General features: G+C 38.5%; 1 protein-coding gene and 1 long non-coding RNA gene across 4 annotated transcripts; both read left to right on the top strand.

Moving 5' to 3' along the window:
- The first annotated feature begins 16,078 nt into the window (after window positions 1-16,078).
- LOC132603562 (protein SAR DEFICIENT 1-like) lies at window positions 16,079-19,895 on the top strand. Its single transcript, XM_060316697.1, has 7 exons — window positions 16,079-16,259; window positions 16,355-16,430; window positions 16,766-17,324; window positions 18,033-18,193; window positions 18,345-18,539; window positions 18,662-18,761; window positions 19,368-19,895. Exons 1-7 carry the CDS (start codon window positions 16,168-16,170, stop codon window positions 19,523-19,525), a joined length of 1,341 nt encoding a protein of 446 aa, XP_060172680.1. The 5' UTR covers window positions 16,079-16,167; the 3' UTR covers window positions 19,526-19,895.
- A 3,363-nt stretch (window positions 19,896-23,258) lies between these two features.
- Window positions 23,259-27,115, top strand: LOC132603563 (uncharacterized). Of its 3 annotated transcripts, none has more exons than XR_009568399.1 (4): window positions 23,259-23,760; window positions 24,476-24,667; window positions 25,881-26,168; window positions 26,771-27,115. It is a non-coding gene; the product is annotated as an uncharacterized LOC132603563 (long non-coding RNA). The 3 variants fall into 3 exon arrangements; XR_009568400.1 differs by having other exon boundaries at window positions 24,476-24,640; XR_009568398.1 differs by lacking the exon at window positions 24,476-24,667 and having other exon boundaries at window positions 23,274-23,760.
- The last annotated feature ends 44,974 nt before the right edge of the window (window positions 27,116-72,089 follow it).

Below are 72,089 nucleotides of genomic sequence, written 5' to 3' on the forward strand. Positions count from 1 at the left end.
TGGAGGTGTCGTATTTGTAAATACTAAATTATTCATTATTCCTGAAATTAACTAAAATTTAATATCTTATTAGAACTTACTTAACTAGGATAAGTTATGGAGGATTTAGTTAGTTATTTTGAATAATCCATGATATTGTATTGTTGATTATAATTTACTTAACTCATATAGTTAAAGTAATAACGAACAAAATTTTATATTAACTAACTAATCCTTCGTCAAAAAATTATGTTAACTAACTAATCCTTTTCGGAAATTATGTTAATGATGTTCAATCCAAAACTAAGGATTTAGCTTATCGTTTGTTATTCAGGATTTAGTTTATCGTTCGTTATTCGGGATTTAGTTTATTATTCGTTATTTGGGATTTAGCTTATTGTTCGTTATTCGGGATTTAGTTTATTATTCGTTATTCGGGATTTAGCTTATTGTTCGTTATTCGTTAATGGATTATTTTGGTACCCAAACCCACTTTTGGAGTTATTTAAGTTGCGGACTCCAATTAGTTGGGTGTTGAAGGGTATAACGCAAAAAAAAATAAAAAAAAATACACAGAAATAATTGATTATGGATTATTAATTTTTTATTTATTGTTAATTTATTTATTGGTGAAATTGTCAAATAAAGTTACGCATTACTATAAAAATAACACGAAACCCTAAAACATAAATAACTTAAAGCTAATGACAACAAGTCTTCAAACAAAAATGGACTTTGAGCACTTTTCAACCACTAAAACGACAATCCGAAGTTTTGTGTATCCTTGATGTGTTGAGCCTACCTTATTAATCGCACAAAAATAAATAGAGTTCTATATAAAATATTCAAGTTTTGGAGTCTCGAAGCATGACTAATATATGACTAAAGTATGTAAAAAAGTGTGAAACAAAGGAAGAAAGAAAGAAAGAAAAAAAGACCATCCAAGAAAGAAAGAAAGAAAAAAAGACCATCCAATAACGCATGAAAATCATGCGTTAAAGGACTTAACGGGTCCGTCTCTGTCAAGTCCTTTAACACATGATTTTCATGCTACTTTTGTACCTTTTTTTTTCCTGGGGTATTTTGGTTCATATCATTTTTTTGGGGGTTATTTTGGTTCCGGACCCTTTTTTGTTTCTCCTTCCGGTGGGGTTCAAAAGCTACGTTAAGTACTGTATGGTCTTTATTTATTCGTTAATAATAATTGTAGTTGGTTGAAGTGTCATTTATTCTACGAAATAACAATTAGTAGTTGCTAAATTTGTTCTTTATTATGAGGCTTCCTTTTTTCTTCTTCGGGGAATTAGTATTAGCAAGATTTTCGTTAGTTATGGTGTAATTTGTAAACGAAGAGTGAGAATCTTTAATTTAAGAGCGAACATTTTTTCTTATGTCGGAAGAATTTAAGTTTTGTGCACTGTATGAAATATTTACACTATCAGCATGGTAATTTTGAAGGTAAATATAGTAACTTTCTTAAGTAAATATGTTTACCTTTCTTTTAAATAAAATTGTAATTTAGAAGAGTAATTAAATTAAAGAAAGTTGAATCCTACTTGTACTCTAACCAAAATTAGTTCTTAGTTTTACTAGTAACCAAATTATTTCCTTCTCAAAGTTTTTTTACAATTTGACATTCTTAATTTCTCTCTCAAGATCATTGCTGAAGCAGTTCTTTAACCCTTCAAATATTGAACTTTGTAATAAGTAATACTTTAAACATCTCATATATTCTGAATTTTGGGAACTTCTTTAATTTGCTGGAATTGAATTTCAAGAATTGAAGTTATATTGATGTTTACTAATATTTTAATTAATAGAAAGATTTGAATAAATATATCACTTTTCAATAAGTGTAGAAGTTTGTTACTTTTAGCTGTGAATCAAACATTTAGAGCAAATCAGAGGAAGGTTTTGAAGAAGAAATATGTCATGACCCAATTAGTGGGCCATGATGGGTACTCATAACTGGCTATCGAGCACCACTCATCATGCTAACTATCATACCCAACTTGAACATATGTATGAAATTTCTCAAATCAAAACTTACTATGAATGAGCACTAAATACCTCCCAAAAACATATATATATATATATATATATATATATATAACCATAGGCCCATAAGGCTACAAAAATGATGTACAAAGCATACACTAAGGAGGTCACATAACATCTATTACCCACATATGAGTATCTACAAGCCTCTAAGTTGGAATACTGAAATCACAAGGGCAGGACAGGACCCCGCCATGCCCCAATATGTACACAAAAGGATATACCAATAGGCTGCACCTCCGGAGTAGTGGGGTGCTCCTGTAAATCTGCTGAGTGAGCTCCTAAGCGTCTGCACCGTCTCCCTGTTTACCTGTGGGTATGAACACAGCGTCCATAAAAGAAAAGGACGTCAGTACGAACAATGTACTGAGTATGTAATGCATGTATGTCAACATAATAAAGAAGTAAGAGACCATGAGATGAAGAGATAACCTGTAACTGATTGCCTCTTAAGGCGGAATCATGCATGCTAACTTTCATAATAAACAACATCATATCATGTAAATATATAAACTGCCCGTCCATATAGGAACGGTGTGATCATCATTAGCCCGCGTCTGGGGTAAACATCTCAAGCCGCCCACTAGTGGTGTCTGTCCGGCCAATTAGGCACGGTGTTATCTTCATCATAGCCGCCCACTACGCCTGTCATAGTGGTGACTGCCCGGCCAACTAGGCACGATGTAATCTTACATATACATAATTGAAAGCATGCATGAGAGGTCAAGTAAAAGCTATAACTCTATCAGAGCGACATAAGGTCGGGAGCCTCCGATTAAATTATAGAATAATCCCCATCACTATATCTCACCTTGAAGGAACTAATATCATGAGGTGAGATAACAATAAGAAGTAACATCAGTGAAATCATAAAGATAATTAAGAATGTCAAGCTCATCGTAGCATCATTATCATCATGATGGAACATATCTCATCTCTAGCTTATAAGAAGCTTTTAAGAATCTTTAACTTTCATCTTTTGGGATGTAGGAAGGTCATGGAAATATAGAAAAGAAATCATAACATTGGGGTTATGCCTTTGAAAGAAGGGGACTAGCCTTACATACCTTTACGTCTCCTTAACGACGAAGCGTTCTCCTTCCAAGCTCATAACTCTACATTCAAGAGAATTCGTACTACATTAGATCATTAGAAACATGCTTAAGGCTAAGCTAAGACAACTAAGAGCTAACGAAAATTGGGCAGCGTTTCCTTTATTTTGACAACTCTCTCCATATACCAAACAACTCCCAAACATCAATAACAACACCCATAATATCATAATCAATAAACTTCTTCAAGTTAAACATTATTCAATCCTCACAATCCTCTTTCAAAATCATCCACAAGCGTGGCTACAACACAACCTCATATTCATTCTCATATAATACTTCCTTAACATTATTAGCATTATTCATGACAAGATTATACTCATTTCATACTAAGAATCATGACTCAAATGAGCTTACCACTCAAAATGCCTTATTTCCATATTTGAGCTCATATTCTACATTCTTCTCTAATCCAAGTCTTTCAATCACTCAATACCTTTAATAACATGAGATAGTTGTAAAACTCACCTTTGATTATAGAGGAATGACCTTTAGATGAAGATACTCCACTTGAGAAAACCCCAACTTCAATTCCAAAGGGAACCTTGGCTTCCACAAACCTTAGTAGTCTTCTCTACACTTGATTCTCTTGGTTCTTGATGATAATCTTTGATCTCTCTTGAATTTATGTTGATAAGGTGTATAGAATATTCTAGATCTCTCTTGAAGTGTGGAGAATGAGTGAAATGAGAAATAAGAACTTGGGGTCCTCTTTTTATAAAAATTAAAAACTGCTCGCTATGGATTATATGGACACTTATACGGTCTGTATAATTTTATACGGTCCGTATAAGTGATCGTATAATACTTCCAGTGATGACCCTTCACTGTGACTGTTATACGAACCGTATAACTGGTGGTATAACTCACCCTCTTCCGAAATTATTTTCGTTGATTCGTTTGATCTCCAATCCTTATGGAACCTTCTTAGCACTTGTTTAATACTTCATTAACCATCTAAGGAGCCTTATAACTTCTCCTCACGACATTACTAAATAATCCTTAACTTGATAGTTTGTGAAACCTTTCCAAAACACGACTTATACTCCACCTTCTTCAACGAACTTTCTTCTCTTGCCTCAAATGTCTTTGGAATCTTAATTAGAATCATTAAGTATCCCTTCTTACTTGTAGGGACATCACGTAGACCTTAACTGTCATTAGTCTATTCACAGCACAACGACATGAATATCCTAGGTGTAACAAAATAAAAGCTCACATTGGTAGAAGTATTAAAGAGTGATAAACCTGATCAACCTGGGAACGATGAAGACAGATAGTTAAAGGGAAGAGAGAGAGTGGATTAAGAAAAAAATAGATTGAGTTTTTGAAGGGAAGGGAAGAGAGAGAATAAAGCGCCAGTGCCTAAATTTTAGAAAAAGAAACAATTTAGGAGAAAATTGATAACCTTAATGTTAACTGATAGTGTACAAAATTATATAGTGATAGTGCACCAAATTTAAACTCCTGTTGGAAATGAGAAAATTAAGATCCATAAATAACAAATTTTTATAAAATAATAAAACCAGAAGAACAATATTATTGCAGAGAAAAAGAAAAGAGAGGAGAATTTTTTATTTCTCTTGAGGGATGAATTTACAATGAAGGATAACCTCTATATTTATAGGGAAAAACTGACTTGGTCCCAAAGTGACTAACCCTAATTTTTCTCCTAAAGATAGACATCCACAATAATAAATAATATTTATAACACTCCCCCTTGGATGTTTATTTGATAGATAATGTGCCTCATTAAAACTTTACTAGAAAAAACCCAGTGGAAAAAATTCTAGTGAAGGAAAAAGAGTATACATTTCTAATAATACGCATTTTGGCTGCCTCATAAAAAACCTTACCAGGGAAACCCAATTGGGACAAAACCTTGGTTAAGTGAAAAAGAGTATAGCGTGTATTAATTCCCCCTGATGAGAACATCAATCCAAAATTGAAATTTTCGCATCTCAATCTTGTGCACCATCTTCTCGAAAGTTGCAATTGGTAGAGAATTGCTGAACAAATCAACTATATTATCACTTGAACGAATCTATTGCCCGTTGATATCACCATTCTATTGGAGACCATGTGTGTAGAACAACTTTAGTGAAATATGCTTTGTCCTTTTATGAATCCTCTCTTTACTTGGCTATGTATGTTGCTGCATCTTCAGTCTTTGGATAGAGTTGCATCGGCATATAATATTGTTGAAATAAGTACAAGTGCATTCCTGAATTGCTTTATAAACAGATGTTATCTTGATATGATTTGATTGTCATGTAGAATTAACAACATCGTATGAATGTAATCCCTCATAGTCATAGAAAAATATGTAAATGCATCAATTGCATAAAGATATGACATTTCAGGACCACAAAATTCTGCAAGTTTCTCATTTCAACTTCTTTCAGCAGATAATCTATTGCTTTTGGAAACTCTTCAAAACTTTTCAATAATATAAAAGTCATCAACTTGCACAACAATATAATAGATTCTGATTTTCATAAAAACATAAGGATAAATAGAGTCATTTGTACCCTTAGTCAGTGAATATTCATTAAGGTGATAAAATTGCTTTCACCTTGCTTAACTTAATTCAAATTAGAATTATGAATAAATTTCTATAACTTGTATATGCTTCTGGCATTTAGAATTCTTCAAGAATTTTCACATAAATTTTATCATGTGACAATATCCATTAATATTTAAAGGCGTGACATTTTATGATGTCAGGACTGCAGGTCCAATAAGCTTGAAGCTTACCAAAATGAGTCATTTCACTTGGTAATAATGTGTACGTCAAGATGCTTTATAGACATAGAATTTAGATCCTCACAACCTTATACAATATTACGCTACATTGTAAGATATCGTCAACGATATCTCATTTGTATCGGTTCGCAATGTGACATAACTTATTGAGATCTCATCACTTCCATTATTTTTAAGTACCTAAACCTCTCATGAGGTTTCATGAAGTGTTATGTCGTAGGATCTTCAAGAGCACATTGCCTCCTTATAATGATCATTGATCATTTGCTCCACTTTCTTTTCAATGACTACTGCGTTTGGAAACGCTGTCCTTTAGGGACATGAATTTAATAGGACCATTTTGTAGCTGAAATTAGATATTAATTTTGAGTCAGCAAATGCTTCTAGCATTTGACTTGAATTATCTTTTAAATGAGGATCATACTAATGATAATTCATAACATATTTCTCAGTTGCTTATTCTCTCCCCCTTATGTTAGAAAACTAACATATATTTCATATCCTCTTTAGGGAATTCATATTTGTGCATCTGCTAGATTATTTAGATAGATACTGCACATCAAAATCTATTAGATGGAATATATTTGATTTCTGACCCTGAACCAATTGTGAAGGGATAATTTATCATAATTTATTAATCTGATGCATACAAGTGTTGTTGTATGCAATATATTTTCTATCATACCAACATATGAGCTTTGTTCTCATAAGCAATGATTTAGCTATTTATTGGAGATATTTAATGTCAAACCAACTTAGATATAAACCAGCATTATTAAGATGGATTGTCTTGATGTACATAATCTGAAAATTGTGCTCTTGACTTAATTATTTTGAGCAAGTAATTTTGTAAATGTCAAACTACAGGTTGACAATAAACGCAAATGTGACCATCTTAGCATCTATTTAAGGTATCACATAAAAGGTGAATGGGCCCATATTCGCCTTTTATATTTTTCTAGAATTTAGAAAATTCAACCCCAACATTAGCCAGTATAAGAACACGCAACAAAAAAATAATTCTTGAAGAATCTTCTAGTTCTTCAATATATGTCAATTACTCAATCTGCACATCATATTTGAATCAGGATGGCCAAATCGCTCATGCCGACTAATAAAATAAAATTATTTATATTATTAAACTTCTAGTTTACAATGACATGAATTGTTTTTCTTGTACCAATAAACTTTTGGTTTACCGTGACATGTGATTTCATCATTCTTTTATTTGTGTAGTACAATTTGGAGAATAGAGAGGGTAACCTTTCACATACGTATTTCATACCCACAATAATTGTGAAGATATTTAATCCTCCTATCATTTATAGTTTCAATATGATAGTCATTTACTTTAGTAAACTTTGAGTTTATACAACTCGTGTTTTGATCATAACAACTTCGTATATTACAATCTAGAACGAATTACATAATAGTATATAAGCTCTTCAGGAGCCTTTAATTTATTCTCCATAACACATATTGTTTGGACACTATTAGTGTCATGATCTTCTAAATAAACAGTTAGCTCTTCTGGAGACCTTAATTGATTTTGTTAGACATTGTTGGTGTCATGAAAGAAAATTTGATGAGATATTTAACACAAGAGTATTTAGAATATTTCTTCTCGATTATTCCACCTCTTCTGGAGGTGAATTGTGATATCTCCATAATCAAGTACACGTCTGCATTTATTAGCTTTACTAAATGTTGTCACATTTACTTCAGGGAATAGATCTGTATTTGTAACGTCTAGTAAAAGTTCTCATTCTTCAGGAATGAAACATAATCATCTGAACGTGTCTTAAGCATATCAAATTGTGATAGCTTATATTTTCTTTTAAGATATTGCTACTTCAGGAGCAAATTAAGACATACATATGATGTAGAAACCTTTTCTCTAACACATCTTCAGTTGTAGTCACAATAAGCCTGTGAATATATTACCACTTCTGATGGCTATACGCATAAATAATTTGAGCCATAATACTCATTGTCTTACCAAAGATTCTATCCTTCCAATTGTAACAAACTCATTGTGACACACGGTAGGAAACCACGTTTTAGGGATAATCATGATGTCGCCTGCATATGAGAGAGTACTAGCACAATACACACACCTCACACATAAGGATTACTATTAGATAAATAAGAAGAACACTGATCGGGATAGATATACAGAACACAAAACAGAGGGCATAAATAAATTAAATCACGAGGAAATTTATGGATTACGGCGTGTAAAACCCATACCACTGTTATGTACAACTCTATAGCATTAATATATAGAAAAGTAACGTAAATGATTATACTTCTCCAACTTTGGTATATGTTTAAGTTCAAAGCCATGCTGCAAAATTTTATTATAATTACTTACCTGGAAATTGCTTTGAGAATTATAATCCCACCTTACCATGACATATATATTGAAGATTCAAACTATTTTGCTACACATATCTTTGCATAGTAAATGCTCAAGATAACAGAGACTCGTGTTGATAACGTGTTATAAAATAATAAAATTAGAAGAACAATACTGCAGAGAAAAAGAGAAGAGAGGAGAATTTTTATTTTTTCTTGAGAGATGAATACAATGAAGGATAACCTCTATATTTATGGAGGAAAACTGACTTGATCTCAAAGTCACTAACCCTAATTTTTCTCTTGGGAAAATTTTAAATTTTCTTACGCCTAAGTTTAAGAATCCTTATACAAATTAGGTCGCTGTCTTTCTTGCTTCATATCTGTTATCGATCAAGCTTTTGTTCTCTTCCTTTCGCCAGTTAGTGATGAGATGCCTTTGTCAAGTAATAAGACTAAAACAAATAGCAAATTAATTCTCTGCATCCAATTCTTTATTATTTACAAAAGAAATGTTATGCAAAAAAGTAAATAATGATTTTGATATGGACTTGGAGGCTAGCTCATTTGGTGTGCTCTCTGGCTTCCATAATTGAGATGGAGGGTGCAAAGTCCATCAATAAAGCATCATTTCATTTCTCCCTCTCCTTATGTACGTAATAAGAGGATTTTTATTTTATTTTATTTTTTTATAGAAAAATGATTCTGATATATCACAAGTGATGAATATTTTTTTACCCCTCCCTCCAAGGAGCTTTCCCTTTTTGCTCACTTGGTGACTCAAACACACAATATTCAGGTCCAAGGTGAAAGTTGCTTACTAACTAAGTGTTAGACCCCCAAGTTTTGACTTAGATGCATGCGGGCGAGGGCAGTGTCAAGGGCTTATACATTACCCCTTGACATGGGCCTATGTGGTTGTTGGAAGCAATGTGCGGGGTTGTATGCCTATGGCATGGTGTGCAGCTAAGTCAAGGTGTTTGGGTGTTGGCAAAGCAGCTTGACGAATGTCAGTGGCACGGACAGGCGCATGGCACCAGAAAGGCATGCGTGCAGGCAGTAGGTTGGCACAGGCAGACATGGGCATTGACATGGGCTGGCTGGGGCCAAGGCAAATAGGAAAGGTAAAGGGTTGGCATGGTGTTGGCATGGCATTGGCATGAAGATGGGCGAAAAATATTCTAAGTGTTGGGTGAAGCTATGAGGCGAAAATTAGGCTAAGGTACGCGCGAGACACATGAGCGTGGAAGGTGCATGGCACATGAGCGAGGCATGCGCGCGGCATATGCGACGGTTACACAGTGTGTGCGGCATGTGCGACGGTTAAGGTCGGTTTTTGAAGGCTTTGCCCACATGGGCGAAATGTTAGGCTTAGGATCTGTATGCCATTATCCCAATGTAACTGCTGGCACATGCCATGCACGCCCCTCCCCTTGTAACTGCTTGTAACTACCCCTGGCAGGTTTGTAAAGTAGACAAAATTTGGCTAAGGCATGATGCGGTTTTGTAAGCCTCCAAATTTGTGAGTCCTTTTGTATATCTGAGAGATAATAAAAGGGTTGGGCATTGCCTGTAAACATTGTGTGTTCCTTTCATTGTGTTTGACCCGAAATTAAATCTAAGTGTCAAAAGTGAGTGTGTGTGCGAAGGCTGAAGTTGGTTGTGACGCTGACTGCCGAGCAGTGGTGACGCTGGAAACAAAATCACCCCTGTTTCAACTGGTATCAGAGCGTGGTTACGTTCGTGGCACGAAGTAGTGCGTATAATGAACTGAGGGACAGAGTGGCTGCCTTGGAGGCACTGGTGGGAATGGCTGAAAACGCTGATGATGTGACGTCTATAATCAGTCTCATTCATGTATTGAACACGGAACTCGCTCAGTTTCGTGAGATTATGGCAATAAGAATAACGGGATATGATGAATTTCGTGAATAAGCCTTGGTTCAGATCGAGGATCTGAAAAAGGCAAACAAAACTCTGAACTTGGAAGTGGTAGTGCTGCGGAGGGAAATGGCTGGTTCTAACGCAGGCCATGAGGCAAAACGTTCCAAGGTGAAGATCCCTGAACCTAAATCCTTTACTGGTTCAAGATCTGCAAAGGAATTGGAAAATTTTCTGTGGGATATGGAACAGTACTTCACAACTGCCCGTATTTCTGAGAACGACAAGTTAAGTATCACCACTATGTACTTGACTGGTGATGCGAAATTGTGGTGGAGGACCAGGGATGCGGATGATATGAGTGCTGCCAGGCCAAGGATCGATACTTGGGCCAAATTGAAGAAGGAAATGCGTGACCAGTTCCTTCCTAGTAATGCATCTTGGATTGCTAGGGATCGCTTGAAAAGATTGAGGCAACAGGTTCTGTTCGTGACTATATCAAGGAATTTACTTCTTTGATGTTAGACATCCAAAATATGTCGGATGAAGATAAGTTGCACAACTTAATTTCTGGGATGCAAGCATGGGCCCAAAACGAACTTAGGAGACAGAATGTGAAAGATCTCCCAAGTGCAATTGCAGCGTCAGATTCGTTGGTAGATTTTCGCTCAACACGTGTTCCATCTGAAATTCCCACTTCTCCTAAGTCCAAGAAAAAAACTGAAAAGAAGGGGGAGTGGAAGAAGGAAGGGCGGAAAGAAGGTGCTGACAAAGAAAAGGTTGTTGCGGACGTTGGAAATTCAAGGAACAAGAAAAATTCAGCGAGTGACAAAGGTTGTTGGACTTGTGGAGGGTCTCACTTGGCCAAGAATTGTCCAAATCGTGAAAGGGTGAATGCTATGCTTGTGAGGAATATAAATGCAAACGAGGAAGGTGCTGTAGTTGCTGCTTTGGAAAACCCACTCGGTTTACTCTTGAACAATCAAATTTCATTAGTGAACACGGTGGGGGAGTCATCTACAAATCCTCATTCTTCGTTGCTGCACATTGAGACGAAGGTTGACGATAGAGTGTTAGTGGCGATGGTGGATACTGGAGCTACTCACACTTTTATTGATGTCAAACTTGCTGCAAAATTCGGACTCAAATTGACAAAGAGCCCGAATTATATGAAAACTGTGAACTAGGTGGCCCAACTGATTGAATGACGTGAGGGTACTTGCGGGACCTTGGGCTGGAAAACACAGTTTGATGGTGATTCTGTTAGGAGATTTCGATATGATACTTGGAATCGATTTCTTGAGGAAGAACTGCTTCGTTCCAATGCCCCACTTGGACGGAGTTATGGTGATGCAAGAAAAGATGGCGGGGTTCATAAAGGCTGTTCATCCATATGGCGAGGCAGAAAAATTCAGTAAGTACAAGAGCCCCATTATTTCTGCTATTTCGGTTGAGAAAGGCTTAAAGAAAGGTAAAGAAACTTCCCTTGCTGCTTTGGTTGAGATAAAACCTGCTGCTTTGGTTGAGATAAAACCTGATGTAAACGTAGAGGTGCCTGATTGTGTGGCACAGGTTTGGGGGGAATTTAATGATGTTATGCCACCTGAACTCCCTAAAACGTTGCCACCAAGGAGGGATATTGATCATAAGATTGAGTTGTTGCCGGGTTCTATTGCTCCTGCACAAGCTCCTTATCGTATGGCTCCTAAGGAGTTAGCTGAATTGCGGAAACAATTGAATGAGTTGCTAGATGCGGGTCTGATTCAACCCTCAAAGGCTCCGTATGGTGCACCTGTTTTATTCCAAAGGAAACAGGATGGGTCAATGAGAATGTGTGTGGACTATCGGGCGCTGAACAAGGTGACTGTGAAGAACAAGTATCCTGTTCCATTGGTGCAGGACCTCATGGACAGATTGTGCAAGGCAAGCTGGTTCACTAAGCTAGACCTCAGGTCTGGATATTGGCAAGTAAGAATAGCAGAGGGTGATGAGTCAAAAACAACCTGTGTAACTAGATATGGCTCATATGAGTTTCTTGTAATGCCGTTTGGGCTGACTAACGCCCCGGCTACTTTCTGTAATTTGATGAACAATGTTTTATTTGAGTACCTAGATGATTTTGTTGTGGTGTACTTAGATGACATTGTAATCTATAGCTGCTCGTTGGAAGAACATGTAAGCCACTTGAAAATGGTACTGTCTCGGTTGCGGGAGTACAAGCTTTATGTAAAGATGGAGAAATGCGAGTTTGCTCAACAAGAAATCAAGTTTCTTGGGCACTTGGTCAGCCAGAACCAAGTGAGGATGGACCCAAAGAAAGTGCAGGCTGTTGTTGATTGGCAGGCGCCGCAGAGTGTGAAGGACTTGAGGTCATTCCTTGGGTTGGCAAACTATTATCGCAAGTTCATTGCAGGGTATTCAAAGAAGGCTGCTGTTTTGACTGATTTGCTGAAAAAGAACGTGGTGTGGGTGTGGACTGAAAAATGTGATGGTGTATTCAACTTGTTGAAGGAGGCCATTGCTTCAGAACCCATACTAAGGCTGCCTGATTTCGAATTGCCCTTCGAAGTGCATACTGATGCTTCTGACAAGGCTGTGGGAGGCGTGTTGGTGCAAGAAGGTCACCCCGTGGCCTTTGAAAGCAGAAAGTTGAATGAAGCGGAACAACGATACTCTACTCATGAAAAGGAGATGGTTGCTTTGGTACATTGCTTGCAGACTTGGCGTGTATATCTGCTAGGGACAAAGTTTATGGTGCGGACGGACAACGTTGCTAATACTTACTTTAAAACGCAACGCAAGCTGAGTCCCAAGCAGGCCCGTTGGCAAGAGTTCTTGGCTGAATATGACTTCACGTGGGAGCATAAGCCGGGGAAACACAACCAGGTTGCTGATGCTTTGAGTAGAAAAGAGGTATTCGCTGCTATATATTCAATTTCTCGATTGGAGTCTGATTTTATTGATAAGATTAGACTGTGTGCTGCAAATGATTCATTATACACTGAGTTAATGAGTCAAGTTAAAGAGGGGACAGTGCGGAGGTATTGGATCGAGGACGATCTGCTCTATTTCAAAGGGAGGAGAATTGTGGTACCTCAAAGTGGTGGATTGCGTAAAGAACTAATGAAAGAGGCGCATGACACTACTTGGGCTGGACATCCGGGTGTTGAACGGATGTTGGCATTGCTGTCTAGGGTGTATTTCGGGCCAAAGATGGAAGATGATGTTGAAGCTTATGTGAAAACTTGTCTGGTTTGTCAACTAGATAAAGCTGAGCGCAAGAAGGAAGCGGGTTTGCTGCAGCCTCTTCCTATTCCTGAAAGGCCTTGGATGTCTGTTTCGATGGACTTTATTAGTGGGTTTCCAAAGGTAAACGGTATGGCATCAGTCATGGTGGTGGTGGACAGGTTCTCAAAGTATGCTGTTTTTATTGCTGCCCCAGTTGTGTGTTCGTCGGATGTTGCTGCAGATTTGTTTTACAAAAATGTGGTTAAGTTCTTTGGTGTACCAGCTGATATCATCAGTGATAGGGATACTCAGTTCACGGGTCAATTTTGGACTGCTTTGTTTAATATGATGGGAACTGATTTGAAATTTTCTACGGCGAACCATCCTCAAACTGATGGGAAAACTGAAAGAATTAATCATTTGTTGGAAGAATATCTGAGGCACTTTGTGACAGCAAGTCAGCGGAATTGGGTGGACTTATTGGACAGTGCACAATTTTGCTATAATTTGCATAAGTCGTCGGCAACGGAGATGAGCCCGTTTGAGTTAGCCCTAAGCAGACAGCCTATGACCCCACTTGATGTTGCTAAGCAGAAGACTCAAGGGAAATGCCCTGCTGCCTGTCGTTATGTCAGGGACAAGCAAGAAGTGCTTGCACAAGCGCAAAACAGTTTGCGCAAGGCCCAGAAACGGATGAAAAAGTATGCAGACCAGCGTAGAAGAGCGTTGGAATTTAATGTTGGTAATAGGGTGCTGCTCAAGCTTACTCCCCAAATCTGGAAACAGATTACAAGTAAGTTTAGGCACCGCGGTTTAATCCCAAAATATGATGGACCATTTGAAGTAGTTCAGAAGGTTGGTGAAGTTGCTTATAGGTTGAAACTACCTGAAAGGTTAAAATTACACCCAACCTTCCATGTAAGTTTTCTGAAGCCTTATTATGAAGATGCTGATGATCCGGACAGGAACCAGTCAAAGAGAGCACCGACTGTAGTGCGCACACAGTTCGACGCTGAGATTGAAAAGATATTGGATCACCGGGTACTTGGTGTCAAGAAGAATAGGCGGACAGAATTTCTGATTCAGTGGAAGGGTAAGCAAGAAGCTAATGCTGCTTAGGAAAAGACTAAGTCACTTTGGCAGTTTGACAAGCAATTGGAGGACTACCTGAAAACAGCCTCGACGAGGACGTCGAGTTCAACTGGTGGGGGTGGTTTGTTAGACCCCCAAGTTCGGACTTAGACACATGCGGGCGAGGGCAGTGTCAAGGGCTTGTACATTTCCCCTTGACATGGGCCTATGTGGTTGTTGGAAGCAATGTGCGGGGTTGCATGCCTATGGCATGGTGTGCAACTAAGTCAAGGTGTTTGGGTGTTGGCAAAGCAGCTTGACGAATGTCAATGGCACGGACAAGCGCATGGCACCAGACGGGCATGCGTGCAGGTAGTAGGTTGGCACAGGCAGACATGGGCATTGACATGGTTTGGCTGGGGCCAAGGCAGATGGGAAAGGTAAAGGGTTGGCATGGTGTTGGCATGAAGATGGGCGAAAAATATTCTAAGTGTTGGGCGAAGCTATGAGGCGAAAATCAGGCTAAGGCACGCGCGAGGCACATGAGCGAGGCAGGTGCACGGCACATGAGCGAGGCATGCGCGCGGCACATGCGTCGGTTACACAGTGTGCGCGACATGTGCGACGGTTAAGATCGGTTTTTGAAGGCTTTGCCCACATGGGAGAAATGTTAGGCTTAGGATATATATGCCATTATCCCAGTGTAACTGCTGGCACATGCCATGCACGCCCCTCCCCTTGTAACTGCTTGTAACTGCCCTGGCAGGTTTGTAAAGTAGACAGAATTTGGCTAAGGCATGATGCGGTTTTGTAAGCCTCCAAATTCGTGAATCCTTTTGTATATCTGAGAGATTATAAAAAGGTTGGGCATTGCCTGTAAACATTGTGTGTTCCTTTCATTGTGTTTGACCCGAAATTAAATCTAAGTGTCAAAAGTGAGGATGTGTGCGAAGGTTGAAGTTGGCTGTGACGCTGGAAAAAAAAAATCACCCCTGTTTCACTAAGCAACCCTCTTGTCGCAAGTGACAAATATTTGGAGTGTTTTTCAATTGCTATTCCTTGAGTCGAAATTAAACAAGAAAATAACTTTAATTTCTATGTTCCGATCCGTTTATTCTAGAAAATATTTTGGAAGTTGTTTTTTATTTTGAGGTTTTTTATAAATTTGGATGCATTTCTTTTTAAGTGAGAATATAACCTACCAAAACTTTTTGTTATTAAAGAACGTCTTTTGACCAAGTTTTACAAAGCTTTTCATTTGTTTTAGATATGACAAAAAAAAATCCAAGAAGTATTAAGGAGGCCTCTAAAATCTACTATTTTGCTTGTGTAGCTTCTATGGTTTCTTTTGGGGGTGGGGCAGGGGGTGGGAGGGCAGGGGCGGGTGTGGGTTGACTTAAAGAGGCCTTGACGTCAAAGTCGTTACATCACAATACCTTAGATCACCTAGAAGTTGGAATCCTCTGTTGCCTTGCTCTTTCTTTCATCATTCCACGAAACTTCCTTTACTCTTTTTAATATTAAAAAAAATCTATGCTTTATACTTTTAACCTATTTTGCCTATTTGAGATAAGACTACGACACCTTGGGCTCTACCCTTTATAAACCCTCCTACCGACCTCTCTTCTTCATATCATCTCCTCTTAAATTTCTTTGTAGTTGTAGTGAAAAACCTCTTAGGATTTTATCAAACTTCTTTCACAATATAATAGCAATGGCAGCTAAAAGATTCTTTGATGACTCTGCTGATCCTGACTCCAACCAATCAAATTACAAACGCATAAGAAAAACACCTTCTTTTGCTTCGTATGTCCCTTCATGATCGCTTCTTGGTATTCTTTTCTTTTCAATATTTCAAGATTTATCATCTCCTTACCTTTTTGTTTTTTGTCTGCTTGTAGTGTGATTAAAGAAGTTGTGATGGTGAATTTCTTGGATAACTTCTGTTCAGCCTTGGAACCCATGCTCCGAAGAGTGGTATATTTCTAGAATACTATACATTCGAGAGATATATTTTATCATTCATCTATTGATCCGGTCAAAGAACTTGCTCGGACTCTACACCTAAGTATTTGACTCTAGCATCGGATCATTAATGATGAAGTCATGAATTTTGCTAAGAATATTGAAAATTTAATATTTTTGATTATATACACAAAGTATAATTTTATGACGAAAGGGTGTATTCAACTGACCACCATTCACCTATTGTAGCTCTGCTCCGTCCATGTCCATGAGTCATGGACACTAAAGTATGATCCTATAGTAATTAATGACTATTCCTTATTCAATTTCTTTTGTTGAAATTACAGGTTCACGAAGAGGTGGAAAATGGACTTAGACTATGTTCTCGATCAATAGGAAGATCACCTTCATTAAGAATCAAAGCTCTTGAACCCTCAAACCTACGTTTAATATTCAACAAAAAACTCTCTCTACCAATTTTCACCAACAGCAAGATTGTGGATTCACATGGCCACTCTCTCCAACTCCTCCTCGTTGACGCGGCCGGTGATTGCCTGGTCCCGACAACCTTAGCTTCTCCAATTAAAATCGAGATTGTCGTGCTTGACGGAGACTTTCCTAGTGGAGAAAATGAAGCAAGTTGGACACATGAAGTGTTCAATAAGAACATAGTTAAGGAAAGGGCTGGAAAAAGACCATTGCTTACCGGTGAACTTAATATTACTATGAGAGATGGTGTTGCTTCCCTTGGTGATCTTGAATTTACTGACAATTCTAGTTGGATACGTAGCCGGAGATTTCGGATTGGTGCAAAAGTGGTTCACATTGGAAATGGTCAAAATAATACTGTTCGAATAATGGAAGCTATGACTGATTCTTTTGTGGTTAAAGATCACCGTGGAGAATGTAAGTCATTTTTTCACACTATCTTATTTAAATCTAAGTTTTTACTTGTTGAGTCACGTATATATAGGTCACTTCATGATGTTTTATGAACCTTTAACTAAAAACAAAATCACTTGGAAACTGTGATCGTTAGTGTTATTAGCTAAGATTAATGCCTAAAGTATTTTTTTAATGTATAGATAATCTAGGTTTTGAGTCAAACACTGACATCTATACCTAACCCTAGTTATATTATGTGGATACTTTAAAAATTTAAAGAAAAAGATTTGACGAAATACCAATTCATACACTCCATTTGATTCAAAGGCCATTAAGTTTGGATTTAATCAAAGCTCTCTTTGTCCATTGGTACTAAGATAGTTCAAAGCATGTCATGTTAATTAGTACTTCCATTGTTGTCAGGTGGGGTATCTCTTAACTTGTCAATTCAAAAGATGTAATCATTATTTTCCCACTTCATGCTTATACAACAAATGTATGTACGTGAACACCTGTCATATCTTTACAAAAGTATATGCCCTTTTTGTTCAATTTGTCCTAATCTGCTAATCATTTACGTCATCAGACCTAGCTAGTCGTGCTTAAAAAGATTCTATCGATTAGATTTATGAAATCTATTGGTTGTAACAGTACATCATTGGTGAATCTGTACTACAATCATATACTATAATTCAAAAATTGGAATTAATTCTCTCTATGTTACTACAGTGTATAAGAAACATTATCCACCAGCATTAGGAGATGATGTGTGGCGTCTTGAAAAGATTGGTAAAGATGGAACTTTTCACAAGAAGCTAACTTCACAAGGCATCAAGACGGTACAAGATTTTCTCAAGTTGGCAAATATTGACTCAGAAAAGATAAGAAGGGTACGTCTATCAAATTTAGCATGTAACACCCTTAAAATTTTTTAAACAATTTCACATATATATTAAGTTTTGCACCCATAATATCAAAGAAATCAGAAATGTTGAAGTCATCAAATTTAAATTTTAAATATATCACTGATTATACTGACAGATACTTGGAAACGGAATGTCGGAAAAAATGTGGGAAGTAACATATAGACATGCAAAAACTTGTGAGATGGGCACGAAATCATACATAGCACGAGGAGCAAACTACACTCTCATCCTCAATCCAATATGTCAAGTTATTAGGGCAACTATTAATGGGCAAATTTGCCACAGTAGAGAATTAAGAGGAATTCAAAGGGTAAGAAATGCTAGTTTTTTTTCCCCCTCTTTAACGTTTATAACACAGGTGAAATGTTTTTTTTTATGCTAGGGCTAAACGTTTTTACTGATTTAAGAAAATCTGTTTTTGTCTTCTTATAGGCCTATATTGAGAAGTTGGTGAAGGATGCCTTCACAAATTGGAATTCTTTAGAAGAAGTTGATGGTAGCCTGATCAATGAACCAGCTCTACTTACTCAAGGTACTTTAATTATTTACTATATATTTTAATCTTTTCCGTTTTTAATCGTTAAGTTTTTTATACTTATCTATATGATATAATATAAAGGTTGAGTAGTTAGCGAGCCATTATAACGACTGATACTTGATTATTCTGTATTCCCCAATTGAAACTGTTTTAAACTTTATAATAATAAGGTGAAAGGGATTTATTTCATTTTAGAATAAGTAGCACCAATTTTCTAATAACCATTATATATGCACAAAAGACTGTCCTTACTAAGGAGAAGTCAGCCCTTTACGCTTCTATATTTTAGTACGACGTGTTTCCCACCAAAGCCTAATTAATTAATACAAGAATTTGATAATGAAGTTAACATATATACATGCGTAGAACTTTTCTTACACACTGTATTAATATATTTTAACCGATTATATCAAATTATTTGCACTAACAATGCATAAAAATTGAAATACAACAATTTGACAGTGAATTTAACATATATACACGTATGAAACTTTACTTACACACTATATTAATATATTACAACCGGTTATCAAATTATATTTATACTGACCTAGCATAAATATTGAAATGCTTGACAATTAATTTGTTGTGTATGATCAGGAGAACCAGCAGTGCATCATCTAAATGCCTATCCTAGGAGTGCACTTTTGACTGCAGCAGGTGGATCTGATCAAGCAGTTGAGTACCCTGACTGGATTTTTAATGGAGTTCGTTATATCTCAGAATCTTCTTCTGGAGGGGAATTACATTACTTATGAACATTTAAGGAAAATAAAAGATTAAGAAAAAGGGAATCAAAGGAATGGATTTTACCATCACGTTGATCAAGGGCTTAAATGAAATGACACAAATAGTGAAAATTCATATAGTCCATCTTAATTTGTTTGACATTGAAGCGTAATTGCTTGTTGTTATTGTTGTTGTCTTGCTGATGTACATATACATATTATGTAACCCAATCCACAAAGCTAGGGGCAAAAAATGCAGGACTCGTGCCACCCCTTTGCGAAGGATGTGTGGTTTGCAATATCAGATTTTTTTTTTGCTTTGTTCTTTAATTTATAAAATCTCGATTGTTGTATTCCCCTTCTCTTTTTATCTGAATAACAAGATTAAACATTTTCTTAAGTATGTGTTCATCTATTTGAAGATAATTAGAACTCCATTAATGAGTTCTGTAATTGAGAGGAAGTAAGCATGTCAAGTGGGCCGAGCAGGCCCGGACCCGGCCCGGTAAACTCGGCCCAGCCCAGACTCACTAAGAGGTGTAAGGGGCTGAGCTAGGTGAGATTTATTAGGGGGCTGAGCCGGATAAGGTGCACAACCCCCTAGCCCGGCCCACCAGTAGCCCGGGCGATGGCCCACCGAGGCACCTACCCGGCCCACTTCAAATTTAAAAAAAGAAAAGAAAAGAGAGATAAATACTACATTTATTACTAATAATAAATATTTTAAAAACATTGTATCCCAATAAATTAGGAGTCTCTTTTTACGGAGCACTTTAGTTTTCTTTAAAATTGTATTTTAAAGCTATAGACAATCTTGTTTTCTCAACAAATATACCTTTGGTACATTTTCAGTATATAGTATATATTAGATTGTGATAGTTTTATATAAAAGTAAAATTCCATTAGTATGTCATATATACTGTGGATACATAGATTATATCAAATAGTACTCCATCCGTTTCAATTTACGTGAACCTATTTCTTTATTAGTCCGTGCTAAAAAGAATGACCCCTTTCTATACTTGGAAACAATTTATCTTTATGCAATGATTTATAGCCACACAAAATATATGTGACTCACTTAACACAAGTTTGAAAGTCTCTTAAACTTCGTGTCCAGTCAAATAGACATATCAACATCTACATAAATAATTTAAGATAAAACTTAAAACTTAAATTGATAACATTGCAAATTCAAAACATACAAACTTGAACAACGAAATATTGCAAATCAAAAGTTCAAAACATACAAATGAAACGGCTAACATCGATGGGCAGATTTAAAGAAGAGATAAACTTAAAAGTTCAATTTCGTGCCTTTTCACAAGTGCCTACACAACACACCGGTACCCCCCCCCCCCCTAATAGGCTAATACCCGGTGCTCCGGACTTGTGGAGATATACGTCACCACAATGTTGACATTTAACATGTTTTTCATTTACTCATTCAAAATGCATCCACACCGCACTTGAAGTTGATCTTCGAACTCGAGGAGAAGGTGGAGGTGGAGGATTATCCATGGAAGTTGAAAATCGTAATGTACACTAGTTGAATAGCAAATTTAGATAAAGAGAGAATTGTGGAAGAATTGTGTGAAAAATGAAGAAGAATGGAGGGGTATTTATAGTTTGAAAGTATGACCAAAGTGTAGTTATTCATAAATTTAGGGGTTCAAACAAAATTGACAACGACTAGTTTTTTAAATTTACAACGGCTAGCTTTTTGAATTTGACAACGACTAAACTTTTTTTAGTTTAGCAATTTTATCATTAGATGTAAATGTTAATTTTATTATTATTAGTAAAAGTAAATGTCTATTTTTGTATTAGAACTTTATTAAATAAAAAAAAGGGCCCGGCCCAGTTAGCCCGAGGTGTAGCCTCTATCCGGGTGGGCTAGGTTGGACACCCTTTTCCCTCCCCAAGCTCGGCCCCCAGCCCGACCCCTTAACTACGGCCCGACCCGGCCCCCATGTGGCCTATGTTTAAATGGCCCGGCCCGGCCCACTTGACAGGCTTAGGAAGAAGCTTAAGAGGTGAAGAAAAAGAAGAAGGTTGAATAGAGAGAAAGATCTGATCATATTCATTGACATGAATGTGTAAAAATGTTAAGTGTAATGATACAATGTGTAATCAGATATATATATTCCATGCTATGATCATTAGATTAGCTATAATTAATCATCATTTTAACTACTCTACACTAACTAACTTCATGAAAGTAGTTAGAGCTTACTTAACTAACTTTAGTCACTAATAACTAATTACTTGAAACGGTAAAAAGACCATTATGCCCTTACTATACTTTTCCACCTATTCTCTTTTCTTCAACACTCCCCCTCAAGTTAGGTGTCATGAAACTGTTTAACATACCTAACTTAGAATTAAGATAGTGATGCTACAAATCTGCAGGCTGGTTCTTGGTTGATATGCATTGAGGTTGCACCTTACCTTATTGATTTGTTTCCCTAATGAAGTGGCAGTCAATCTTGATATGCTTTGTCCTTTCATGATAGACAAGGTTGGCAGCTATTTGTATAGCTGATTTGCTATCACTGTAAATACTAACCGGTAGTTCAATCTTGACTTCCAACTCTTGCAATAATTCCAGTAACCAGGTAAGTTCTGAGACAGTAAAGGCCATGCTCCTGTATTCTGCTTCTGCAGAGCTCCTAGATATAGTTTTCTGCTTCTTTGACTTCCAAGACACTAGTGATTCACCTAGCTTGATTAGAAAACCTGATATTGATCTCCTAGTATGAGTGCATGCTGCCCAATCAGCATCACAAAAGGCATTGATTGACTGAATAGAACTGTTTGACATTAGAACACCTTGGCTTGGTTGTAGTTTGAGATATCTGACAATCCTTAGTGCTGCCTCCATATGGGACTTCTTGGGATGCTGTAGATATTGGCTCAGTGTTTGAACACAAAAAGAAATATTTGGTCTTGTGATTGTCAAGTACAAAAGCTTGCTTATGCGTCTTTGGTATGCACGTACATCTGTCAGTAGAGGATCTGTAACATTGCTGATTTCCAAGAGATTATCATACTCTTTTGTTGTCATCTTGACATTGGTGTTAATTAGAGTCTGAGTTGGTTTGGATGCTAATAGGCCAAGTTCAAATATTAGTTCTGTAACGACCCTTCCGGTCGTTATGGAAAATGTAGGGTCATCCCACCAAATAAAACCTTCCCAAGGGTACTACGAGCTAATAGAAACTCGATTTGATAAGTCTAAGAACTGAAAACTTGACTTGTTTGTGGTTGTTGTTTTATTGTATTGAGTCCGTCATGATCTGTGTGTCCGCTATAGCGGGCCATCCATAGCGGAACATGGGCTGCCATAGTGATGGTCGAGTTTCTATTGGTCCGCTATAGCGGTCCCTTGATCGTTATAGCGGGACTGCTCACTACAAAAAAATGCGGTTTAGCGACGGATCTTAGCGACAAAACAATTTCCGTCTCTAAATAGCGACGGATTACCTACGAAATTGTGATTTTGTCGCAAAATATGAAAATAAAAAAATAGGCATGTGGTATATACTACGGATTAGCGGCGGAAACTAACATCTGTCCCTAAATAGCGCGCAAAGTTTTGGCGCCTACTTTTTAGCTACGGATTTAGCGACAAAATTTTGGACGCTAAGTTTATTAAAGTTTAACGACAGATTTAGCTACAAATAATCTGTCCCTATTAATTTTAAGTTGTCAAAATATTTTTAAAGCAATTGCTACAGAAAATATCCGTCGTTACTGTTGTAATTTTTTATTTTATCATCTAGTACAATACTATACAGTGCCTCACTCCTAAATGTTAAACATATTCGTCTCTTTGATCTCTAGCTAGGGTTTGGTCTTTTCTACGACAATGCCCATTTTACTTCTTCTTTGCCTCTTATTCTTCGTCGACTTCATCTTTTTCATCGATTTCATCTCTTTCATTGATATCCTCATAGTTGATTTTGGCGATGAGAAGCTTTCACGGTATACATCACTCGCTTAAAATCATAGTTGAAACACCCATCTCACACATCCTCTATCGAATCTTGTTTTTGGGCGAAGGGTTTGGGTTAGGGTTTATGGAAGCTGATTTTGGGGTTATGGGTGTGAATTTCTTCAAAGATGGTGATTTTGGAAGTTTCAAAATCTGGTGTTAGGGTTTAATTCTCGGAATTCTTGCAGAATTAGGCCATAAATCCGGTGGACTTGCCTCTCTGAATCTAAATCAGGGCTATTTTAGTACTAATTACTCCATGGGAGAGGTATTTCTAATTACTCTTTTCTGAATTCTTTGGTTTAATTTGGAAAAAGTTGATTGAACGTGTTCAGATTTGTACCATCTCTGCAAAATTAAAAACGTGCAAAAGCTAAAGATTTCAATCTAAAAGAGTGATTAGAGATACTCTAGTTTGATTTCTTTGTGATATCCGTCTGTTTAATCGGATTCTCTTATGGTCAAGTCTTTAGTCTTACAATGTTTGCAGTCTTAAACAATGATTTTAGGGCAAAAAATTATTGGAATGTGAAATTGGACAGTTGGATTTGATAAGAAAAATATATTTTCATTGTAAAATAAGAAGAACAGTGAGAAGGAATACAAGCCAAGCATGTTCTACCCCTAGCAAAGATGTTCCTATGCTTGTTGTTGGTGTCAATGAGAAGGAATACTAGCAAAACTCCAACATTGTTTCTGTTGCAAGTTGTGCTACTAGCTACCTTGCTCTTTGGTAAAGGTTCCCTTTTTGTTTCTTGCCCTGTTCTTCATTTTAACATTTCAACATTAAGTGAAATTTTAATAATTCCTCAACTTGACGCGACTTTAGAAGTTATTCATGACAAATTCGGAACAGTTAGAGGGTCTTATGACCACAGTCCACTCCATAACAGTTCAAATAGTTCTACTCGTGTGTTAACTTTAAATACAACCTATGTTGTTTCGTACTGAAGTTGTTGTCATTTGTATAATTCATCACTCAGTGAAAACTGTTGGACATCCGAGAGGATTGGAGAGGTGGAAGAGCTACTTCATTCAACATTATTCCTAGTAGTACTAGAGCTATTAAAATTGTGGGAAAGGTGAAACCAATGGAAAGACATCTAAGTTACAACTATTGATGTCCCTGTGGTTGATCTCACTGTGAGGTTAGAGATAGAAACATATGATATCAAGTAAGATTGTGTAGTTTACTCCTTTTACCCCCCCCCCCCCCCCCCCCCCCCCCCCTTTCCTCTTTTTCCCTGAAAAATATCAATAACTTGTGTGCTTTATTCTATCCTGGCATGCGTACACTACAAACCTCCCTCTGTGGATCTAATTTTTGCAAACAAAGAAGTAACAATGATGGGCAAAATAGTCGTGGAGGACTTATGGCCATGTGGGCTGCTCATTTATATTTCTACGTCGACATTTTATTAGCGAGGAGTTTGAAAGAATCTTGAAGGGATTTCTAAGTTGTACTGAAATTTCCTTTATTGTGTACCACACTAGAGAGCCAACGTGTTAATTTTAAAGATTTGTAATTTAAATCAAAATGATATGCAAACTAGTAAACTAGTTGCCAGGTAGCTAATAGGTAAAAGTATCTACAATTAATCATTAAACTTTTGTTTCTTGCAAGTACAGTTTTTTTTTTTAACTGATCTTACATGGTCAAGCCATTTTGTGACAATATCTATGGTTATATAAAATGGAAGAGGGGAATACATAATTGGAACCCCTAGTCACAAACTTTGAATTTGTAGAATAAAGCTATATTTTGTGAATGTTGCTATTTTAGCAGGTCTTTTTTCTGTTAAAAACATGTGTTGTGCTTGTGCATTTTTCATATTTAGAAAAGCTTTTGAGAATAATTGCATTTGTAGTGACATGAAAGTATATAGGCTGTTATTTTCAAGCTTTATTCATCATTTTTTACATAACTAGAGGTCATGTGACTGGACATTGAGATAATTTTGTTTGTCTTGTAAAATGTGTAACTTTCCTGTTCTAAGAATCATAAGTGTTGAATAACCAGGTAAAAACCAAGTCACAAATGTAGGTCTATTTGGAGAGAAGTAGTTTCAAGTCCTTTTAATAACATTAGTATCTGGCAAAATAACAGTCTGATTCTAGGCAAAATTTGTTAATTCGATAAGAATTGATTAGTACTTAGTAGTATTTTGTTAAAAGATTTGCTTTAGATGCATAATGCTTAAAGGAGAGCAATCATGATGATAAATTCGTCCATTTGTTTTTCCTTTTCTTTTTTGCCTGGCATGGTCTTTTGGTCAGTCTGTTAAATTGCTTAGTTCTTTTTAATCTGATGCCAACTAGTAAAACTGACCTGAATCCCATGATTATATAACTGATATGTGTTAAAATTGACAATATCATCATCATCAGGCTGTGGACTCTCACTTTTGGTAGAGATTTCTACTAACTATCTGCGCCAAGCTCGGTCATTGCCATGTGTTTATATTGAGTGGCCTTGTGTTTCTCATTTTCTTTGGTTGTTTGTCGGTGGAGTTCGGATAAAGCTGAATAAAGTAGAGATAGACAAGCGCATGACACTCCAGCGAAAACCCCTGAAGAGACACGAGCAACTGTCGTCATTCCATCTTAGCACTTTGAGTCGAAGGTGAAGGCGAAGCACTAGTTGGAGCAATTTTCGAAGCCCCAATTTATTGAAAGGTAATCAATGTTGATTGTCAACCCTTTGTTTCACCGATATCTTTCTCTTTCATTATTTTTCACATAAGTTGAAAACTGAAAGTTGAGTCTTTTAAGCTATAGATCAGTTTCTTGGTTCTATGCAGTTATGTTTAGTTTGGTTGTTGAAAATATGTTATGTAATTTGCAAAGTTTTGATGTAGTTGTCATTTACCATTATAGTTATCTGGTGCATTTGAATTGTGATTTCCGGTGCATTCATTTTCAATTGTACTGCACTAGTTGATGCAGTTTTTGTTATAAAAAGACTGATGCATTTGAGTGAAAAGTCTGGTGCATAAACTGGGGGTGAGAATTGGTGCATTTGAGTAAAAAAAACTGGTGTGTTTGGCGCATAAATCTGATAGCAATTAGTATCAGGTACTTTGGTCGGGCGAACTGCAATATATTTGCATGTTTACGGAATTTAAAATTGTTTCGTACGTGGTGACTGATCTCGAGTTGTGCACATACGTAAAACATTATGTGATCTTATTGACCTTTATAGATGAAATATTCATATTCATTTGTCGGACACGAATGTATAAAACTTTTTTAAGGTTTTCATTTACTTTTATATACAGGATAGAGCTGCGGAATTGTTAGAGAACCAGTGATCACAATAATAATTACATTTGATCAGATGGATGTTGCAGCTCGAATGTATTACGAGACCGTGGAAGGAAAAGATGAAGAGAAGACTTTATGGTCTTGGGTCCCAAGGGAAACTATAGTATGAGCTTGGTCCTACTTTCGATTCTGATGAACATCACTCTCCAGCAGCACATTAGTTAGCTTTGTCTTTTCAAATTCCTTTCTATCAGTTGAAGAATAATTTTGAATGTTGACGCTTTAGGATTTATGTATTTTTGGATCTACTTGTTAATGTTTAGATTACTATTTATATGAAAGTGGATTCTTGTAATGTTCATTGATTATCACTACATTTAATATGTTTTCCAGGGATTTTGAATAACAATATTAAAATATATAAGAAAAAAATAGTGTAGCTAAATAATTAATTAATATAAAATTAAAAATAATACTATGCAAATTGCGACGGAATAGCTACGGAATTTTCGTAGCTAACATTTCTCTGTGACGAAATCAACTACCAAATTAGCGACGGACGCCAAATTTTCGTCGCTAAAGGCTTAGCTACGAGCATTTTAGCGACAGACGAAATTTTGTCACTAAGCCGTCGCTAAACAGCTTTAGCGATAGATTTGGGTGGTTTAGCGACTAATTTAGTTTGTCGCTAAAACCAGTTTTTTTTTTTTTTTTGTAGTGGCTGCAGTCATGGTTTGACCGCCGTAGTAGTCGACGGGGGACATATTCCGTGTTTTAAAGACTTAGTCTCACATTCTTTATTCGTAATACCCCAACACAGTTCCCTACAAGCACCTAGGGTGAAATTTCAAGCTAGGTGTCACGCCCCAAAACCCACCCTAGACGTGACCGGCATCCGACGTCATGAATAATATCGGAAGAACCTAAACAATGCAATAATAACACTTGAACCCGCCAGGTTCAACATTCACCTCCAACAATTTATAAAATAAATGTAACGTCAAGTTCCTTTTAATACTCTTTCCTTATTAAACTAAACAAATTTATAAATAACTACATATATCAGGATCATAATTATGAAATAAGATCACGGAAGTCTAATATAAGTAATAGTCATAAACGTGGCAAACACCCATTAAGTCGTACGACCCACAATTCTGACAACTATCTATGGAGCTTCTAAGAGACATAACAATCGTCTAACTTCGGGACGCAGCCTGAAAATCTAGAATAATAAATGAAACAGAAAGTGTCCCACGAACAAGGATGTGGGCTCACCAAATCAACAACAACAGCAAGTTCTCTTAAGCGTCGAGAGTATCACGAACCTGCTCTTCTCCGTTTCCTAACATGCCATAAAAAACAACAATGGTATGTCTGAGTACTTTCGTACTCAGTGAGTGCCTCGGGGACAACAAGTATTATAAAAATAAAATATAATAATACATAAAGAAATCAGTTCTGAAAAGATAATATATAAACAGTCATTCCACTTTGTGTATCTCAATAAGAATTATCAAAACCGATTACAAAGCCTTTTGTCAATTTATAACTTTCAATTATGCCTTTCAAATTGATCATGATTATCAACAACAGTTTTATTAGAGAATGAGAATATCACACATGCCAATACAGGCCCACAAATCAATCATATCGCGCATAGCGCACCACACCGGAACATATGATTCTCGGTGGCTATCCTTCCTCCCGAATAGCTAGGCATAAATCACACCGGACTATGTAGTATGCGGTGACTATCCTTCCTCCCGAGTAGCTAGGCATAAATCACACCAGACTCTGTAGTACGCAATGACTATCCTTCCTCCCGATAGCTAGGCATAAATCACACCCCGGGTAGTGAACCCAGCGGTGGCTATCCTTCCCCCCGAATAGCTAGGCTTGAATCACACCCCGGGTAGCGAACCCGGTAGTGGCCACTCTTCCTCCCGAATGGCTAGGCAATTACCACACTAGGATCCATAGTGACTACCCTTCCTCCCGAGTAGCTAGGCATATATACACCGGAATATGAAATTCTCGGTGACCACTCATCCTCCCGAATGGCTAGGCAAAATCACATCAACAGAGTTCATAGTAAAAAAGCCAAATTACAATTCATCTCAAGGTAGTCACATCACCATTTACCATTAAGGTTTATTATGCTATATCGTAAAGATAAATCATTTCAAAGAATGTTTTGAAAACGTATAACTTCTTTACGAAAGATTCCATGTCCTAATTCATCAATGAGAATATCATTACCAACCCTTAACCATCATTATTAAGCATCTCTTATAGAGGAAAACATTCATAATATCACATACATATATAGGGTTTGTTACAATCTAGGTTTAATGTGGGTTTGTCCCCTCACACACATTAACCACCATTTAGACATGAATTGGAGTTCAAGAAACATGAAAAGATTACTTTTCCTTTCATTCATTAAAGAATCTTGAATAAAATTTATACTTCCAACAATAGTTTCAAAAGTGATTTTCATTCAAAATAAGTTTTCAAAAGAGAGACATACAAATCACCTTTATAGTCAACAATGATTTTAAAAGAGACATACGAATCACCTCTATAGTCAACAATGATTTTTAAAAGAGACATACAAATCACAACCAAAGAGTTCGTAAAAACCGATAGAAAGAGTATGTTCAAAAGAGACATACAAATTACCTTTATATTTAAAAAGGATTTTTTTTTTAAAGAGACATACATCCAAAATAAGGTTTTTAAAAGGGAGACATACCTTAATTTGTTAAACAAGGTTTAACAATTCACTTTTCTAATGAAGAACACCCAAACCCTAGCTTGAATCACTTTGGGAAGAACTATGTTGCAAACCCTAAGTTTTGGTCACAAGAATCATGGGTTTGATGTTAGAATGGATTAGTAATATTAAGGATGTCCTTAACTTTGATTTGGAGGCTTGGAGGAATGATTTTCGTCCTTAGGGTTGTTTAGAAAGTGGAGGAATAAACAAAACAAGTGTCTTATTTATACTTTTCTGGTGAAAACGGGCCAAAGGACGCCCCCGAAGGACGGACCGTCCTTTGTGTTACGGACCGTTCTTTGGACCGTCCTTTAGCAGAAATTTCCAGAGACTTCTGGTGATTTTTGAGACATTACGGTGCTATGTTACAGCCCGTAACACGTGTTACGGTCCGTAACGTCTCACCGTAACACAGGCCAAATTTCCAGCGAAGATAGGCTTCAGTAAAACGGCAATAACCTTTTGTACGCAACCTTTTTTGGGCTAGGCAACCTACCGTTGGAAAGCTATTTCAAAGATCTACAACTTTCATCAAGGACGTTTTTCCAAATTTGCAACACATTTTCATGAAAATCGACCAGAAGACAGACCTACCAAAACTTAGGTGAATCCTTAAGAACTTCAATAGTTGGTTTGACTTCAAAACGACCATCTTTCACCCGAATTCATCAAGAATGGGTTCATATAGATAAAATATCATCTTAAAACTAGTTTTTTTTTTTTTTTTACAAATTCACACCTAGTTCAAGTTTACGGGGTGTTACACTAGGGCAAGAAAACTCTTGAGAGGTAAGTTTCATTTATTCCTTCCAACCATTCTGTATCATCTTCATGATTATCATCACTTTTGTGGGTCTTCAATGGTGGAATTGTAATCGAAAACCTAGAAATTAATAAACCTTCTAAACTTGATGAGTTATGGTTATTATCACTTATTTATCATCTAAAGGCTTGGGTTAACTCGTCATAATCATGAATTGAACCCGTAGAGCCATACACTAAGTGAATTGAGACCTATGGTTCTATAAAAATGGTATCTTGACCATGAGAGCTGCTTGTAGTTGGGATGTTGATGTAAACATTGTTATAATTGGATGATTAGTGATTGCTAAGGCCTTTTTTAGGTTGCTTTACACCTAGAAAATCATCCACCCGTTGGAGTGGGGTAAAGGGAAGGGTATTCTTGAATTGGTACTTGTGATTTGAGTAATTGTGACTCATTGAGCCTTCTATTTCAAGACTCTTTGAGCGTTCTGAGGCTTTAAGGAAGGGAAATGTTGTAGCGGAGTGACTTGCGTTGTTCCAGCTCTACGTTTGAGGTAGGTTACAGTCTACTTGAGTTAGACTTTGATTAGTTGATTGTATGTGTTGTAAATTCTCTAGAAGAAAGCAGGTTTAGTCTTCATGCATGATAGTGTGTGTTAGAACTCCTATATGTGATTGACTGAGTGATTGTGTCACGACCCAATCGGAGGGCCATAGCGGGCACCCGGTGCTAACCCACCCGGGCACCTCTTATTGTACATTTTCATTCACATCTAGGTGAGCCACATGGCTTACTCATAATTTACGTACATCAGTAGTGCTAATCTCGTCAGGCAACAACACATTTATATCGTCATCAATAACAATTCCCATATCCATATACACAAGCCGACGAGGCTATCAAGATGATATACAAAATATAAGCCAAATGGGCTGCAAGACATCTAACCATACACAACTGTCTATGAGCCTCTAAGAAGAGTAGGCAACATCATATAAGCGGGACAGGACCCCGCCATGCCCATATGTATGTACACAAAAGAATAATACCCAAAAGTTGTAGCTTCGGATGTAATGGAGCTCCTCTATGCAATCATTGAATAAGAAATCTATGGATCAAGCCTGTCTCCCTGTCCACCTGCGGGCATGACACAGTGTTCACAAACAAAAGGACGTCAGTACGAATAATGTACTGAGTATGTAAAGCATAATCAACATCATAGTATGAGCATAAGAGACAACATAAGAATTAGCATAAGAAATAACATAAGATGGGAGAATTAGGATGCAATAGAGTCATTTGTACCTTTAGTGGCCTTCATCATATCTACTTACTTGTCTTTCATAGGGACCTTCCATTTCTAATGCTTACTCATGTACATATATACATATATATTCGTATTCGTATTCATATTCATACTTGTATCCATATCATACCTGACTATGAAGGTTCGGTGTTTCACATACCCGGCCATGACAAGGCTCAGTGATTATACATACCTGGCCCTACCAAGGCTCAGTGTTATCCGTACCCAACTTCACTGGTGCGCGCGCGATAGGTATCATACCCGGCCATATAAGCTCGGTGTTACATAATGGTCATACATACTTAGATATGTATACATAAAAGTCCATAATTATCATCAACATCATTGCCATCATTATTTTCGTCACTTCTATCCGTAGAGGATTAACTACAATATAAAGGAGGTAATAGTATCGTGAAAGTATCGAGAATTATGAGCTTTGGTAATCTTAGAGACAGAGTCATTTGGAAGACATTATGGAACTCATGAAAGGATATATAGCAAAGGAACCATGCCTTAATGAAAAAGGAGTTATCCTTACATACCTCTTTGTCTTCTTAACTAATTATCGTTCGCCGCCAAAGCCTGGACAATCTACATTTAGAAGGATTCATACCATAGTTAAGCCTTAATGACACTCTTAAATTCAAATTAGAATAGCTCATGATCTAATGAAAATTGGGTAGCATTTCTCCTATTTCGTCAACCTCCACCATATCACAAAACAACTCCCAAACATCTATACACACCCACAATATCATAATCAAGTAATCACATTTCATTAAGCCTTCATAATTCATCCTTATGTTCAACTTATACCAACAACCTCACACCTATTTTAGCACATTTTCATACAATGCTTCCTTATCACCATTACTACCTTCCATAACAAGATTATATCCATATTATACTAAGAATCATGACTTAAGTTAGCTTACTACTCAAAAACCTCATAAAAGTCACATTTAGCCCTCATTTTCTATTTTCTTCTTCAACCCAAGTTCTTCAACAACCAAGCATTCATGATAACATGAAATAAGCATGAAAACTAACCTTTTATCTCATGGGAATGAGCTTTGGAGTAGCTATCAACTTGTTTGAAAAACCTAGCTTCAATATTGAAGAATTCCTTATAGTCTACTAACCCTAGGAAGCCTTCTAACACATGAACATTTTGATTCTTGCCTCTTGTTCTTTGTTTTCTCTTGGATTGGGGTGGAATATGCTTGGAGAAGGGTTTTGAGCTCTCAAGACTTGTGGAAGATGAAAAATGAAATAAATGAACGAAGGTCTTCTATTTATATAAAAGTAGAAATTCAGCCCGATGGGCTTATACGGACCACTTATACGGTCCGTAAAAGTGGACCATAGAAAAGTTCCTTTCTGTAAAGGTCGAGTTATACGGACCCCCCTTATACGTGTCACGACCCAACCCGATGAGCCATGACTAGTGCCCGAGCTGGACATTCGTATATGAACCTGTTAGATATAGTCAGACTGAAACTAAGGACAGTATGGAAACTTGTAAAAGCAAACTATAGACTCATAACGCCATATATCATAATGAACCTATCTCCTGAGGAGTCACAGCTAACCAAAACATAACATAATATGCAAGCTGACAAGGCTACCACTATATACGGAAATACCCAAAACGAACCATATCGACATAGTTGACCAAAACCTATATATAACCCACACATGTCTACAGACCTCTAAGAGTATCATAGTGAAATATGACGGGACAGGGCCCCGCCGTACCCCTGGAAATGCATAAGTCTATATCAAAGCATCTGTACCAAAATGACTTAGGCTCCGGAACAATGGAGCTTTCCACACAGCTGAGCAGAAGTCCTAGGCTAGAGGATCACTAAACTGAGTGTCTATACCTGTGGGCATGAAACGCAGCCCTCGAAGAAAGGGGGTCAGTACGAGGAATGTACTGAGTATATAAAGCATGAAATACAATAAAGAAGATCATGACTGAATAAAAGATAACAGGAGACAAGTATGATAATCAAAGATACCAATGCACCTGTGCCTTACGAGATAAGAATCATGTATATCTACATAATATACCATACCCGGTCCATTATGGGACTCGGTGAATGACGTTATACACATATATACCGTACCCGTCCCTCTAGTGAAGGTCTCGGTGAAATAATCATATATATATATATACCGTACCCGGCTCTTTAGTGAGGGACTCGGTGAACAATGCAATGAAACTGTGCACGAAGACATACCCGGCCCGGGACTCGGTGAATGATATATTAACGGCATGCACGAGCAGAATATCATGAGCAACCATATGCAAACTAAATCATCATCTGAGACTCAATAGAATAATTAGAATGAGAATCAAGACTGCAGTCACGTCAAGTACCACTGAGAACTAGAATTCATTGGAGTCATAATGCATGCGAGACTCATAAAATTATTTCTGAACTCCTTGAATAACCTGGGAGCACTCTCGAATGTCACTATGGATTATATCAAAATAGGACTTCATGAATCATAGACACGTATCAGGACATAATGATATAGCTTCTGGAAATCAAGAACATTAGCCATTCTAGTATCTTTAAGAATAGGAGCTTCTTTGGAATTTATACGTTCGCCGTCCGTTTGTTTCATATAGACCATGCCAAAAGAAGAAAAGAGAATAGCTTGACATACCTGACAATCTACCTAATCACCCAACGTCTACTCCTCGAGTCCGTATGTCTACAATCACGACGATAATATCACGATTAGACCATTTACACCACTTACTATCTAATTTGTATACGAACGGAACTTAATGAAATTCGGGCAGCATTTCCTCTATAAACTGGACAATCCCAAAAATCCAATTCAATTGAATCATCGACAACATCAACAACAATACCAACCATTAATATACATAATTACTCAGCTATTCCCATCCATTTAATTCAACTAAAACAGCCCCCGATCCATAAATCTTAACAAAACAACAAACGAGTTTATAACGCTATTTTCTCCGTTCTAATCCGTTAAAACTCTAAATAAACTTATTAACAATGAAAAATGGACCTTAATATTACCTTAAGTATGCAGAAAACACGTTAATACTCTTCTTTTTGGCTGATTTTTGACTCAAACTGAAGGCAACGCGACGTACAACGCTTTTCTCTTCATGAGCTTCGGGATTCGGGGCTCGGATTTTGATCAAAATGGCTTTCTTAGCCTAGAAGTTCTCTCCCTCTCTCTCTAATGTTTTGGAAGCTCCTAGATGCAAATGACCAGCCCTCAAATGAATTTTCCATATATATTAATGTTAATGGGCCTCATGGGCCGAAATGCAAATGTTTGGGTCGGATGTCAACTTGCTGCCCCGCCAGCCCAACTTGCATCGTCCATAACTCCTTATCCTAATATCATTTTGACGGGAGGTTTGTTGCGTTGGAAACTAGACTCGATGAAATTCATTTTAGGCATTTGAAACACCTTAAAACTCCTCATGTACTAGGAGATATACCTCCAACAATATGGGCTAAAAATCTGGTTCGACATTTTATTGAAGTTATTCTAATTCATTCGTTTAACTTCTAATCCTCTTCCAACCCTCATGTAACCTCTTTTACATATATATACATACTCATATACATCCATAACAATCCATACACATGTCTCGAAGGGTCCGGAGAATCACAATAACCTTAAACATAGCTAGAGAACTCACAAAGCTTCGACGAAACTCCAATCGCAAAAGTATATTTATATCTTTTGTCCATCTTCTATATCATTACTAATAATCTCAAATACTTTAAAAGGGCACTCACATTACCTCGTATACGTACTCATGACACGATTTCAAATCCTTTAGGTTGCCATGTCACCTCGGGATACTTAAGGCAACCATATATATATAACGCTATTCTTACTAACTCGATTAACTTCCCTTGAACTTTCTTAACTCGTTCATTTTGTCTTAAGTCAAGTAGCACAAACTCTTACGGGGTGTAACAACATAAATACTTATAACCTCAAAATAATTTTGTCCTCAGAGCTTATGTCGGTTAACTTACGAATAATCCAACGTACAGAAGTACAGGATGTAACATCCTTCCCCCCTTAAGAACATTCGTCCTCGAATGTTAAACTAGTCTATAGAGTCTTATAAATGGCAGTCTCCTCTATAGCTATACCTACCAACCTGCATTCAGTATCCCACAGATGCCTCCCAGGGCCACAGTATTTTGTAGTCTCATTTACCAATAAATACAGTCAAGTAAGGAATTAAATTACCTGCAGGCATAGGGAACAAGTAAGGATACTTATTCTTCATTTCATCTTCAGCTTCCCAAGTCACCTCTTCCCTATTATTATTTCGCCACAATACTTTGACGAAAGCCACATCCTTTGCACGTAACCTTCTAACATGGCGATCAAGTATAGCTATGGGGTTCTCCTCATAAGACAACTTCTCTGTTACTTGGACATCATCTACAGGGAATACTCTAGAAGGGTCACCAATACATTTACGAAGCATTGATACATGAAAGACTGGATGTACCGCTTCTAAATCAGATGGTAGGTCCAACTCATAGGCAACCTTGCCTATCCTACGAATAATATGATAAGGCCCAATGTATCTCGGGCTAAGCTTTCCCTTCTTGCCGAATCTCATCACACCCTTCATGGGTGATACCTTCAGGAACACCCAATCACCAATCTGAAACTCTAAGTCTCGACGTCGATTATCTGCATATGACTTCTGTCGACTCTGGGCCGCCAATAATCTCTCCTGAATAAGCTTCACCTTATCAACAGCTTGCTGACTCATGTTTGGGCCTATTAACTTAGTCTCGCCAACATCGAACCAATCGATAGGTGACCTGCACTTTCTCCCATATAAGGTCTCGTACGGTGCCATCTGGATACTAGAATGGTAGCTATTATTATAAGCAAACTCAATAAGTGGCAAATGATCGTCCCAGATACCTCTGAAGTCAATAATACAGGCTTGTAACATATCTCCTAGCATCTAAATTGTACGCTCAGCCTGTCCGTCAGTCTGAGGGTGAAATGCTGTGCTAAGACTCACCTGTGTCCCCAATCCCTTCTGGAATGATCTCCAGAAGTTAGCTGTAAACTAAGCTCCTTTGTCCGATATAATAGATGTGGGAACCCCATGAAGTCTCACTATCTCCTTGATGTATAACCTCACATAGTCCTCAGCTGAATAAGTAGTCCTTACTGGAAGAAAATGGGCTGATTTTGTCAGCTTATCCACAATAACCCATATAGAGTCATACTTCCGTTGAGTGCGAGGTACTTTCTAATCTTAGGTAGCACTGCTGTCTTGCTATTCATAGGCACACTATCTCCCTTTTCTTTGGAGATCATTGAACTCCATATACTTATTCCTCTTGCTAAAACTTTCATCTCTTCTAGTGCTAAGATTTCTCTTTTTTTGAGCTTCAGAATATTGTAGCTCATCTTAAAACTGAATTTGTTCTTTGCCCCCTTTTTTTTAAAGGATGTTTTCATATACTGTAACCTCTGAGTGTTAACCGTCTTTGATAGTCATATGTATGACCTTAGCGATCCTTCAACTCCTCTATTCTATATAATGCCGGAGTTCTCTTCATCGCATGGTTTAACTTGTTTTCCCTTTTTTTTTGCTAGTTGAGTTCTTGTGTCAATAAAAAATGCTTATACATATCAGATACAATCCTAACGACTTCTTTATTGTCTTATCACTTCTACCTCTCATGACTAGTAGTCCCCTAGGTTAATGAATTAATGGGGACATCAGAATTCATTAAGCCCCTTAAGGAGTGTCCGACTATACTACACTCTTTTAGCCCTAGTCTTTCTCCACGACTACCTTCTTAATATCCTTGAAACTCTCCTTGCTCTAGGTTTTGAATTCCTATTTATGTTTATACTATACCATAAAAATTTGATATTCAACACCATCCATTCCCACGACTCGTCCTTCCTTTATCTTGGCTCATTTGTCCCATAATTCTTCTTAACTATTCGTTTGCATCGCAGCTATGCTTCACAGTCCTTCTAGTGTTCTGTCAGCTTTTATCCTTAACATGAAATCCTCACAAAGTACACCTTTTCCTTTCTTCTTTCATCGAGTCTTTATCTTTCTTTATGATACTACAACTTGTGCACACACATACAAATTCGGTTTCATGATCGCATCATTGCATCTTTTACATAAATTTTGCCTTATAATTTCAATTTGTTTTCCCTTGGGCAAGCCCACTGATTCACTAACCTTCTCCTTGTTGTCGGCGGCCACATAATTCCCTTTAACCATTTCATTGACACATTCTCCTTCCTTTAGTCCTTATTGTTTCCTTTACTTGTACAATGCTTATTTCCATTAGTCATCCTTTACTCCTGGGTTAGGAAGCTTTGGAGTGTTTCGTTACGAGTGTGAATCCCTTTTACACTGAAAATATCTTTTTTCCCTAAGTTCTCCTTCCATATAGGCCTATACCGTACCGTCCCGTCACAATTCCATGCCCTTCCATCCACTGTTAGTCCTTCTACACGTTTAACTCATTTACTCGCAATTCTTCCTGACTATGTGTTCGTGTTGCTGCCGTACATCAGGTTTTCCTATTGTCCTACCACTTCTTGCTTTTAGCATGAAATTTTTATAGTTTACACTCTCTCCATGCTTCATTCATCGAGCCTTTATCCGTCTTTCTGACGCTACGGCCGAATTGTATTCCATACATGTTCCTTACATTTCATTCTACTCCCTTTATAACCGAATCTCTCGGCCTTTACCGGAACTCTTGTCCCATGCCATTAATTTTTTAATCGCTTGTGTCGTCCCATCATCCTCGTTCTTATCTTGACGATTGATCGGTTTCTTACAGCTAAATCGTTAAAGCATTCTGTGTACCCCCGGGGTTAAATATTTCCAGTTACTTTACTTCTAAATGCTCTTCTCCTTTCCTTATATTATAACATTGACCCTGAAGTTCATAGAATATCCTTTTTGAGTTGCAGATTCGTTTTACTTCCAAATCATCTTTTAGGAGGGCTTTCTCCCTTCCCAAGGTGATTATGTCTGCTTGGCCGTGCCTTTAGTTCCTCGATTCCTTCTCAAGAATTGGGAATCCCCTAACATTGTTACCGAACCTGTTCATTCTTCCTCACTTCCCCTTTCTCTTCGTGGTTACTTCCCTTCAATCTTACTTACCAGTATTTGTTCTCCTAATTCTGTACGTTCATTTCCTGTCTGTGCTATCATACCCTATTTCTCTCACACCTACTCCCAAATTTTATCCAAATAGTCCCTTGCTTTGCCCGTCATTTCCCTTGGAAGCTTCACTCCCCCTCATTTCTCACTTCTCTCGCCTTTTCTCAAGACATTCTAATATCTTCTCTTCCTGTATATACTCACTTTCTTCCTTTCCCCGATGTTATTGCATTAGGACTTTTCAACTCTAACCTGCAGCAAGAATAACATTAACTTACCTTGTAACATTCGTACCATTATCGCCACTTGAACTTCGTTACCTTGTTCGATTAATAGCTTCCATATGCTGCAATGTCGATTGCGGGGATACACATACCCGTTGGTACAACCACATATGAGATATCATACGTACACGCATATATTTTCTAACGCCTTGCTCACAAGTACATCTGAATACTTTTCAAACCTATCCCGATCCTAAAACTGTGATGCGCCTTCCTTCTCTTTGCCGATCTAGTCCGCCTAATTCTTCACGATCTTTTAGAGCTCCCAAGCACTCCGCATACTCGAATTCCCCCTTAGGCTACTCTAATTGCCCATCTGCCTCTTATGTCTGACTTCGTAGGATTTCTAATACACTTCGCAGAAAGGTCACCCATCCTAGTATTTCTCTCAGCCCAGCACGCTTAACCTTAAAACTCTGATAAAATTCGGTGTGCTAGTGCTGATATAATTGTACCCACCTTACTGCATGACCTTCATCACCTAATCTCAAGAAAGTTGACATCCTGACAAATTCCAAAACATTCTCGTACCGCATCTCCCTCCGAATTAGAAAGGGTCTCTTATTCTTCCGACTACACAATTACTACCATGGCCTTTTTCAATCCTCAATATCCAACTTTCACCTGTATGTATGACTACTTTCCATCCTAGATTTCAAAATTCCCATGGTGACGAAAACACCTTGGTCGCCGTTACTTATAAATACTTGGTTGTCAGCCCCTTTGATTTTTGCTCGCCGCTATTAGGTAATAATCTATAGCAAATGCACATACACAGGAAATTTCAATAAAGTATCATATACCTGTAGTCGATCGGTCTCTAATCTGATCTGGTGGTCTATAAGGTGAAGTGTGCTCCTCGTCATCGTCTACCCACCATCTGCTCGTCTGGCCTTCATCATCTCTCTTATATGAGTCTGAGGAATGTAGATAACCGGGCAACTCCTAGTTTACCGACGGCCAGGATAGGGGGCTGGAGCAATCCATAACACTTACAGGGGTAGCTGGTCTAACGTAGTGCTTTGCCATAGGAGCAATTGGTACGGCCTCGGGGACCTCTTCCTCTGGTGTCCCAGACGAATACTCAGACGGATTTGTGTCATAACTGTCCCTTGGGGGGTCCTCCTCCCTGGATGTCAAAAACTCTGTAGGAATCGTCGCTGGGTCCTCTGAGGGATCAGTCTCAATAGAATAACTGAGGCTCCGCCTGCTCTGTCCTGGAGCCTGGGGTCCTGAATCTACTCTAGGGGCCTTCTTAGCACCCCCACTATCTGAAGCTGATCTCTTCATCTCTCGCCAATCTGCACCTACCTATAGGAAAAGAGGTCAGAAGCGATCTTTCCTAGACTCTGGCTCCTTCGCACGATCTACGACAGAAGGAAAGATGACATCCTAAATGTCTTGTAGCTTCCTGTTTATAGATGTGGTGCACAACACACCGATAAACAAGACTCGACTAGACACGGTCTGTAGACACTCCGAGGATGAACGGCTCTGATACCACTTTTGTCACGACCCAACCCGATGAGCCATGACTAGTGCCCGAGCTGGACCCTCGTATATGAACCTGTTAGATATAGTCAGACTGAAACTAAGAACAGTATAGAAACTTGTAAAAGCAAACTATAGACTCATAACGCCATATATCATAATGAACCTGTCTCTTGAGGAGTCACAGCTAACCAAAACATAACACAATGTGCAAGCTGACATGGCTGCCACTATATACGAAAATACCCAAAACGAACCATATCGACATAGTCGACCAAAACCTATATACAACCCACACATGTCTACAGACCTCTAAGAGTATCATAATGAAATATGACGGGAAAGGGCCCCGCCGTACCCCTGGATATGCATAAGTCTATATCAAAGCATCTGTACCAAAATGACTTAGGCTCCGGAACAATGGATCTATCCACACAGCTGAGCAGAAGTCCTAGGCTGGAGGATCACCAAACTGAGTGTCTGTACCTGCGGGCATGAAACGCAGCCCCCGAAGAAAGGGGGTCAGTACGAGGAATGTACTAAGTATATAAAGCATGAAATACAATAAAGAAGATCATGACTGAATAAAAGATAATAGGAGACAAGTATGATAATCACAGATCCCAATGCACCTGTGCCTTACGAGATAAGAATCATGCATATCTATATAATATACCATACCTGATCCATTATGGGACTCGGTGAATGAAGTCATACATATATATACCGTACCTAGCCCTCTAGTGAAGGTCTCGGTGAAATAATCATATATATATATATATATATATATATATATATATATATATATATATACATATATATATATATATATATATATATATATATATATATATATACCGTACCCGACCCTTTAGTGAGGGAATCGGTGAACAATGCAATGAAACTGTGCACGAAGACATACCCGGCCCGGGACTCGGTGAATGATATATTAACAGCATGCACTGGCAGAATATCATGAGCAACCATATGCAAACTAAATCATCATCTAAGACTCAATAGAATAATTAGAATGAACTAACACTTGAGAATCAAGACTGCAGTCACGTCAAGTACCACTGAGAACTAGAATTCATTGGAGTCATAATGCATGCGAGACTCATAAAATTATTTCTGAACTCCTTGAATAACCTGGGAGCACCTTCGAATGTCACTATGGATTATATCAAAATAGGACTTCAGGAATCATAGACACGTATCAGGACATAATGAAATAGCTTCTGGAAATCAAGAACATTAGCCATTCTAGTATCTCTAAGAATAGGAGCTTCTTTGCAATTTATACGTTCGCCGTCCGTTTGTTTCATATAGACCATGCCAAAAGAAGAAAAGAGAATAGCTTTACATACCTGTCAATCTACCTAATCACCCAACGTCTACTCCTCGAGTCCGTATGTCTACAATCACGACGATAATATCACGATTAGACCATTTACACCACTTACTATCTAATTTGTATACGAACGGAACTTAATGAAATTCGGGCAGCATTTCCTCTATAAACTGGACAATCCCAAAAATCCAATTCAATTGAATCATCAACAACAATACCAACCATTAATATACATCATAACTCAGCTAATCCCATCCATTTAATTCAACTAAAACAGCCCCCGATCCATAAATCTTAACAAAACAATAAACGAGTTTATAACGCTATTTTCTCCGTTCTAATCCGTTAAAACTCTAAATAAACTTATTAACAATGAAAAAGGGACCTTAATCTTACCTTAAGCATGCAGCAACCATGTCAATACTCTTCTTTTTGGCTGATTTTTGACTCAAACTGAAGGCAACACGACGTACAACGCTTTTCTCTTCATGAGCTTCGGGATTCGGGGCTCAGATTTTGATCAAAATGGCTTTCTTAGCCTAGAAGTTCTCTCCCTCTCTCTCTAATGTTTTGGAAGCTCCTAGATGTAAATGACCAGCCCTCAAATGAATTTTCCATATATATTAATGTTAATGGGCCTCATGGGCCGAAATGCAAATGTTTGGGTCGGGTCTCAACTTGCTGCCCCGCCAGCCCAACCTGCATCGTCCATAACTCCGTATCCTGATATCATTTTGACGGGAGGTTTGTTGCGTTGGAAACTAGACTCGATGAAATTCATTTTAGGCTTGTGAAACACCTTAAAAATCCTCATGTACTAGGAGATATACCTCCAACAATATGGGCTAAAAATCTGGTTCGAGATTTTACTGAAGTTGTTCCGATTCATTTCGTTTAACTTCTAATCCTCTTCCAACCCTCATGTAACCTCTTATACATATATATACATACTCATATACATCCATAACAATCCATACACGTGTATCGAAGGGTCCGGAGAATCACAATAACCTTAAACATAGCTAGAGAACTCACAAAGCTTCGACGAAACTCCAATCGCAAAAGTATATTCATATCTTTTTTCCATCTTCCATATCATTACTAATAATCTCAAATACTTTAAAAGGGCACTCACATTACCTCGTATACGTACTCATGACACGATTTCAAATCCTTTAGGTTGCCATGTCACCTCGGGATACTTAAGGCAACCATATATAGATAACGATATGCTTACTAACTCGATTAACTTCCCTTGAACTTTCTTAACTCGTTTATTTTGTCTTAAGTCAAGTAGCACGGACTCTTACGTGGTGTAAAAACATAAATACTTATAACCTCAAAATAATCTTATCCTCATAGCTTATGTCGGTTAACTTACGAATAATCCAACGTACAGAAGTATGGGATGTAACAATACGGACCGTATAAAGTTATACCGATCGTATAAGTGGTCATATAACTCCCAGTTGTACGAAACTTTCTCTCGTTGATTCGTTTGACTTCCAATCCTTGTGGAACCTTCTTGGCACTCACATAACACTTCATTAACCATACAATAGGCTCTATATCAGCCCCTCAAGATATCACCAAATAAATATGAGCTCAATTACAGCGAAAACCTTTCCGAACGCGACTTATATTTCACTTCCTTCAACAAACTAAATTTCACATATTCATATGACTTCAACATCTCATGGTATGCACCTTAAGCTATCTATCTTCCTTAATCTCGTAAGGATTTCATAATCACCTTAAGCTCACATTAGCCTATCCACAAGGCAATAAGTCTGAAAATTTTCCAGGTGTAACATTCTTCCCCCCTTAGGAACATTCGTCCTCGAATGTTAGGTTTTTTGGGATTCTATAAAAATTTCGCCAGAGTTTCCCCTATAATATGGCACTACCATCCTGCACAACAACCCAAAATACATCGCCTTACAGGGCTACAACAACAACATCAATAACCGTGGCCACACACGACCAGGAAAACATCAAGGAAATCACTACATACCTGAGGATAATGGCGTCTCTGCCTGGGTCTCCCCTGGGGGTGAAAATAATACGGGTACCTGAGCTTCATGTCTTCTTCGGCTTCCCAAGTCATTTCCTCTCTATTATTATTTCTCTATAAAACTTTTTCTGAAGCTACCTCTTTGGTTCTGAGCTTTCATACTTGCCTATCTAAAATGGCAACGGGGACTTCTTCATAAGACAATTGTTTGGTAACTTGGACATCATCTATTGGTACAATTCTAGAAGGATCTCCAATGCATTTATGAAGCATCGATACGTGGAAAACTGGGTGAACTAACTCCAGGTCAGAAGGTAGATCTAATTCGTAAGCCACCTGGCCTACCTTGCGTATAATCTCATAAGGTCCAATGTACTGGGGGCTAAGCTTGCCCTTCTTGCTAAATCTCATTAAGCCCTTCATTGGCAACACTTTAAAAAATACCCAATCTTTCATCTGGAACTTGTAAGTCTCTTCGATGATTATCTGCATAGGATTTCTGACGACTCTGAGCTGTTAATAATCGATCCTGTATAAGTTTGACTTTCTATATAGCTTGGTGGACCAAGTATGGCCCTATCAATTTGGTCTCTCCTACTTCGAACCACCCAATTGGAGACACTTTCTCCCATATAAAGCCTCGTACGGAGCCATTTGGATGCTAGAATGATAGCTATTATTATAAGAAAACTCAATAAGCGGTAAATGATCATCCCAACTACCTCTAAAATCCAATATACATGCCTATAGCATATCCTCAAGAGTATGAATGGTACGTTTAGATTGCCCATCTGTCTGTGGGAGAAATACCGTGCTAAGACTCACCTGAGTCCCCAAAAAATGGCTGTAAACTGAGTCCCTCTATCGGAGATAATAGCTACTGGAACACCGTGAAGTCGCACTATCTCTTTAGCATAAATCTTTGCATAATCTTCTGCTATATATGTAGTTCTGACCGGTAAGAAATGAGCTGACTTTGTGAGTCTATCCACAATCACCCATATAGAATCATACTTACGTCGAGAATGGGGTAAGCCTGTAATGAAGTCCATGTTAATTACTTCCCATTTCCAAGTTGGAATTTCTATAGCTTGCAATAATCCGCCCGGAATTTGGTGCTCAATATTCACTTGCTGACAGTTGGGACATTGAGCTACAAATTCTGCTATATCTTTCTTCATCCCATTCCACCAATATATAAATTTAAGATCATGATACATTTTCGTTGCTCCGGGGTGAATGGAATAACGGGAACAATGGGCTTCTCTCAATATTTGGTGGCGTAATCCTGCAACATCAGGAACACATAACCTGCCTCGGCATCGGAGAACTCCATCTCCAGAAATCTCAAATGATGACTTCTCCTGCTGAGAGAGTGTATTTCTGTAATGAATTAGCATGGGATCTTCGTATTGTCGCTCCTTCACTTCCACTACTAGCGACGAGACCGCTGAGTTTTGAATGATAGCTCCCATACTATTTGAGTCTACTACTCGAACTCCTAGGCTAGCTAATTGCTGGAGCTCACGAGCTATCTCTCTTTTCTCTGGCTGAACATCGCAATAACTTCCTATGGATCTACGACTAAGAGCATCAGCCACAACATTTGCTTTTCCGGGATGATACAGGATGTCAACATCATAGTTTTTCAACAATTCCAACCACCGCCGTTGCCGTAAATTCAATTCTTTCTGCTTGAAGATATACTGAAGGCTCTTATGATCTGTATAAATATGAACGTGGACACCATACAAGTAATGCCTCCACATCTTCAATGCATGGATTACTGCAGCCAATTCAAGATCATGGGTCGGATAATTTTTCTCATGTTTCCATAACTGCCTTAAATCATACGCAATTACCTTACCATGTTACATTAACACACAGCCTAACCCAACGTTTGAGGCATCACAATAGACAACATAACCTTCCGATCCCTCTGGAAGTGTCGAGACTGGGGCGGAAGTTGATATTGTTATAACCTGCATTTTGTACATTCGGATAATTCAAGATAATTGCGGGAAGTTAAGAGCAAGGCTATATTTTTGATCTTGTTTAACACACAAGTTACTTATGAAAATTTTGATGTGGGAATATTAAGAAAGGCTAGGGGAAAAAAGGGAAATTCGCAAGATGGCTCATAGAAAATATGGAGGAAGGCTAAAGGCAAATTTGGAATTAGGAAAATAAATTTTCATGAATTACAAAACAAAAAAAAAAAAGTGGGCTTGAATTAAAGGGCCATTTGGCCGTCCAAAATAAAGTGGGCCAAGGCCAACATGGATGTAAAATAAATAAGTCAAAAGATGACTTATGGATCACATTTATCATCTCTTATCCCTTAGAAGACTCAAGAAACTTGGAGAGACAAAAAACAAAAGGCCATTCGGCCATGGCAAAGTAGAAGAGAAGTCCCAAAAATCTTGACCAAAGAAATATTTTCTCCTAGCATTTCTACTAATTGGAAGGTCCCTAGCAAAGTGAAGAAGTCATTGGAGCAAGTAAAGTATTCATTCTTGCAAGCTACAAATCCTAGCTAAGTGAGAAGTTAAAGGAAAAAGGTAAGGATTAATCCTCTTCTTATATGTTATGGATGATTATGTATGTTGTAGTAGGTAAAAGTGGATGAAATTCATGAAAATATGGATATATGTTGTGGCCGTGTGATTGTTGTATGGTATGGAAAAGAATGAATCAATTTTTCTTAAGTATTTTGGTTGTTGTTGTAATGGAATCTATGATGGAAATGAAAGTTTAATGATTCTAGTTGAAGTTGTAAGTGTTGGAGAGTTGTTTAGAAGCTAATGTGATGTTAAAAGCCATTTCTTGTATTTATGGAAAACAATGTTGTTAGTGTGTGAATTGTTGGTGTAGTTCATGAATTTGAAGGAAGGAAATGTGTTGTTATTGTTCTTGTTGCATTTGGAAGGTTTCGGATGAAGTAGAGTATTGGTTGAATTGTTGGTGTAGTTCATGAATTTGAAGGAAGGAAATGTGTTGTTATTGTTCTTGTTGCATTTGGAAGGTTTCGGATGAAGTAGAGTATTGGTTGAATTGTTTTGAATATTGTACGGATTGTTTGAAGTATTCTTGAATATTGTTTGAATGGTTGCGGATTAGTACTTGAATATGTAAGCAATTATGAATTGAACGTAAATGAAATGCTGTCGAAGTTTGTAGAAAGAAGTTGCTAACGTTAGTATGCTTTTTGAATTGATTGTGGATATTGTTAGAATAACTGTTGGTATTGTTGTTGATAATTTGGCCGAGTTAAATTCTCGGATTTGTTGTTGATGATTTAGCCGAGTTGGATTCTCGAGGATGGTTGTATTTACAGGGGAAATGCTGCCGAAATTTCTGTAAATAAAGTGTTGGTTTAGAATTGGACTCTTAAGTGTTTATGGCTAATGTTTGGTATGTATGAATATTGTTGTAGATCTTGCGAAGCCAAAGACTTAAGTTCGGATTAGCTTAGGAAGCGGGCAAGGTATGTAAGGCTTACCCTTTCTTTCTTTTGGCATGTCCTAGAGCTAAGTAAGTTATGATACGTATCTTGGGGTAACTCTATTCTTGATTCCGAGCTTGTCTACGATTCTTATTCACTACTTGATGTGAGTATGCTTAGTATAGACGAGATTATCATATGATTGAATAACGAGCAAAGCATAAAGAGTTCTTGTTTTTTTTAAAGAGTTCTATAGGTTTTAATGTCCCTAACTTTCGTAGACAGTCTCGGATTGCTTTAAAACGTTCGTAGAGGTTTCTATAAATGAATAATGTTCCTAACTTTCATATGCTAACTCGGATTGTTTTGGAAACGTAGCGTAACGATATCCATAATGAAACCATTCCTAGATGTAGGATATCCTGAGTTCTTTGACCTCTTAAGCCCGAAGGGGCATTCTTAAGTTGTGCGACTTCATAATGCTGTCTAAATCCCGAAGGGGACATTCATAAGGTCTTTCTTTTACCTATGCATTTTACATTTAAATTTGTGAGTCTCGAAGGAGACAAATGAAAAGGGTTTGATTTCATATATGACGTCCATAATAGTTTTTTTTCTAAATGATTTCATGACGCGACTGAGCGTGCTATATAACATATGGCCTCGGCTTAAGTCCGAGTGTGTTATGACCTCAGCTTATCTCTGAGTGTGCTATGGCCTCAGCTTATGTCTGAGCGTGCTATATAACATATGGCCTCAGTTTATGTTATGCCAACTGAGATGTGCATATGATTTCACTAATAATTTCGAGAAAAATCAGTTTTATACTAAAGGAAACATAAAGTTAGACTTTCAAAACCACTCCGAAGGGGGTGCGAGATTTTACTATTTAGATTTTTAAAACCACTCCGAAGGGGGTGCGAGATTTTACTATTTCGTTTCATTTACGATTTATGTTTACACTCCATAGCATCATTTCTTTGTATTGATATTCGTGGATTAAGTTGTGTTGACACCATCATTATTATTATGCCGGAAGTGGCATGCCCGAAGGGGCCATCCTTATTATTATGTCGGGACCGGCATGCCCGAAGGGGCCATCATTATTATTATGTCGAAAGCGGCATGCCCGAAGGGGCCATCATTATTATTATGCCGGAAGCGGCATGCCCGAAGGGGCCATCATTATTATTATGCCGGAAGCGGCATGCCCGAAGGGGCCATCATCATTATTATTATGCCGGAAGCGGCATGCCCGAAGGGGCCATCATCATTATTATTATGCCGGAAGCGGCCGTCCGAAGGGACTATTGTGATACCAAATTTATATTGTGTATTCTAGAATTTGCGTATGCGGTAATTATATGGTGCATGCTAGAATTTGGGTAAAGGCCACAGGACTTGGTTCAGAATGATGTTTCAGGTTACTTACAATTTGATTTCTAAACTTGTTTACTGCTGCACCTTCCTTGTGCTATGATTCAGTAATGCTTTACATATTCAGTACATATTCCGTACTGACCCACTTTCTTCGGGGGCTGCGTTTCATGCCGCGCAGGTGCATACAGATGAGTAGAAGACTTTGCTAGAAGGTGTTCCAGCGGGATTGGCGAGCTCCATCTCAGTTTGGAGTGTTGCCGGGTCAAAGTACTTATGTCATGGTATTTTGTATATGTTAGAGACTTTGCAGACAGTGTCCTGTGGATAGGGCGTCGAGAAGTGCGAATCATTTGTAGATGTTAAAAGAGTATGTATTTTCAGATGATTTCAGTTGGTTTAAAGTACGCAATTGATTGAAGGTTTTCATAATTTGTATAAAGACAATGATCTCTATTTGGAAAAGTTCCATTTTTTTAAAAGTTTTTGAAATAACAGGCTTTGGTAGAGCGAATGTTTAAGGGTTCGCTCGACTCTGATGAGAGTCGGGTGCCCGTCATGCCCTATCAAGATTAGGATGTGACAGATATATCCTTTAGCTCTTGGAAACTACGTTCACAAGCATCTGTCCATTAAAATTTAGCTAATTTCTGGGTTAACTTCATGAGCAGTGTAGAAATAGAAGAAAAGCCTTCTACAAATCTCCTGTAATAACCTGCTAAGCCCAAACAACTACGAACTTCTGTAGGGATTGTGGGCCTTGGTCAAGTCTTCATGGCCTCAATCTTTTGGGTATCTACCCGAATGCCATCGGCTAAAATAATATGCCCCAAGAAGGTCACTGAGTTCAACCAAAACTCACACTTAGAAAATTTGGCAAATAACTCTCGAGTTTGAAGAACTCTAAGAATAGTAAGCAAATGATTCGCAAGTTCTGCCTCGGACCTAGAATATACCAGGATATCATCAATGAACATGACCACAAATAAATCTAGGAAGGGCCTGAACACATTGTTCATCAAATCCATAAATGCTGCCGGCGCATTAGTTAGCCTAAACGACATTACCCGGAACTCAAAATGGCCGTATCTGGTTCTGAAGACTGTCTTAGGAATATCTTTCTCCCTAACTCTCACCTGATGATACCCAGATCTCAAATCTATCTTTGAAAACCATTTGGCGCCTTGTAATTGATCACATAAATCATCAATCCTCAGAAACGAATATTTATTCTTGATCGTCACTTTATTCAGTTGCCGATAGCCAATGCACATTCGCAAGAAGCCATCTTTCTTTCGCAAAAACAACACGGGTGCTCCCCACGGGGAAGAACTAGGCCTAATAAAACCTTTTTCAAGCAAGTCCTTCAATTGCTCCTTCAACTCTTTCAACTCTGCGGGAGCCATCCTATAAGGATGAATAGATATGGGATTTGTATGCGGTAGCACATCTATAGAAAAATCAATCTCCCGCTCTGGAAGGAGGTCTGGAAGCTCTTCCGGGAATACGTCCGGGAACTCACTTACCACGGGGATAGAATGAAGCGTTGGCGATTCAACTTTTACATCTTGGACCCGAACTAGATGGTAAATACAACCTTTTGTGATAATTTTCGTTGCCTTTAGATAGGAAATAAACCTACGTTTCGGGGATGCGGTATTTCCTTTCCATTCTAAAACTGGTTCTCCCGGAAACTGGAAGCGAACCATTTTCATTCTACAATCAACATTGGCATAGCAAGAAGCCAACCAATCCAAACCCATGATAACGTCAAAGTCCACCATTTTAAACTCATGTAAATCAACCGTAGTACGATGGTCACAAATCAAAATTACAAAATTTCTATATACTTGACTAGCTATTACCGGTTCACTAACGGGTGTAAATACCTCAAAAGGTTTGATCGACTCCGATTTGACTCCAAACCGACCCGCAATATACGGGGTAACATATGACAATGTGGAGCCCAGATCTATCAAAGAATATACATCATGAGAAAATATCGATAATATACCTGTGACGACATCGGGAGAGGACTCAAGATCCTGTCGCCCCACCAATGCATAAACACGGTGCTGGGGACCACTAGAACTGGGGGCTCCCCCTCTGCCTCTACCATAGCTGACTGGCACATGTGAACCTGACCCTATAGGGCGTATAGATGATGAAGACCCAGCTACCGACCCTGAAGGCTGGGCCCTACCCCTGCTACTAATCGAGGGGTAATCACGTATGATATGGCCTGGCTGACCGCATGCATAGCAAACCTCTGAGCCTAGTTGAAACTGGCCCCAATGTAACTTCCCGCACCTGGAACATCGTGGCACGGGTGTTCTTCCCTAACCCGAATCACCCCTGAGCTGAGAACCCAAGGCCTTGAAACTCTGACTCGACCCGAAATAAGTAGACCTATCAACTCTCTGCCCTGTAAACCGTGGAGGCGCACTAATCACAGAAGGGCCTGAATGCCTAAAAAACTGCTGTCTTTTCCTACCTCTAAACTCACTCACCGGACCCCAAGACCTAGCCCTATTGCTATACCCTTTATCATGCTCATGCTCACTTCGTTGTTGTTGTTGACTTTTCTCCAAATTCTGGGCATGGGCTTGAATGCGTGAAATATCGATATTGTCCTAAAGGGACGCAGTCAAGCATCTATCCATAAAGTGTGGCCCTAGGCCTCTCGCAAATCGGTGCACTCAGTTACCCATATCCGCCACCATGGCCGGACCATACCTAGCTAAAGAATTGAAGCGGAGACTATACTCTAAGGCACTAATACTTTCTTGCCTAAGATTCAAGAACTTATTGGCTCTAGCCCGCTGAACTTCTGGAGGCAAGTAATGTCGGAGGAAGGCATCCATAAATTATTGCCATACCGGGGGAGGTGCATTGACTCCCCGTGAAGCCATCCAAACCGTATACCAATGAACCGCGACATCCCGGTGTCTATAGGATGCTAACTCCACCGATTCCACGTCTGAAGCATGCATTAACCGAAGTGTCCTCAATATCCCATCAATAAAATTCTGAGGGTCCTCTTCCGGCTTTGACCCGAAAAATTCTGCAGGGTTCAAGCTAATAAAATCACGGGCCCTTGCACTAACAGCCCTATCACATTGCCTTGTACCTTGCCGCTGATTCTGAGCGGCAACCAACTGAGTAAGTAAATCAATGACCTCTTTTACATCTTGGCCTGAAGCATCTGGTGGAGGTGCTAGAGCTTGGGCTGAGGCTCCTTTGTGCTCCTTAGAAATAGGCACTGAGTGGGAGGACTAAGATTGAGCCGTATTCTGGGACTTACCTTCCCCTATATCCGTTGGCGGTGCTCTTTCAGCTCGCTTTTCTACCACTGTCTTGCCCTTTTGGGCTGCCGTAGCTTTTCCTACCGGCATTTCTGAAATACATAACACACGGTTACGGAAAGAGAAATCCTTATATCATGGCTCTATCGTATGATCTTATAAAGAAAGAAGGTCATTCATTCCTAAAAATGCCCGCAGCCTCCCGTTTATAAGTGAGGCGCGCAACACAACCATAAAAAAGACTCTACTGGACACGGCTCGTAGACACACCCTAGGACAAAACTGCTTTGATACCACTTTGGTCACGACCCAACCGGAGGGCCATGATGAGCACCCAGTGCTAACCCACCCCGACATCTCTTATCGTACATTTTCATTCACATCTAGGTGAGCCACATGGCTTACTCATAATTTACGTACATCAGTAGTGTTAATCTCGTCGGGCAACAACACATTTATATCTTCATCAATAACAATACCCATGTCCATTTACACAAGTCGACGAGGCTATCAAGATGATGTACAAAATATAAGCCGACAAGGCTACAAGATATCTAACCATACACAATTGTCTAAGAGCCTCTAAGAAGAGTAGGTAACATCATATAGGCGGGACAGGACCCCGCCGTGCCCATATGTATGTACACAAAAGAATAATACCCAAAAGCTGTAGCTCCGGATGAAATGGAGCTCCTCTATACAGTCACTGAATAAGAAATCTATGGATCAAGCCTGTATCCCTGTCCACCTGCGGGCATGACACAGCGTCCACAAATAACAGGACTTCAGTACGAATAATGTACTGAGTATGTAAAGCATAATCAACATCATAGTATGAGCATAAGAGACAACATAAGAATAAGCATAAGAAATAACATAAGATGGGAGAATCAGGATGCAATAGAGTCATTTGTACCTCTAGTGGCCTTCATCATATCTACTTACTTGTCTTTCATAGGGACCTTCCATTTCTAATGCTTACTCATGTACATACATACATACATATATATTCATATTCGTATTCATATTCATACTCGTATCCATATCATACCCAACCATAAAGGTTCGGTGTTTCACATACCCGGCCATGACAAGGCTCGGTGATTATACATACCTGACCCTACCAAGGCTCAGTGTTATCCGTACCCAACTTTAGTGGTGTGCGCGCGATAGGTATCATACCCGACCATATATGCTCGGTGTTACATAATGGTCATACATACTTTGATACGTATACATAAAAGTCCATAAGTATCATCAACATCATTGCCATCATTGTTTTCGTCACTTCTATCCTTAGAGTATCAACTACTATATCAAGGAGGTAATAGTATCGTGAAAGTATCGAGAATTATGAGCTTTGGTAATCTTAGAGACAGAGTCATTTGGAAGACATTATGGAACTCATGAAAGGATATATATCAAAGGAACCATACCTTAACGAAAGAGGGGTTAGCCTTACACCCCTCTTTTTCTTCTTAACTAATTAACGTTCACCGCCAAAGCCTGGACAATCTACATTTAGAAGGATTCATACCATAGTTAAGCCTTAATGACACTCTTAAATTCAAATTAGGATAGTTCATGATCTAATGAAAATTGGGCAGCATTTCCACTTTTTCGTCAACCTCCACTATATAAAAACAACTCCTAAACATCCATACATACCCACAATATCATAATCAAGTAATCACATTTCATTAAGCCTTCATAATTCATCCTTATGTTCAACTTATACCAACAACCTCTCACCCATTTTAGCACATTTTCATACAGTGCTTCCTTATCACCATTAATACCTTCCATAACAAGATTATATACATATTATACTAAGAATCATGACTTAAGTTAGCTTACTACTCAAAAACCTCATAAAAGTCACATTTAGCCCTCATTTTCTATTTTCTTCTTCAACCCAAGTTCTTCAACAACCAAGCATTCATGATAACATGAAATAAGCATGAAAACTAACCTTTTATCTCATGGGAATGAGCTTTGGATCAGCTATCAACTTGTGTGAAAACCCTAGCTTCAATACTTAAGAATTTCTTATAGTCTACAAACCCTAGGAGGCCTTCTAACACATGAACACTTTGATTCTTGCCTCTTGATCTTTGTTTTCTCTTGGATTGGAGTGGAATATGCTTGGAGAAGGGTTTTGAGCTCTCAAGACTTGTGGAAGATGAAAAATGAAATAAATGAACAAAGGTCTTCTATTTATACAAAAGTAAAAATTCAGCCCGACGGACTTATACAGACCATTTATACAGACCGTATAATATTATGCGGTCCGTATAAGTGGACGTATGACACCACCATGGAAAAGTCCCTTTCTGTAAAGGTCGAGTTATACGGACCCCCTTATACGGACCGTATAAAGTTATACAGATCGTATAAGTGGTCGTATAACTCCCAATTGTACGAAACTTTCTCTCGTTGATTCGTTCGACTTCCAATCCTCGTGGAACCTTCTTGGAACTTACATAACACTTCATTAACCATACAATAGGCTCTATATCACCCCCTCAAGATATCACCAAATAAATATTAGCTCAATTACAGGGAAAACCTTTCCGAACACGACTTATATTTCACTTCCTTCAACAAACTAAATTTCACATATTCGTATGACTTAAAAATCTTATGGTATGCACCTTAAGCTATCTAATATCTTCCTTAATTTTGTAAGGATTTCATAATCAACTTAAGCTCACCATAGCCTATCCACGAGGCAACAAGTTTGAAATTTTTTGAGGTGTAATAGATTGTGTAGGCTTCGTGCTACTATTCCTTTGTGTTAAATCTGTAGTGGATGTGTTTGTGATAAGAAGCTAATATAATCTTCTAGGTGATATTGTGATATGAAATAATGACTTGGGCATTGATAATAAGCTGGTAAGAAACACTGTCCTGTAAAGAGGTATGGAGAGGCACAAATGTGACCTAGATTATGGGGTCATGGTCCGAGGTTAGTTTCGAAAATATGAGGTAAATTTATGCGGCCCGCGTCCGAGGTTTGTTCAGGAGCGGAGGTTTATGCTCGGGTCTAAGGATTGAATCTGGAACGAGTGGTACATGGACACCATGGGTCCCCTGTAGGTCATGACTACTGAGCAATGACATCAGTTAGCATGTACGTACAGTGAGTATGGTTATTGTGGTAAACCTATTCCCGTTGTGGCTTCCGGCGATTGTAATTCTTGATATCTTGATGACTTGGTTGTGATTATCCTTGGTTGACTTGTTGTGGTTTATTGATATTCATGTCTGTTGGCTGGCTTGCTTATTTTATTGATTTTATGAGATATGCATGATACTAATCTTAGTCGACCTATAATATCTACCGGTACATAGTGTTTGTACTGATACTACCTTGCTGTATTCTTTTGAGTGCAGATTGTGATACAGAGACTACTACCCGCCCTCACATCTAGCGTTGAGGACGTTGCTGACAGATTTAGGGTGAGCTTCTGTCCATGCCAGGCCGCTCGAAGATCTTCCTCTTATGATGTCTTTTCCTATTCTAGACATTATGGATACTTAATAGACATATTTCATTCCTTAGACATGTTTTAGATTAGAGTCCTGGAACGATGACGTTCGGATATTAGGGAACTTGTAATAGTTAGAACGTTCACACTTATTTCAATATTTTATGGCATGACTTATTTTGTTTACTTGATGCTTGAATGAGTAATAACTGACTAACTTGGTTAATATAAAACCAAACTTGAATGAATAGATGACTTGTGTACTGTTTCACCCACTAGGAGTTAGTGTGGGTGTCAGTCATGGTGGGTTGGGTCGTGACAGAGTCGATATCAAAGCCTTAGGTTTGTAGATCTCGTCGTACAAGGATATGTCAAGTTGAGTCTTGCGGATCAGTACGGAGACGTCAGTACTTATCTTCGCGAGGCTACCGGACACTAGGAAAACTCCCTTTTCTTTATTTCTTTCTTGCCACTTGATTCCAATTGGTATCTGATGATTCAAATTGGTATCTAACTTTCCTTCATTCTGTCGCAGATGGCGAGAACACACGCGGCAACAGCTAGGGGTAGAGGCGGAGGCAGAGGAGCTGGCAAAGGGGCGGCCCCAGCAGGGGGCGGCCTCCTAGTGGTTAACCCCGTGCCTGTTAGTAATTCCTAACGAGGTAGCGGGAGATGCAGCAACACCAGCCCAGCCAGCGATAGTACCAGTTCCGCCAGGAGCTGCATCTGCTCAGGGTATAGCAGATGTTATGGCGCAGGTGCTACATTGGTTGCATGGGTTAGCACAGGCCAGAGCTATACCAGCCACTCCAGCAGGTAGGGGTGCAGGAGTAGCAGCCCCAGGTCGAGATAGAGTACAGGCTTCAGGGGTTCAGCATGCCGCAGCAGTGGCACCTCGCTTGGAGGAATTTCCTAGTTTTGAGGCCTTTCTGAGGCCAGTTATAGGTCAGGTAATGACTGGCGAGGAGCATAATCTGTTTTGGAGGTTCACTAAAATGAAGCCTCCTGTGTTCTATGGTGCTGTGTCAGAGGATACATAAGAGTTCATCATCGATTGTCGTGAGAGGCTCCATAAGATGGGGGCTATGAAAAAGTATGGTGTAGAGTTTGTGACCTTCCAGTTCTTGGGTGATGCCAAGCTATGGTAGAGGGCCTATGTGGAGTGTAGGCTAGTTGGGTCTCTTCCTTTGACTTGGGTTCAGTTCTATTATGTGTTTTTGGATAAGTACGTCCCGCGTACTCTGAGGGACCGAAGGAAGGATGAGTTCGCTAATATTGATCAGGGGATTCAGTATCAGGCTTCTCGAGCTTCGTTTGTACCAGATCTAGGGGGTAAAGATCGCGCACCGGCAGGGCGGGGCGGCCACACCGCGGGTAGCAGCCGGTAGGGGCGGGGTTCAAACTTGTCATGGTAATCACAGTGGTTCATAAGCTACAGAAGGGCACGGTCATTTGTACGCTTTCCCAGGTAGACTCGAGGCTGAGGCCTTCGATACGGTTATCCCAGGTACTATCTCAGTTTATGACCGGATGGCTTCTCTCTTATTTGATTCGGGTTCTACTTTTTCTCACGTGTCTCCATATTTTTCTGTGGGTTTGGATATGGTGTGTGATACTCTTGATGTTCCTATTTATGTATCTACTCTGGTTGGGGATTCAGTGGTGGTAGATAAAGTCTACCCATCTTGTGCGATTACTTTTATGAGGTATAATACTTGGGCAGATTTGATGATCTTAGACTGGTAGATTTCGATGTCATTTTGGGTATGAGTTGGTTGTCCTCACATTATGCTATGCTAGATTTCCATTCTAAGACTGTTACCTTAGCCATGCCTGGGGCACCTAGACTTGAGTGGAAGGGTAACTTTAGTCCCCTCCCTAAGAAAGTTATATCCTTTGTTCGTGCTAGGAAGCTAGTGGAGAAGGGTTGTTTATATTATTTGGTGAATAATCGTGACACCAGTGTAGATGTTCCATCTATTGATTTAGTTCCGGTGGTATGCGAGTTTGCGGATGTGTTCCCCGCGGACTTGCCTGGTATGCTATCGGATCATGACATTAATTTCAGGATTGACTTCGACCCAGGGACTCGTCCTGTCTCTATTCCACCCTATAGGATGGCATCAGCAGAACTCAGGGAATTAAAAAAGCAGTTGCAAGATCTTCTGAGTAAGGGGTTTATTCGCTCGAGTGCCTCTCCGTGGGGTGCTCAGGTATTATTCGTTAATAAGAAGGATGGATCTATGCTTATGTGTATTGATTACGGTCAACTGAATAAGGTAACTATCCGGACTAAGTATCCCATTCCCGTATTGATGACTTGTTTGATCAGTTACGGGGAGCTTCTGTGTTCTCCAAAATTGATTTGAGGTTAGGGTACTACCAGTTGAAGATTCCGGCCGAGGATATTCCTAAGATAGGTTTTCGGACCAGGTTTGGACGCTACGAGTTCTTGTTTATGTCTTTCGGGCTTACTAATGCCCCAACTGCATTTATGGATTTGATGAACAGTGTATTTAAGCCCTATTTGGACTCATTCGTAATAGTGTTCATTGATGATATCCTGGTGTACTCTAGAAGTAAGGAAGAGCATGAGAAATACTTGAGAATTGCTCTTGGGGTACTGCGGGAGAAGGAGCTGTATGCTAAATTCTCCAAGTGTGAATTTTGGTTTTCTTCTGTGTCTTTCTTGGGGAATGTTATTTCAAAAGAGGGTATTATGGTGGATCCTCAGAAATTCAGGCAGTCAGGGAATGGGCTAGACCCACATCAGTGACAGAGATCTATAGCTTCGTGGGTCTGGCTAGCTACTATCGTCAGTTTGTGAAAGGGTTTGCCTCTATTGATTCTTATTTGACTTGTTTGACTCAGAAGGAGGTACCGTTTCAGTGGTACGGTAAGTGTGATGAGAGCTTTCAAAAGCTCAAGACATTGTTGACTACAACGCCTATTCTAGCATTACCTGTAGAGGGAAAGGATCTTGTTATTTATTGTGATGCTTCACGTTCTGGTTTGGGTGTTGTTTTGATGCAGGAAAAGAAGATTACTGCCTATGCTTCTCGGCAGTTGAAAGTGCATGAGAAGAACTATCCTACTGATGACTTAGTGTTGGCAGCGGTGGTGTTCGCGTTAAAAATATGGAGACACTACTTGTATGGTGTCCATTGTGAGGTGTACACAGACCATCACAGTTTGCAGCATGTGTTCACTCAGAGGGATCTGAACTCTAGGAAGCGGAGATGGATGGAACTGCTGAAGGACTATGACATCGCCATTCTATATGATCCTGGTAAAGCCAATGTAGTGGCTAACGCACTGAGCAAGAAGTCGGCTAGTATGGGGAGTCTGGATCGTTTGATTTCTTTGGAGCATCCGTTGGCTAGAGAGGTTTAGACTCTGGCTAACAGTTTTATGAGGCTAGATATTTCCAGCACAGACAGGGTGTTAGCTTGTGTTAAGGCTCGGTCGTCATTTTTAGAGCAGATTAAGTCTAAGCAGTTTGAGGATGCTAAGTTGTGCAAAATACATGATAAGGTGTTGCGTGGTGAGGCCAAAGGGTCCATGACTGATTAGGAAGGCATGCTGCGAATCAAAGAGAAAGTACGTGTGCCACGTGTGGGCAATTTGATCAAGACCATTCTAACAGAGGCTCATAGTTCGAGGTATTCTATTCATCCTGGCACTACTAAGATGTATCGTGATTTGAGGCAACATTACTGCTGGACTGGGATGAAACGTGATATAGTAGAGCTTGTTGCTCAGTGTCTGAATTGCCAACAGGTGAAGTATAAGCATCAGAAACCTAGGGGTACACTTCAGAGGATGCCCATTCCTGAGTGAAAGTAGGAAAGAATAGCCATGGATTTTGTGATGGGTCTTCCGAAGACGGTGGGGAAGTTTGACTCCATTTGGGTTATTGTTGATAGGTTGACTAAGTCTGCCCACTTCATTCCGGCAAAGATAGCTTATGATGCGGAGAAACTTGCTAAAATCTACATGCGTGAGGGGGTTAGGCTTCATGGGTTTCCTATCTCCATTGTGTCCGACAGGGGCACGACGTTTACATCCAAATTTTGGGAGTGTTTGCTTGAGGAGTTTGGTATGAGGTTGGATTTTAGTACAACATTCCACCCACAGTCTAAAAGGCAGTCTTAGCAGACTATTCAGGTCCTTGAAGATATGCTTTGTGCGTGTGTGATAGACTTTGATAGGCATTGGGACCATTTCTTACCTTTGGCCGAATTTGCATATAACAATAGCTACCACTCGAGTATCGATATGGCTCCGTTTGAGGCGTTGTATGGGAGAAGATGTAGGTTTCCTATTGGATGGTTCGATGTGTTTGAGGTGAGGCCTTAGGGCACTGATCTTTAAGGGAGTCGCTAGAGAAAGTAAATGTGATACAAGCTAAGCTCCTTGCAGCCTAGAGTAGGCAAAAGGAGTATGCGGACCGCAAGGTCCGAGATCTTGAGTTTAGAGAGGGAGAGCAAGTGTTACTGAAAGTCTCACCCATGAAGGGTGTGATGAGGTTCGTAAAGAAGGGCAAGCTTAGCCCGAGGTACATTGGGCCGTTTGTGATCCTCAAGCGTGTGGGGGAGGTAGCTTATAAGTTGGCTTTGCCTCTGGGTCTATCAGGTATTCATTCGGTGTTCCATGTTTCAATATTGAAGAGGTACTACGGGGATGGTTCATACATAATCAGTTGGGATTCGGTTTTATTAGATGAGAATTTGTCATATGAGGAGGATCCCGTTGCCATCTTAGATAGGGATGTTCGCAATTTGAGGTCTAAGGAAATAGCCTCTATGAAGGTTCAGTGGAAGAATCGTCCGATGGAGGAAGCTACTTGGGAAAAAGAATCTGATATGCATAGCAAGTATCCTCAGCTTTTCGCCAAGACAGTTAATTTCTCATAGTTTACTCATCTTTGTCGGTTCGGGGGCGAATGGTGTTTTTATTGGTATATGATGTAACGATCCTTCCGGTCGTTATGGAAAATGTAGGGTGACCCCACCAAATGAACCTTCCCAAGGGTAGTACGAGTTAATAGAAACTCGGTTTGATAAATCTAAGAACTGAAAACTTGACTTGTTTGTGGTTGTTGTGTTATTGTATTGGGTCCGTCGGGGGGGAGGGGTGATGTAGAAAATTAGGACTCCGTTGGGGATTCCGAGGCCACAGGTGGATTCGTATGATGTTTTTATGTAGATGTGCATATTTAGTTTGTGTTTGTGAGGCCTTGGATGAAATGTGGGGTGATAGAGGGAAAAACTGGGAAAAAGTCGAGCTCACTGCCCAAATGGCACCGCTGCGGTGGCATTTGTACTGTAGCGGTGGGTTCACCGCCGCCAGCGGTCAGCCATGATCCGTGTGTCTGCTATAGCGGGCTATCCATAGCGGAACATGGGCCGCCATAGTGATGGTCGAGTTTTCATTAGTCCGCTATAGCGGTGGTTTAACCGCTGCAGCAATTGATGGGGGACATATTCCGTGTTTTAAAGACTTAGTCTCACATTCTTTATTCAAAATACCCCAACACAGTTCCCCACAAGCACCTAGGGAATAACTTCAAGCTAGGGCAAGAAAATTCTTGAGAGGTAAGTTTCATTTATTCCTTCCAAACATTCCGTATCATCTTCATGATTATCATAACTTTTGTGGGTCGTTGATGGTGGAATTGTAATCGAAAACCTAGAAATTAATAAACCTTCTAAACTTGATGAGTTATGGTTATTATCACTTATTTATCATCTAAAGGCTTGGGTTAACTCGTCATAATCATGAATTGAACCCGTAGAGCCATACACTAAGTGAATTGAGACCTATGGTTCTATAAAAATGGTATCTTGACCATGAGAGCTGCTTGTAGTTGGGATGTTGATGTAAACATTGTTATAATTGGATGATTAGTGATTACTAAGGCCTTTGTTAGGTTGCTTTACACCTTGAAAATCATCCACCTATTGGAATAGGGTAAAGGGAAGGGTATTATTGAATTGGTACTTGTGATTTGAGTAATTGTGACTCATTGAGCCTTCTGTTTTTAGACTTTGAGCGTTCTGAGGCTTTAAGGAAGGGAAAATCTATAGCGGAATGACTTGCGTTGTTCCAGCTCTACGTTTGAGGTAGGTTACGGTCTACTTGAGCTAGACTTTGATTAGTTGATTCTATGTGTTGCAAATTCTATAGGAGAAATCATGTTTAGTCTTCATGCATGATATTGTGTATTAGAACTCCTATATGTGATTGATTGAGTGATTGTGTAGGCTTCGTGCCACTATTCCTGTGTGTTAAATCTGCAGTGGATGTGTTTGTGATGAAAAGCTAATATAATCTTCTTGGAGATATTGTGATATGAAATAATGACTTGAGCATTGATAATGAGAAGGTAAGAAACACTATCCTGTAAAGAGGTATGGAGATGCACAAATGTGACCTAAATTATGGGCTCCTGGTCCGAGGTGAGTTCCGAAAACGAGAGGTACATTGATATGGCCTGCGTCCGAGGTTCGTTTCGGAGAGGAGGTTTATGATCGGTTCCGACGAGTGAATCCAGAACGAGTGGTATATGGACACTATGGGTCCTTTGCAAGTCATGACTACTGAGCAATGACATCAGTTAGAATGTATGTATAGTGAGTATGGTTATTATGGTAAACTTATTCCCGTTGTGGCTTTCATTGATTGTGATTCTTGATATCTTGGTGACTTGGTTGTGATTATTCTTGGTTGACTTGTTGTTGTTTATTGATATTCGTGTTTGTTGGCTTGCTTGCTTATTCTATTGATTTTATGAGATATGTATGATACTAATCGTAGTCGGCCTATGATATCTACCGGTACATAGTGTTTGTACTGATGCTACCTTGTTGCATTCTTTTGAGTGCAGATTGTGATACAAAGACTGCTACTCGCCCTCACATTTAGCGTTGAGGACGTTGCTGACAGATTTAGGGTGAACTTCTATCCATGCCAGGCCGCCCGAAGATCTTCCTCTTATGATGTCTTTTCCTATTCTGGACATTATGGATACTTATTAGACAGATTTCATTCCTTAGACATGTTTTAGATTAGAGTCCTGGTACGATGACTTTTGGATTTTATGGAACTTGTAATAGTTAGAACTTCCGCATGTATTTCGGTATTTTATGGCATGACTTATTTTGTTTACTTGATGCTTGAATGAGTAATAACTAACTAACTTGGTTAATATAAAATCGGACTTGAATGAATAGATTACTTGAGTGTTGTTTCACCCTCTTGGAGTTAGTGTGGGTGCCAGTCATGGCGGGTTGGGTTGTGATAAGTTCTAATGAGTATTTTCTTTGGTGCATTAGCATGTTTCTTTGGATCTACAAATTCAATGCCAAGAAAGTATTTCATTTCCCCCAAATCCTTCATCTTGAATACTTGTTGTATTGATGCTTTTGCTTCTTCAATTAGAGTCAAACTCTCACCAGTTACCAACATGTCAACAACATAGTCTAAAATGATCACAGTTCATTCCATAGTCTTCCTTATAAACAATGAATGGTCTTGTTGGCTTTGAACAAATTGCAATCTTACTAGAGCATCTGCCAACTTAGCATTCCATTGTCTAGGAGGCTATTTCAACCCATATAATGATTTTGTGAGTCTACATACTGGACTATACTCCCCCTGGCTCACAAAACCTTGTGCAAGATTTATGTAGATTTCATCATAAGGATATCCTTGCAAGAAAATCTGGTGAATGTGCCATTGTTTAGCTGCTGCAATAGACAAAACTGTCTTGACTATAACCATCTCAACTACAGGAGAAAAAGTCTCCTGGTAGCAATCCCTTCTTGTTGGCTATAACCCTTTGCAACTAGCCTAACTTTGAATCTTTCCACTTCTCCAGAAGCTTTGTATTTGATCTTATAGATCCACTTGCACCCTATAGGTGTTTTACCTTCTGGTAAGCTATTTCCTAGGTGTTGTTGCTTTGCAAGGCATCTATCTTAGCTTGCATTGCTTCCACCCATCTTGGATCCTTAGTAGCTTCCTTGTAGTTCTTTGATTTTGAGATAGAAGAAAAAGAACATAAGTAACCTTGATATTTAGGTGATAATTTTTCATATAAAACATTGTTTGAGATGATAATTGAGTATCCTCATTAATAGAGCTTAAGGAAACAAAATCCTTCATCCAAATTGGAGGTTGTTTGCCCCTTGTGGAAGTTCTAGTCTGCACTGTTGTCCTTGATAGAACTTAGACCAGTACATGAACCAGTTGATCTGTAAGTGGTTCTAATATATGTTGCTTTTATTCTTGAACCTACTGCTGTATTTGATGTGGTTGTTCATCTGGATCCTGATTTTGTTGCTGTTGCACTTGATTTGTTGTTTCATTGGTAGTTTGAATATTACCTAGATTTACATCAGATAACTCAATACTATGATTATTAGTAACTACATTTCAGGCTCATCATAACACGAAACATCAAAGTAGTTGAATATAAGTGGATCAATTGTACTTTATTTGAAGGGAAACACTATTTATTTGAATGCTATATCTCTATTAACAAAAAAGAACTTAGTGATCATCATATAGTATGTAACCCTTTTGAACCTCTGAATATCCCATACACATAACAGTTTTGGTTCTAACCAAAAGTTTGTCTGTTTGTTGAACAATTTTAGCATGGCACAAGCACCCTAGAACTCTAAAATGATTTAAAGAAGGTTTCCTTCTGCGAAGTTTCTCATATGGTGATATGCTAATGACAGAAGATGGCATTCTTTTGATTATATAAACGACAGCTTGCACACAATATCTGATACACCTAAATTACACCTTTTGTAATAGGAATAAGCGGTCGTTGTCAAATATAGAACCCAACAAGGTTGGGGTCGAATCCCACAGAGAATACAATGAAGAAATATACTTGCTAAGTGTAACGCTTGACTATTAGTCTGTATTTCTATGATTGTTTTGAAGATTGTTAACTTAATTTGTCGTTAATTGTTGTTAAAAAGATAATCTATTGGTAAAAGGACTAAGGTTGTAGTTCTGTTACACCTCAAAATATTTTGCCTCGTTTATGTCGTAAGTAAACTAACGTAAGCTCAGAGAGGTCATGGAAACCTTATTAGGTTAAAAATACTTTTAACAAGTGCTAAACAAGTGACTAAAGGTTTCGAGATCAAGTGAATCAAAGAAATTAAGTTTGTCGAAATTTGGGAAAACGTGGCAGAATTTTAGACAGGAAATTCTGGTCCAAACTGAGGGAGGTGTATCTCCTAGAATATGAGGAGTTATGGAATGAATAACCTATGTAATTGAAGGTCATTGAGTCTAGTTTCCAATGCAACAAATCGTTTGTCGATATGACATCAGAGTAGAAAGTTATGGGCGTTTCAAGATAGGCTGCCAGATGGCTTCTCCTCAGGCCCCACTTGGAAGGCGGTGGAACCGACCTTCAAGGTGTATAAATACCCCCATTCCCCTCATTTTATCATCATTATACACTCACTTGATCTCTATAAACCTTCATAATCATTTCTAAAACACTTATAGCCCCTTAGATCAAGAATTCAACAAGATTACACTAAACTAGTTCATGAAAAGTGATTGTTCTTGCTTCTACTTGATATTGTGGTGAGTTTGGTTTTGAATAAAGTTGGTGTGGCTAAAGTTATTCAAGTATAAAGTATTTTGCTTCGTCTTGACTTTGATATTGAGTTGTTTTTGGAGGATTTTAATGGTTTAAAGTGAAGGAAAACATAGCATAAAGGTTGTAGTTTGATATGTTGATGTTGTTGGCTTATGGGTTGATTTTCGAAGGAAGAATCGGATAGATTTGTATATGTTTGTCATGTAGTATCTTGAATATGTTATTGTTGATGTTGTTAGTGATGTTTGGGAGTTGTTTTGGAATATGGAGGAAGTAGATGATATAGGGGAAATGCTGTCCGAATTTCGTTAACTTGTTAACTAGCTAAGCTTGAGTGTGTAAGTGTTCCTATGGCCTAATTGTTGTATGAATCATCTTAGATATAGATTTGCAGGCGTAGAAGGTATACTTTGAGTGGCTAAGTAAGCAACAAGTATGCTAAGGCTGTCCTTTTCTTTCTTAAGGCATGAACCTAATGTTATGAACTTTCACAAATGATGTCCATAATGATTCCTCTTATAGAAATTCTAGAAACTTACATTCTTGATATTCTTATGATATTATTGATGTTGGTCTCACCTTATGATTATTATTCCTTCAAGGTGAGATATGCCAATGATATTAGCTCCATAATGGAAATTGGAGGTTTAACGACCTTACGTCACTTCAATGAATTTAGAAATGTTTTCTTAAGGATTGTTTTGTAAGACATGAATAGTATGTTAGTTACGAGATCCCTAACGAGGTATTTAATGCTAGAAGATAGGCTTATGATGCAGCCAGGAATTCACTGAGGTTAGTTAATCGGGAAGAAGTCTTAATGGCCTGGAAATGTTTTTATAAGTCTTATGAAATCACATAGGCATTAACGGATAAGTAATGATCATGAGGAGTGCATAGAAATCACCCATAGAGGTCTGGTTATGATGTTGATTATATTTACCACTGGTCTACAACCAGTTGGGCAGATTGTGTATCACTATTTGGCACCGAACTACGGCTGGTTGGGCAGATATGTATTTACCACCATGTTACTGCTAGTTGGTCTGTTATTTCCATCGAGCTACGGCTGGTTGGGCAGATATGTATTTACCACCATGCTACGGTTGGTTGGGCAGTTACTACTGATTAGTCGAGCAGATGCACTCTACTATCGGGCGATAATCGGATAGGCAGTTACCATCATGCTACTGCAGGTCGGGAAGTTACCATTGATCAATTGGGCAGTTGGCACCAGGATGATAAGTAGGTTAGAGACACAGTATTTTACATAGATGTAGTTAAGCACAATAGAGTATAGAGAGACATACATGCTAGATTCTCATTGGTAAGTCAGAAGTGCCAGGTTGATTCTTATCCTTCTTCTTTACAGTGTGTGTTTATTATGTTACATTTTTCGCCTTACTTACTCGGTGCATTATTCGTACTGATATCCCTTTGCTGGAAGCACTACGTTTCATGCCCGCAGGTCTTAAGATATAGGTTGACGGATCTCTCAGTAGGATATCAGCTCAGCAGGCAGTGTCGTGGCACTCCACTTGATCCGGAGTTGCTTTGTGAGTCAGCATGGTTGCATATGCATTTGCTTGGGTATGGCGGGGCCCTGTCCCGACCACATTATGTCATGTGCTCCAGTAGAGGATCGTAGACAAATATGTATAGTTAGACGTCCTATGGTCATCTCACTCTATAGTCTGTTGTATCATTGTTATGGATAGCCTTGCCGGTACATGTACTTGGGATTAGCTTGATGACGTAAGTATATTATCTTTTGGGCTTGTGTCCCATACAGATTATGATATTTATGAGTTAGCATTATGGCCCACTCAGGTATGATTATGTGATGTATGCATGTTTTCTGGTGCTCGGTAGGTTAGCTCTGGGTGCCCGTCATGGCCCTCCGATTGGGTCATGACAGGTTCTAATGGAAAGTAATGCAAATGGGTATCAATCCAACTCATCTATATGTCTAGATTCAATTAAACATGGGTTACGTAGATTTATCAAAAGTCTCTCGACCAAATTGATAAATGTCATTACTAAGCTTGGTCAAGCCTTAGAATGTTGAAAATGTGAACACCCATTTTATTTCAAGTTAGCTTTTCTATCTCTTGATCAAGCTATTAGATGGGGTTTAAAGCCCCAAATCCTTGCTATGTGACTCTTTTTCTAACTTTTACTTTCTTTCTCAAGCAAAGCGCAAGTATTTAGGCACAAATAATGTTGGCCACCATTAAATGACATTAAAGCTTGAAGAGTTGATAGAAAACATCTTTAACTTACAAATGTAGTTGAAATATAAAACCCAATCACATAACTAATATATTTTGTCCCACAACCTTAGCTAATGGTTTTAGCTAATTATTTTCATTAATTAAAAGATAAGAGTAAAACAAATATGCATAAAGCTTGCAATGAGTTATGAAGAAGAAGACAAAAAGTGCAAGATTCCCCTCTTAAGGTTTTCAACAAACAATGCAAAGTGCTTTTACTACAAAGAGACAAGAACTAAATAATGAATGGCTTTTACAAAATCCTAGGAGAGTATTTATAACATCCCAAAAACGTGCACCAGCTTTGGACAAAAATACCCCAGTGTGTATCACATGTGAGCCGCAAGTGGTGTCATAGGTTGCACCAAATTCTCGTAGGTGTGCGTTCTTCACTGAAGGAGTGACATCATATGCAACATCATATATGTCTCACAGGTGGCACCTACGACTCGCAGGTGCTGCTTCCAATTTCCAATTTGTCCAAAATGACTATCACCTTCTGCATACCATCTGCATCTCGCATGTATAACCTGCGAACTGCAGGTTATGCTTTCCTTCATCCTTGGCCTGATTTGCTCCATTTTTCTCCGTTATACTCTCCGAACATCTTATCCTACAAAACAATACAAAGACAAGAAAAGTAATACCAAAAGTACTTGAAGAGTCTCAAAAGACTAGAGAATTAGCATCGAATGTACCGTAATTTCACGGAGATCAATATCCCCGAAATTTTAAAGGAATATAAGCTTGTAATATTAATAAATAAATCCAAGTCATTCTACTGTAATCATCAACTATTGTTAAGAAGTACTTAAAACCGTCAATAGTAGCAATCTTATAAGGACCCTAAACATCCATATGTATAATGTCAAAATAATCAGTACTTTTTATATTACTTGCAGGAAATGGAAGTCTAGTCTGTTTGGCACAAGGGCAAACATTACATTTATTGACTATTTTAGCTATATTGTCTTTTGCACTAGAAAGTAATTTGTATAACACTGATGAGGACACATGTCCAAATATCATATGCCATAAGTTGATATTTGATAGACAAAAATCTTGATTTGTTTTAATAGCTAGAACTATATCATTTGAATGATCTCCAAGTGATTGATTAAGTAGATTTATCCCATCCTCTTGTCTACCAATCTCCTTCACTTTCTCACTTGAGAGATCCTGAAATACAAAGAAATCACGATAGATTAAGGTTGCACATTTTAGTTGCCTTGTAGCTTAGAAACAGACATTAAGTTATACTTAAACTATGGCAATAAGAACACATTTTCAAGTGTACTCCTAGGTGAAATTGTGCTGGAACCATTATGGGTAACCATAGATATGTCCCCATTTGGTAGATACACTGGTTTTGGATTCTTAGTTTTGGTTATAGATGACTTGTTTAGCATGTTTATGTTAGACACCATGTGGTTAGTTGCCCCAGTGTCTATAATACGCTGCAGTATTTTAGCTAAACATTCATTATTAAGACCAGCAAATTACCAGTTGTGTTACCTGAGATGTCATCAGATCCTATAGCATTAACTCTTGCTGAGAAACAACTGCTCTTGTTCAACATTTGTAAGATCTGATCATATTTCTCTTTCGTAAACATACAAGTTCCAAGGTGATTCATGTTTGTCATTTGTGTCATCTTGTTTTGATCTAGGAATCCTTAATATAGCAGTGACATTAGTAGTGATATGATTCACAATAACTTAGTATGTTGATCCCTGATTCTGAGCAGAAGTGTGCTCAACCAATGATGCATTGTATGCAATAGAATTCCCTTGACCATTACCTGTAGCATACTTTATTTTCTTGAAGCTAGGAGGGTATTCAACTATCTTGTAACAAGTTTCTTTTGTATGACCTTTCATCTTGCACACATCACACTAAAGATTGTAATCCCTTTTATACTTTTACTTACTAGTTTGATTACCATTTCTTGAGTACAAAGCTGATGGTTCAAACTAATTCACATTTTGACTATTGTTAGTCCTAGTATACACACGAGTCTGATCAAAATGATCTATTGTGTTCATTGCATTAGATAACCTCCACCAAGTGAACCAGTAGACACACAACTACTAGTCGTTTGACTCTCATCATTCATAATCATGGCATATACTTGATTTACTGAGGGCAGAGGATTCATAGATAGAATTTGACTCCTAGGTTGTGTGTAGGATTCATTCAACCCCATCAAGAACTCGTACAACTTTAACCTTTGTAGATATATCACAAAATCTCTTGATTTCTCACAGTTACAACCAGGAGAAGGAACTAAAGCCTCAAATTCATTCCATAGACCCTTGAGTCTGGTGAAATACACTGATACATACATTGTTCCTTGAGTTAGAGTTGCTATATCCTTATATAGACTAAATGTTATTGATCCATTAATCCCATCAATCTTTCTTTCAGTTCTTCCCAAACAGCCTAAGCATTTACAACATACATCACCCCACTTAGCAAATTGCTAGCAACAAAATTCATTATCCAAGAAAGTACTATCGCATTTACTCTATCTAATTGATCTCAAAATTCCTCTCTAAATTTTTCTTTCTTGCAAGAACCATCTACTAAGCCAAACTTGTTTCTTCCTATTAAAGCTAGTCCTATAGATCTAACTGTAATGACCCGTTTGCTCGTTATAGTGTTTTGACCCATTTAACCTTGTTAACCCTTCCCCTGAGTCCCGTTAGTACGATCTATGACTTAGTGAAGTCATTGGTTTGGGTCCCAAGGCATTCGGAGATGTTTTGAGTCTCGAGTGAAGCTTAGTTTCATAGTGTTGGGTTTGAATTGGTCAACACCAGGTTAAAATGATCTCTTTTGAGAATTTCGAGATCACGGGTGCGTCCGTAACATGGTTTACAATCAAAACGCATATATGGTTTGTGTTCGGGAGGTGCTGGATGAGTTTCGGGGGCTGAAATGAAGTTTTGAACATTTCAGAATTTTGAGCATCCGCTATAGCGATGCGGCCACCCGCTGTAGCGAAGGGTACACCCGCTGCAGCAAAAAACTGGTGCAAAATGTCCGTTTTTAAAGGAAATTTTCAAGCCTTTTCCCTTATAAATCCAAAAATACTTCATTAGAAAGTGAGAGGATATTTTCCTAGGGATAGGGTGGAGTTCCTTCTTAAAGGTAAGTGCAAAGCCTTACGTGATTCATTATCTTCCCTTCTTCAAATCCCATAACAAGCTTAAGCTCCATTAATGGTGGGTGCAAGATTTGAACCCCAGATTGATGAAACCTTCAATAGTTGAAGGATTAGGGAGATAGCAATGGAAAAGCATTCGCAAGCACTTTGGGGGTAACATTGTAACCTAGTATTCATTATTTATTGTCGATTATCATCATCTCATAGTCATCCTACACACTAATTGTGAAGAATTAATGGGTTAAGAACCCTAGGGTTAAAAATAGAAAAGATGAATTTGGATATCTTGTGATGAATAGAATTTCAGGAAATTAAGATTGAAGGTTAACCAGATGATGGGTAACATAATTTTGCACTATGTGTCCCGTTTTACCCTTATGAACCTGGATTCACATTGTAGGGGTATTTTGGGTATTTTTCTAAAAGTATAGCAATATGGGTATCGTTGGACTCTTTTAGACTCATAGAGTACTATTTTGACTATATTGTATCTGAATTTTCAATAAAATTAGAGTTTTGCCCTTGTGGCTCGGGTTTGGCTATTTTGGGTCCATTTTTGGATTTTGAGTAAAACTATGGCAATATAGGTATCCTTAGATTTTTATTCTGACATAGAATTCATATTTTATCAACGTTAATCATTTTGAGGTTCTCCAAAGAGGAAAGTAAAGCTAAGGTTTGACGATTCGAGACTGTTGCTCGGCATTCCACGTATGTTACGTCTTACTTTAGTTAGACTTTGATTAGCGAAACATATGTATTGTGTAGAATTGATGGGAGAAAACACGATTAGGTCTCCGAACATGGTGATTTGGTTGGATATTAGCTAGGTTGGTATGACTTATGCTTTTGTGGGCTCGTCGCCATTAAGTTATGTACTAAAATATGAGGTGTGGCTGTATTCATACTGTGGTGATTCGGGATGGATTTCTATTAGGTTGATTGTTTTTTTATGTTGGCTTGTTTTCCTTATATTGTGATTATACTTGTTACCTGAATTGTTTTGTTCTAATACGTGTTGTACCCAATTCTCTCTTATTGTGACATATATCATCGGAGAAAGGAAGAATAATGAGTTTAGACTTGAATTGTGATATAAACTTGTGATAGTACGTAGATGAAAACTTGATGTATGATTTTACTATTGATGATGATATATAATAAAATAGAGCACCTTGGTGATACAAGACTTCATTGTGAGGTGTACTTGTTATGTTGAGAAGTAAAGAGGGACATAGCCTTTAATGTTGGCAGAGATGGTTTGCATGATTCATTTCATGGTTGAGATGATTTATCTAAGTCTTGATATGTCTTGTCGCTTGTGACTTGTACCTTCACTTTTAGTTTATTTGCATTGTCTTACCATGTTTGCACTCATTTATGCATTCATACATTCCTACGTGATGGAAAGTGATGTGGAATTAGTGAAGAAGTTAAT

This window comes from Lycium barbarum, chromosome 7 (genome assembly GCF_019175385.1).
Source record: "Lycium barbarum isolate Lr01 chromosome 7, ASM1917538v2, whole genome shotgun sequence".
Taxonomy (NCBI): Eukaryota; Viridiplantae; Streptophyta; class Magnoliopsida; order Solanales; family Solanaceae; genus Lycium; species Lycium barbarum.

Excerpts from the sequence above, each read along its gene's own strand:
- LOC132603562 (XM_060316697.1), top strand. The coding sequence starts at position 16,168 with ATGGCAGCTAAAAGATTCTTTGATGACTCTGCTGATCCTGACTCCAAC. Across the intron at positions 16,431-16,765 it reads AACCCATGCTCCGAAGAGTG|GTTCACGAAGAGGTGGAAAA; the intron begins GTATATTTCTAG and ends TTGAAATTACAG. Across the intron at positions 18,762-19,367 it reads ACCAGCTCTACTTACTCAAG|GAGAACCAGCAGTGCATCAT; the intron begins GTACTTTAATTA and ends GTGTATGATCAG.